This window comes from Lactuca serriola, chromosome 4, assembly GCF_051521515.1.
Source record: "Lactuca serriola cultivar US96UC23 chromosome 4, Lser_US96UC23_V15, whole genome shotgun sequence".
NCBI lineage: Eukaryota > Viridiplantae > Streptophyta > Magnoliopsida > Asterales > Asteraceae > Lactuca > Lactuca serriola.
Window position 1 is genome coordinate 341,006,167 of NC_136411.1, and position 72,089 is coordinate 341,078,255.

Below are 72,089 nucleotides of genomic sequence, written 5' to 3' on the forward strand. Positions count from 1 at the left end.
GTCGAAGTTTATCTGTTCCTTCTTGGATTAGAAGCTGGTATCTGGGCCCCTCGATGATTTTGTTTTGACCCATGTACCGGGCCCGGTCAGAACTAAGTTGATGTGTTCAATTAAGTTCTATGTCAAACAAATCGGAAATCGGGAAACAAATGCTGGACAATAAGCAAGACATGTTCCATGTATTTGTCCGGCTGATATCTAGAACAGAGGATTATATGATCACTTATCTTAAATGGCGTATCATCATCTTCTCAGTTCTGAGAGACCTTGAAAGAGCTACGATTGTCGGTCGGTTCCTGAAGTACTAGAGATATAGTTATTAGACTTATCCAAGTGGGAGACTGTTGGATAAGGTGTCTAAGTCCATAACTATTTCGGGCTTGTACTTGACCCGACCCGGCATGGTCCATTTGGGTTGCATGGCACCATGCAATTGGATAGACTAAATGAGAGAAATAACACTTGGAGATTATTAATATATTATAAGTTCTAATATATTAATAATATTATTTAATTAGTTGATCAAAGAATTAATTTGGAATTAATTAAGTGATCAAAGGATAACTAATTAAATATATGGGTTGATTATGTAAATCATCCATATCTTGTATAGTGGGCTAAGAGGCTCCATGGATTATCAAGTTGGGTTCTACCCATAGGATGCTCCATGGATGCTCCATGGGAGTTACAAACCCATGGGTCATGGAAATGAAGAGTCATGACACATTAGGGTTTACATGGTGTAACCCTAGATGTGCCAACACTATATAAGAGTCCCATTCTCCACAAAATTGGCTACACAAAAGCAACACAAGTTGAACACTAAGAAACTAGAGGGCTTGGCCGATTTTGAGAAGTGTGTGTTATCTCAAGACTCTTTCCAAGAGCATTTGGTGTTGTGTGAAGCATTTGAGGCATCACACTTGGGGTGCTAGGCTCACAAGGTTTCAAGGAACACAAGCAACAACAAGGTAAGTTATTCTATCTATGATTCAAGTTAAAATTGTTCCCCATGTATGCTAGATAGGAATATAACCTTGGAATTCAACTTTGCATGATAATTAGACAAACATAGATCCAAGGTTATTAGGGTTGCATGTACACTTAGGAAGTGTTAGAATGCTCAAAACCCATCAGTTTCTGATTTCTCACCTGCTTCGGCTGACGATGGATATTCGCTTTTTGTTTTTGCTTTCTGTCAGCTGTTTCACTTTGAACTGATGATGTGTCGCTTGAGGAGTGACTTCTTTTGCAGAAACTCCTTTTTCTTCAGGAACATCTTTTGTACCACTAGTACTTGGCACGTCGAAGCTATCAGGCTTGTTCAAAGGCTCTGGCACATATCTGCCTTTGGTTTTCCATGAAGTCCTTTCTGACAGACCAACTGTTTCATCAGCATTGTCGATAGGAGCAGACCAGAAGAACTCATCACAACCATCAGCATTATCTTCGTTTACAATAGCTGTGAGTTCGGCTGTCTGATGTTCTGTTACGCCTGTGACTTTATACACCTGATTTGGAGTTGTTCTCACTTTTTGGTATACAACAGCCTTTTCTTCAAGGATCGGGGACTTTTGTTGGGATAGACGAGCAAACTCCACAGAATTTTCTGAAATAAGATTTTTGTGGTTTTTGGGTTCGCTCTTGACAAACTCTGAACAGTCAACTGTGTCTTCAACAGAAATTTCACTCATATCATCGTCCTCATTGAGCTCAGATGCATTTTCAACATCAATTTTATTTTCTGAGCTCAGGTTGGCATTCAATGAGTCAAACTTTTGTATGGTTTCGGTTCTTAGTTTTAGTTTATCATTTTCATCCAAAAGATTTTTCAACATGTCTTTATGGTCCTTGGACTTAATGAAAGATTCGATTTTGTCTAGACCATACATATATGTCGGATTAACATCCTCAGACGAAACAACACTTTCACAGTTATATGCTTCAGCGTCAATTTCATCCTCCTTAAACTCAAGGAAGGGCAAAATCATGCGATGAATTTTCTGCCCTATTTCACAGTTTAAATGAAGTTGAGTGATATTAGTGTAAAGACGCTTAGCAATTAAACAAAAGTCATTTCTCTGTTTTAAAAGTTTTAAATTGTCTCTTTGTAAATAAATGTTTTCATCCTTGGATTTGATTAACTCCAACTCCTTTAGCTCGATCCACATCCTTTGTTCCTCACTCTTTGAAGATACCCTGCTTATTTGGTCAGTTAGGTTAGAATTGGTGACTCGTGTTTGAGTTAAACTGCTGTCTAGATGAGAGATTCTTGAATTAACATTTTTTAATTCCTTTTCATATGAACTTTGTGGGACTTTGAATGAGACAAAAACTGATTGTACCTTCTTGATTAATTCATCAAGCTCGTTAAACTGCACGCTGAGAGGTTTTGCTGTGAAGCACAAGTCCTCTCGCTCCTTTGTGTCTTCATTCCCACCATCTGTGTTGTATCCCCTCATCTGAGACACGTCTGACACCATTAAACACTTTCCACCGCTCCCTTCACCTTTTGCAACGTAGGCCTTTCCATGACATGGCTTCCTGACTTCATCATCCTCAGAATCGGTTGACCAGACCTCCACGCCACCGAACTCATCATCCGCTACCAAACCCTGCACAATTAAAGCATTCATAGAGGGGCTAGCAGTGGATTTCTTTCTTTTGATCTCTTCCATCTTTTTCAACAACACAGTTTCTTCGTCTTTTTCTTCATCCTTTTCTGCCATTTTCTTGAGAACACAATCTTTGGCATAGTGGTTCTTTCCTCCACAATAATAGCAGCTCACACCCGAATCTCCTTCAGCTTTCGGTTCCTTCTTTGGTTCTTATGCTTTCGGTTCTTCCCTAACCTTTTCAGAACTGTAACTTCCCTGCCAATTTCGGTTCTTATTTGTAGGGAACCTTTTCTTGATGAACCTCTTTGGGTTTGAGACCATCATTGCATAGTCTTCAGAGGTAAGGTCATAATCCTTTAGGTTGAGGTCTTCATCTTCCATCACAGCTTTGCTTTTGGACAGAAGGGCAAATGATCCCAAGCTTAAAACCACATTTTTCTCCTGTAACACAATCTTTTCTTGAGATTTCAAAATCCCTACCAGTTTCGCCAAAGAGGAAGATTTGAATTGCTCATGCGCTTTAACAGTGGATACAACCGCTCTCCACTCAGATCTGAGACCGTTTAAAAATGTAACCTTTTGTTCAATCAACTTCCTTTCAATATCATGTTTAATCATCTTACTAAGAAGATGATTGAAGCGATCGAACGTCTGAGTTACAGTTTCTTCAGGACTCTGCTTGAATTCACCAAATTCGGACAAAAGCAAGGTTTGAATGGAATGCTCGAGATCTTCGTCCGTAGAATATAACTCTCGCAGCCTATCCCATATTTCTTTGGCAGTGCTACATGAACTCACTAGCCTGAAAGTGTTAGATTGAAGAGCGAATCTGATTAGTCTCAATGCTTTAATATTGCACTGAAATTTATCTTTTTCGTCTTGAGCAATATCTTTAACGTCTTTCAAAAGATCATTATACTCCTTCTGAGTTTTAATAATTCTTGAAGTTGCTGAATGAGCGAATGGTACGGATACGATTGCTTCCCAGATGAGATATCCATTGTCCTCAGATCCGATGACATAATCTTCAAAGTGATGTGCCCAGACCTCGTAATCCTGGGTGTAAAGGATGGGAATCTTTGTCATTGATCCAATGCTATTTGAGATGTTGATGGGATTGGATTGTGACTCATCCATGCTTGATCGAAAAACCTGTTTAAAAGATCAGACTTGTAATATATTAAATTAGGGCAACACAAATAAATGTTGAGTTACGTCAATTATGGGATGACGGCTCAATAAATATCAGTAAATGCGGAATAACCCTAATCGCAACCTTTTTCACAGAAAAGAAGTGTATGAATTACACAGCCTCCTGCTCTGATACCAATTGATAAGTTATTAAATAAACTTGAAGATTGATTAGATCTTTGTAACAGGTAGTGCGAAGAACATAAAACAATAAACAAGACAAGATTGAATCACAATGTGTCGAATGATTAATTCAAACAATCCTCAGCAGAGCTCGACTAAGAACTTCCGCTGTAGAGGATTTAGGGTTACAAGAACGATAATTAAAACTTCTGAATAATGCTCTGATCTATTGTTACTTTCGTTAACCTAAGATGCATGCAAGCACCTATATTTATAATAAACCCTACTATACTCACGGATGGACAGGCCCATACCGGAGATACAAAAACGGACAAGCTAACGAGCCCAATAAACGCAACACTTAATACAAAACACGACCCAACAAAATGTTATGAATATAGTTTTGTAAATCTTCATCCATGTGAAGTTTGAATCACTTGTTAAAACATAATATTTATTTTTACCCATATCGATTCTAAAAATTCATTCATTTTTGTTGCAAAGAAATTTAGTTAATGAAGTCCAACTCGAAAGGAAGTTGAATGTTTCAAATTAGAAGTTCTTATGACATATGTTGAGATTAAAGAACATGTAATATCTTAGTGAAAGGTCCAGGTTAGTCATAGCCCTCATTGTCAGTTGCGTGTTACGTAAAAGATGCATTGACTAGTTTTGTATGAAGTAGAAAAGGTTCAGGTTAGTCATAGTCCTCATTGTCATGTAATTTTTTACTCTATTCATTAAAACTTGATTGAAACTATAATGTTGACATAATATCATATGTTAAATATATCTTACAGTACTAACCATAACTAGAATATTATGTTACAAACTAGAACATTACACCACGAAGTAGAATTTATGACTTTGTTTCAATAATAATTGACATCGTTACTATGTTTAATATTATATGTTTGTCTTTTATCTGGTTTTCTATTGAAACCAACTCTTTAATACAATGACATGATTATTTTTTTTAATATTTTATTTCAAACACAAAAGATTGGAGATGGTTTTTTAGCATAAATTTGTTTATATATATATATATATATATATATATATATATATATATATATATATATATATATATATATATATATATATAGCACTAATGCTATGTTTAGTGTTTTGTGTTAAGTATTGGTGATTTAGATATTCTCCATAATGAGGAAAATCAATCGGAAACCCAAGTATATTTTTTACCAATATCAGTTATTCTTATAGAATATTGATCATAGATTTATTAATTCGAATTATTAACATCATGTTGTTGATTAGTTCATGTTACCACATATTATTCTTATTGAATATTGGCATACATTTATGATTAAATTCATATGAATGCACATTATTTTTATTATATGTTAATGTGGTGGTATTATTTTTTTGTAGTTCTAAGTGACAATGTTGCAGCACAATATGGCTCTTCCAAACAATTCGTTTGACCTGATGGTTATTTCTTTTGGATTCTAGAGGGTGTAGGGAACTTGAATATTTGAATCTAGACTTTTTCAACTATAAGTATCGAGATTCATGGATATGTAATAGATTTTATATGTCATAAACATGTAATAGACTTTTTATGGTTGTTAGTGCATTGTTATTTAACTATAACTTGATAAGAGTTTTTGAGATTCATATTCATCCCTTTGTCTAACAAGGTAACCATATGATGAAGATTTATGATACTCTGTTGACATTTTGTTTTCAAAATATGAATGGTTTTCTAATTATTGAGATTCTTTGTTTTAGTTTCATCAACTTTTGCTTTTGATTTTTCCATTTAATCAATTCATGTACATCAACAAAATTAATATAAATACTCAAGATTTAAAAATATTATGAAAAATATGCCTTTATAAACAACACATTAATAATTAAACTAACACCATTCTTGTAACATTAACTCTTAATTCTATCATATTACATATTCTAAAATCAGAATATGACACATAATTTTAGAATATGACACATAATTTTAGAATATTTTACATTACCTCATTATTAATCAAGTGCTATCACAATACTTTACAAAGAGGTTTAAAACAAATTGTTTCTAACGAAAAGCAAAATGTATAAAATCATATATTACATATTATTTAACAAAAAGTTTGAAGCAAGTTGTTTCCAACAAAATCATAATGTCTAAAAATATAATATGACACCTAATTTTAGAATATTTCACATTATTTCAGAATATTACATCTTAACAGCATAATATTAAATATTGAATATTTAGAATTACTAGAATAATAACATATCAAAGAGTTTTAAACAAGTCTAGATTTAATTAAGCATTATTCTATTAGAATATTCAACATATAAGTTAGAATATCCTACACCATTATTATATTAGAAGATTATGCATATAACTTTTGAAAATAGATAATATATAATATTATTCTAGTAGAATATACACATTATTTTCAAGTAATTAATCAAATTATTCTATTAAAAACATAAACATTATTTAATTAGAATAGTTTGTACAAGGAAATCTTTAACAATGAACAATATTTTCAAGGAATAGTTTGCACAATGTCTCTATATATATTATCATCTTTTCATACTAGAATAAATTGAACAATGTTGTGTACATCTAATTACATGAAGTATTTATCCTTTCGACATCTAAATTAGAATTTGACAAAAAAAATATGCTCCAAAGTGAGTTTCCTATTTAATTTCACAAATATATCCATATATGTTGATTTTAAGCATTTTGATCATTATCCTCCATTTCACTATCTTCGGTTTCAATCCTTTCCTCTATCCCTTGATTTTGGGTTTCTACAATTCCAACATGCGCTTATCCACTTTTTGGCTTATTGGTACTTCAAAAAATTGTACTCGAAAATAAGTCATTGAACTGTTTTGCCAATTCCATGTTCTAGTTTCATTTGGAAACATCGATATATACAATTAAAAACAATTTCTTCCATATTCTCTTTTTCTACAAAAACTTTGTAGAAGACCTTTTCAAACATTTTTTCATGTTCCTGGAAAACAATAAGACACTAAAATTATAAGTATAACTTATTAAATGAAATCATAATATTCAGTTGAATAATAAGTTATGAAGTACCATATGATCTACCACATCAGAATGGTAGAATATCAATTATGAACCAAAAGCATGCCATATCAGAATATCTAGAATTACGAAAAATAGCAACATAATTTAATCTTTCTACTACTATAAACAATGTACTATACTTCTTACTCATTATAGCAACATAGTTTCAGAAAGGCTAGAATATTATACTAGAAGCTAATATATAGAGTAAATTACACGAATGGTCCCTATGCTTTGGGGTAATTTGCACGTTTGGTCCCTAACTTATTTTTTTAACTCGTAAGGTCCCTACTGTTTGTTTTTGTTACGCGCTTGGTCCCTACTGTTTGTTTTTGTTACACGTTTGGTCTCTATCTTACCTAAAAACACTATTATTTAAATAAGAAAAAATGGTAGGGTATGTAAGGTAATGTGAAGGGTGAGGTTGGGGTGTATTTATTTAAATAAATTAAAAAAAATCAAGGGGAAAATAGTATTTTTAGGTAAGACAGGGACCAAACGCGCAACAAAAACAAACATTAGGGACCTTCCGAGTTAAAAAAATAAGTTAGGGATCAAACGTGTAAATTACCCTAAACCATAGGGACCATTCGTGTAATTTACTCTAATATATAAAACATAATTCCTAGAATATTTTACTACACAAATCAAAATGACTAGAATAATATGATATATAAAATCAGAATGACTAGAATATTGTACTAAACATCAATGTTTTAAAATTCATCATTAGTTTCTCTATTACAGACATCGATAAGGAATTTTGATATTTCAACATTAATTTTCAGCAATTCATCTTCAATTTATCTACTACCGAAGGATTATCATAAAGGATTGATTACTTATCGATTTTATATAATTTCATATCAGAAAATCGATTTTCAGCAATTCATCATCAAAGAATTTTGCTATTACTGAAGGATTATAAGCAAGTTTCGATTTTCAACAATTAACTAATTTATCATAAACTTTGCTATTACCTAAGATTATCAACTCATTGGCAATCAATTTACAAAAAATTATGATAAAAATGGGAATGCACATGATACTAAACAGAATGGCTAAAATATTATACTAGAAGTTAATATACAAAATAGAATGGCTAGAATATTATACTAGAAGTCAATATACAAAATAAAATTACATATTTTACTACACAAATCAAAATTAAAAGAATAATATACTATACAAAATCAGAATGACTAGAATATTGTACTAAACATCAATGTTTAACAATTCATCTTCACTTTCTCTATTATAGACATCTATAAGTAATTTCGAGATTACATCGGTTTTCAACAATTTATCATCAATTTCTCTATTACTGAAGGATTATCATAAATAAATGATTTTAGACATCGATTTTTTGTAATCTCATATCAGAACATCGATTTTCAGTAATTCATCATCAAAATTTTTTTGCTATTACTAAAGGATTAAAAACAATGATCGATTTTCAATTATTTATCATAAATTTTGCTATTACATAAGGATTATCAACAACTCATAATCAATCGATTTCATTAACTCAACATAAAAATGAGAATGACTACCATACTAACTCTAATATACAAAACCAGAAGGACTAGAATATTATACTAGAAGCTAATACACAAAACCAAAAAACTAGAAATTTTTACTACACAAATCAAAATGATTAGAATAATATGTTATACAAAATCAAAATGACTAGAATATTGTACTAAACATCAATGTTTAACAATTCATGATCGTTTTCTCTCTTACATACACTGATAAAGAATTTCTAGATTTCAACATTTATTTTCAACAATGCATCATCAATTCTATATTATCAAAGGATTATCGTACATGATCGATTTTCAGCAATTATTCATCAAATTTTCTATTATAAAATAAATATCAACAAAAATCAATGAAAAAGTCATCAACAATTTCGATATATAGCAATTCATCATCAAAATTAGAATGGATAGAATACTAACTCTAGCATACAAAACTCAGAATTACTATAAAAGTATACTAGAAGCTCATATACAAAACAAAACAGAATGATTAGATATTGTATTATACAAAATCAGAACTAGTAGAATATTTTTTTGAAAGCTAAAGATTGAGTTTTTGTTGGAAAATAGCTTTATGTCCTTTATTTTTGAATTAACTACTTCTCTTTGGTTCTTTAGACTAGACTTCAGTACATGTTATTTTAATCACTCTATCTACTTCATATAATGACATTGGTGATTCATCTTTTATATTGAGAAGGGGAATTGGAATCTGATTCTCTCAAACAAGACATTGTTGAAAGGTGAAATCAAAGCCTTTGATGGGTATGAGATCTAAAGTTGATTCTTAAAACTAGAATGAAACAATCTGAATAACATAATTAAGGTTTATGATTTTGAATGGTCTTCTATTCCTTCTATTTAGAAGGATAGGGTTTATGTGAATTTAAAGGATGATAGATTAAGGAAAGAAAGAACCTGTATATACGATTTTGATTCGTTAGTGGTCTTCTAGGTTTGATCTCCAGTTTTTGTAAACAAGAAACGGAAATTAACTCTCTTTGATTCACTTTGCTTCAACTGAGAGAATGGTTAACAACGAGGATATGATCTATGTTTTGATTTGAGATACTAGGGTTATTCGACTTAGAATCTGTACAACCCAAATTATTCATCGGTTCAATTACACAATCTGAAATTTGAATAGGTTAAATTAATACCTGTTTTGTGAAGGAATGGTTGATAATCGAGGTTGAATAAGAAGGTTGAAGTTATGAATTTTAAGTAATAAGAATTTGTTGATAATTGAGATTGACCGAGGGTTTTCTGATCGTTTTTGGCTACGTGAATCAGTTAGGATTTGTTTCGAGTATGAATCAGAGGATGAATTCGAGCTAGAATCAGAATAAAGAGCTCGACTTTGCAAGCGATTTAGGGTTAATCTGAAACAAATTTGTGATGGAAGGGTTTCCAATTGATGAAAGGGTTTTGGGAAATGAAAATTATATGAATGCGTTTGTGAATGTGCCAGGTTACGTTTCTACCCCATCGTGTTTTCTAGTTAATTACAAAGTTTGTGTTATTTACACAAACTGTCACCGCCAGTATTTTGTTTTTTTTTTTGTTTTTTTGATTAAATCTAAACCACATATCAGTTTTGATCAAGGGCTAAGATTTGGTCATTATGTCTCATAAAATATAGGTGGTCTCAAATCAGTGGCGGACGGTAATAGGGGGGGGGGGGGGCATGGCCCCCCCGGTTTTAAGGTTCGTAGTACCTTATTTATATAGATTTTCATTATATAAATTCCAGTGATGTTCATATGTTCTACTTTGGGCCCCTGTTTTTAGCACATTTAATAAAATTTAATAATCAACAGATCAAATCATCCACTGATAAATAGGAAAAAAAATCACTTATAAAACTAATTGATAGAATCAAAATAATCTATAGCACATTACGAAACTAATTAAATTAAGAAATTATCTCTAAACTCTATAAAACGAAATCAAATTCGAATCAAAGGTACACATTCTTTAACTCAAGATTTGAGTGTAAGGAAACAATAAACACCTAGAAATTTTGAAGCCGAAATCGTCCAAATCTCACTGTTGTCGCCGGTCCCCCAACTACATCTCCCCCGCCGGTCTCTGTCTCTGCTCGCCGTACCACCGCTTCTCCGTCGCCGCACTGTTGCTTATTTGCATCGATCTCTTTTCTCCGTCGTACACAACTCTCCCTCTCCGATCTGCTCACAGCAAGAGTAATTTACCGGTGCTTTTCTTCTCTTTCTCTCGCTTTTCTTCTCTTTCTCTCTCTAACCCACTTAAACACTTTCTCTTTCTCTCTTTGTGTATCTGTTTAGATTTTAGATAATGAAAGGAACGGTGGAGTAAAATATAAGGGATATAGTACATATTTTACTGTTTACTTTATCAATGATCACATAAATTACAATTTATTATTTGTGTATTATATAAATACAATATAACTAGAAATGACAATATAACTATAAGAGATATAGTATATTTATCTCTTAGTATTTAATGGGATGAATTAAAAGGACAATATATTATTACAGTGTTTAGGTTTTGATATAATCATAAAATAATAAAATAAAATCAATAATTTATATTTATATAAAAAATATATATAAACGTTTAGTGTTTGCAATAATATTTGTATTTGTAAAAGTAGCTTGCCGAAAAAATAAGTTTATAAACAATGTTCTAAACTTAAAAAAAATACAAAAATACAAAAGATAGACTGAATTTCATTTTAATGAATGATATAAAAAAATTTCTATTTGTTTTCTTGTTTTGAATTTTGATATGTCATAACTTTAAATTTCAGCCCTTAGTTTTAGTGTTTGTGTTCCGCCCCTGTCTTAAATGAACCCAACCCTATATATATATATATATATATATATATATATATATATATATATATATATATATATATATATATATATATATATATATATACAAAACACGATTCAACATCCGTATTCCTTTTCTATTGCCTCCGATAATCATAAAAAATAAATAAATATATGAAATGAAGGTTTTTTTTGGCACTTGTTATATTTATATTCAATTTGTTAAATGTTATTTTATGGTTATTTTGAATTAATTTTTTTTTTCCACATGTCCTTTTTATGAGTTTTTCTATTTTATTAAATTCTTTATAATATTTTAATGTAATAATTACAATAAATATAGTAATAATTCAATATCAATTTAATTAATGAACTTACCTTTTAATTTCAAATTTTCTAAAATTAAATATTATTAGTTTTTTTGTTTATTTATTTAAATTATTTGTTTAAATTTAAATGATAAAAAACATTTTCATTATAATAATTCATTACTTTTCTTATTTTCTTATAAATTCAAAGTTTTTAAATATTTAGATATTTATATTTAACTTTTTTTTATCATTAACCCATTTAATACATAGGTCTCACAACTAATAAATAAATAAAATAAAATAAAAAAGGAGAGGAGCTCATAATCGCAACAAGGTATCCCAACTAAATTACTAAAACCATTTCAAGTCGAATTAGGTATTTTTAGAATTTTCTAAAATTTGAATTATGTTATTTACTTATTTCTATACTGAATTATAAAAACAAAATTATGATTTACACCATTGTTTTTACTGATATCTAAACTCAAAATTATGATTTACCTATGGTATAGTTGGCACCATTTCTTTCTGAATTCAAATTCTAATTTAGTAGCTAGGAAAGATTTCTTTTGTTTTGATTGGTGTTATAACAATACGGTAATTATGATATTATTTATTAATTTTAATTACAAGTTAAAAATTATATTTAGAGACCCATTTTTTAGTTTGCATAGGGGCCCTAAAATTAAAGGACCAACCCTCTCTCAAACACATAATACAACCAGAGTTAAGGACCTATACATATGCACTATGATAAAAAGCTAAATATAATAAAATGCAAAACACAACATATACACTAACATTAATAATCGCATAATACCAATCAAGCTGTTATGAGTCGTTTGGTGGACAAACCATATTCATATTCAGATACTTCTTGCACGCAAGACCCATGTCCCCAACAAATATCTTGAATTCATTGATTGAACCATTTGGGTTGTGGTAACTTGATAATACATTTGAAAAATATGATAGATAACCTACTGACAAATGTTCAAATCGTGACACTCATGTGACCATAAAGGTTTGTCTGCAGTGACTACAGATCATAACTGCATAAGACGTAACATCATGTTTGCAACGGAAGATTAGTAAGTGTGCGAAAACTTGTCTGGAACATTTGTTAGGGAAGTTCCCTTTAAAAAAAATCATTTATTTGTTTGTATGGCTTGCAAATATGCTTCTTGTTACATATTTTTTCCCATAGTATATAACAAAAAATCATTACACATGATTTAATAAATAATTTAGGATGAATCAATTTGTATAAAATAAAGGGATATATATAGTAAAGTCTCAATATTTTCATTGATTTGACACGAAAGTCTTAAACTTTATTTTTTTGACAGTAAAGTCCAAATTATCGGCAGTTTTTGACACTTTTACTTTTTTTTTTTTCCGGTTAGCCGGTAATTAGACTTTTTTGTCAAAAAAATAAAGTTTAAGACTTTCTTATCAAATCGTCAATTAGGACTTTACTGTCAAAAAAATAAAGTTTAGGACTTTTTTTGTCAAATCGTTGAAAATATTGGGACTTTAGTGTATATATACTTTTTTTGGTTAGAAATTTAATGGTATGATACCCTTTAAGCATAGAAGTTATTGAATCCTTCTCTAATCAGTTAGATCCTATTGAAAGTTTTTACGTTTGCTTCTTGTTAAATCGTTTTTTAATCTCAACAAATCGACATTGAAAAAAAAAATTGAGATAATCAAAAAAGAAATAAATAAACAGGGTTGTGTTTGCTTTTTTCAGTCTAAAAAATGGAGAAATTAGAAACCTAAAAAAACGAAATTGCTCTGGCTTTATACAAACACAAACAACTCATGCCTAGTAAAAAGGGTGTGAATGTGGAGAAGTGAAAGAAGGGCAATTGCGTTTTTTTCAGTTCCTTATTTCTCCATTTTTGGGGCTGCAAAAAGTCAACACAACCCTAGTTCTTTCTTTCTTTCTTGATTATCTCAATTTTTTTCAATGTCGATTTGTTGATATTAAAAAAAACGATTTAACAAGAAGCAAACGTTAAGAATTTCAATAGGATCTAGCAGATTAGTGAAGATTTCAATAACTTTTATGCTTAAAGAGTATCATATCATTAAATTTCTAACAAAAAAAAAATTATATATACACTAAAGTCCCAATATTTTCAACGATTTGACAAAAAAGTCCTAAACTTTATTTTTTTTGACAGTAAATTTCTAATTGGCGATTTAACAAGAAACTTCTAAACTTTATTTTTTTTTGACAAAAAAATCATAATTACCGGCTAACCGGGAAAAAAAGGTAAAAATGTCGAAAACTACCGCTGATTTGGACTTTACTGTCAAAAAAATAAAGATTAAGACTTTCTTGTCAAATCGATGAAAATATTGAGACTTTACTGTATACATCCCTAAAATAAAAACTAAAATAATCTATATATCAAGATCAGTGTTCAATAAAAACAGAAATAAAATAACAATAAATCAAACTTAATGTCACTTCTGACTGATTGCATCACAAATCATTCAAAGGTTTAACACTATTTTGGAGATCATATGTTCTAAAATCAAGAACAATGAAACTCGTATAAAGTTTGCCCGTTCTGAAAATGGTAATAATAATAATAATTTGTTCTATATTTATTAGATCACGAGTCCTTGAAGATCATCAATGCGATAGGGTTTTTGTATTTTCACGATGTTTTGGATTTGGTCGACACGCTAGGGTTGTGGCCAATGTGAATGTGACTCAACTTATTTACTTGGTAGGACGTATTATCTTTAATATGGTGTGTCCTATATTAATGGTCCTGAAGAAGAGGGACACCCCAAATGTACTATGTGTCTACAAATATCGACGTGTGTATAAAATTTTTAACGGTTAAAATAATAAGTTTTAAAGAGATCGATAAATAAAAGTTGAATTTTGAATGTAATTTTTAAGAATTATTCACTAAAATGACCATATTTAAATGTAACTTTTAAGATTTATTTATTAAAACGATCATCGTTAATGACCATACACTAGAGTCGTATATCCACATAACCATATTTTATTATATATCATAAAATGACCATGTGGCATGCAAATTACACATCAAGACTCATGAAAAGAGGATGAATGATTACTACATATAAATGGTTACTTATGAACTTATGATAGCTCAACAAGCACGAAGCTTTTCCATAGCTGATTATTATGGGTAAATGGTTCAATTTAAGATTTGTGGATCGAGAACAACCTCTCGATGTGAGAATATTTAGTGTTTAGGTATTTTCTAACAATATTGTGGTTTTATTAGTATAGTAAGCTTACATTCTTGACATTGTAACTTAAAGTAGAGTAGAGTTTAGAAACACTGATTTAACGAATCAGATAAACATTTATGAGTTTTGCAAATTCATTCCAAAGTATGGTATTTACCATGTCTTACTGTTATTTAATCTGACGAAATCGTGGGATGTTAGCAGGGGCGGATTTAGGGGGGTCACCGGTGGCATCGGCAACCCCTCACTTTTTCTGCCACAGTGGAAAAATTTTCGAAAATTTTTATTTTTTTCTATTATCGTGCAACCCTAACTTTCACGTGCAACCCCTACTATAAAGTCTTGCGTCCGCCCCTGGATCTTAGTACAATAAGCTTAATTCTAGATATTGTATTTGAGAAAAAAAAAAACAGGGTTTAAAAAACCTTACATTGCAAATAAAATAAAATTTTGTGAGTTTTCAAATTGCAAAAGAAATATCGTATTTACATATTATATAATTCAATAACATTTTTTTTTTTGACTAAATGTATATAACATATGATTAATTAAAAGTATTAAGTAAGGATGATTAATTGAAATTGCTTTTTTTTTCTTCTTCTTTTTTTTATTATAAAATTTTAGGAATTCTTAATGATTAGCTAACATAATAATAATAATAATAATAATGATAATAATAATAATAATATAGCTTGTTAGAAGTAATTCAAACGAAAATAAATATAGAACTAAAAATGAAAGGGCCAATGTGGTAATTTAGATTTTATTTGATGCATATAGGTTTTTTGCTTGGTAACACATGCACACAACACACCCTAATCTTCTTTACAATCAATTATGGTATTGGAAAATAGTTAGCCCATTATTAAACTGAAGCCCACATTGGATTAATCTAGTAAGCGGCTACACGTTATGCGCGCGATTTCCATTTTAATCAATAAGAAGTTAAATTTTTATCTTTATTTATCTAGTAATTAATAAATATATTATGATAGATAATTTGGTTTCTTATGATCATACGATAAAATATGAGTAAGAAAAAAACATCAACTTTTTAACGAAAAAAAAAAGTTTATGCGACACAATGGCATCATGTTTGTGATAATATTAGAAAAGATTATCATAATACATGCTAGTATAGTACAATCAAAGAATCAAACCGCAAAAGATGATATATCAATTTTAAGAGAGATAAAATTAAATTTTTAATTTGTGATATCAAAGAACAACCTTCAATTAAGTTATCTAAATAATCAAAAAAATAGATTATATATATATATATATATATATATATATATATATATATATATATATATATATATATATATATATATATATATATATTAAAGTTCAAAGGAATAGTAAACTTATCATTTTTTTGGCAAAATTGGTCCCTGCACTTTGCTCCTTATTTTTTATTTATTTTAACACTTTTTGTCTTTGCAATCAATATTTTTACATTTTTTAGGAACCTTTTAATATTTAAAGTTTGGCCACAAAACTTTAACGGTTTGACAACTTTGATCTCTTTTCTAAAAATTTGCTAATTCCTAACTCTTTAATTCTTTATCCGTTTTGAAACTTCTGATCCTTGCAGTCAAAACTTTTACATTTTTTCATAAAAACATGAAAAAAAACGGTCAGGGGCAACACCAGGCTTTTCATTCTTACACTTTTTACGTCTGTCATATTTATCGATTCAGAAACAACATTAAAAACTTTTGGCCCCCGCGTAGCGGAGGTAACCTGTCTAGTTAAATATGAACACACCAACTTCAAAAATCACTATGTAGATATTAAATATATTCTAATAATCTTTTATGATGTAAGTCTCTCATACTAAAAAAAATCTTGGATCAGCCCTAATAATAAACACATCATATCTTTAATTTTATAACTTTTATAAAAGAGGTCGGCCAAATCAATATAGCTCAAATAAGTCATATATTTTTAACTATATTCATTTGAAATCTCATCCATTCAATTTATAATAATTATTTTTTGGTTAAGTGAAATGTTTTTCCAATGTAAAACATTAATTCCATGCTTGGTTATACACATTTCTCATATTTTCTTTTCGTTATTGTTATGTATATTGGATAAAATGATTCAAAAGATGCACATGTATGATTTCCAAAAGAAAGAGTCAAACGGTGAAGTACATTGATATAAACTTAATGCAAGTATCATAATCAAGTTTTTTAAAGGCTAAAAGTTATATGGTGTTATTTATTTTTTTTTCACTTTATATTAATATATTTTTTCCACTTTCTTTTCATTAAAAAAATTATGGTTATATAATTAGAGTCAAAAGAAAATGATAACTACATTTAAGTTTAATTGTTACAATTTCTTCATGATGTATGTTGTTAGTTTGAATGTGTTAAATGATTGTTTGATTTAGTTTCACCGTTAACTAAGCAACTAGTAATAAAATTTTCCCTCTCTCTCTCTCTCACTATATATATATATATATATATATATATATATATATATATATATATATATATATATATATATATATATATATATATATATATATATATATGGCAAAAATATGAAAATGTGTCTGAATTTAAAATGATTTTTAATTATAAAGTCATCCTTATTTGTTTGAATTTTTTCTATTTTATTTCAAGCGTTTTTATATATATATATATATATATATATATATATATATATATATATATATATATATATATATATATATATGGGAAAATGGAATATACATTACAGCCCCACCTAAACTTAGGTACTAAACCTCTTGAAAATATATTGTTTTACTATATAAAGATTACGGTTAATGGATTCACAATTAATACTTCAAGATGTAAATTCAAGATCAACACAATAGGGTTTAGAATTTAGGGTTTAGGTTTATGTTTAGTGTTTAGGGTTAGGGTTTAGGGTTTAGCTTTAGTGTTTAGGCTTTAAATTTAGGGTTTAGGTTTAGGTTTAGGGTTTAGTAATGTTCACTTGGATGAAGTAATAAACGATAATTGAGGAAAGAAAACGGAGATGATAAAACGATAATGAAATAAAGAAATGTTATGGAGAATGATATATTTACCAAGTGAAACAAAACCGGGTATATTTGGCATGTTAAAACGACATATTTTAGAGGTTTGACACGTAAGCTTAGATGAGCCTGTAATGTATATTACATATCCCCTATATATATATATATATATATATATATATATATATATATATATATATATATATATATATATATATATATATATAATTGATTTGAAACTCTTATGTGTTTTCAAACGTCCTTATATTATATATAATGTTTCTATATTTATTGATTAATATTATCTAAATGCAAATAAAATAAAACCGTTTATCTATACTTTAACCACCAACCCTTTCAACTTATATCTTAGTTATTACACCTCAAAAACGCTTTTTTAACTGCATTAGATATTAATTTAATACTATAATTTATTAATTTTCAACTTCAAAGTTTGTTTTTAACTTATGGTACTTAATTAGTTAATATAGAGATATATAGTTCATAAATGTAGATTATATTATTAGGGATTCAAAAATAATATGAGGAAAAATACTCATGAATATCTATTTTAGAGTTGAGATATAAGAATAATTTGCCTTACGAAAATATTTTACTAGAAGGTTTTTTGTTTATATCTTTTATGCTTATGATTTACTTATGTAATAAGTATGATTTTTATAGTTGAATATCTTTATAATTTTGTCTTATAACTACATAAATAATTTATCAATTTTGGTTTTACACTCATTTCATCGTTATGTTGAAGTTAATTTGAATACATAATATAATAGTGTGTTAATGTGCATCTATAAACAATCTTATTTTATATTACCAATAATCATTCAAATAAATATATATTTAATGTATTAAAGGTATCATTATAATTTCTAATCGGCTATCATTATAATTTGGTGTTATTTTCATTTATTCTATATATTAATGCCTAAATAATTTATAAATGACATCAATTTAAAAAGATCAGATGTTACATATTACAATAACACTAAGTAGCTCAATGATACATTTTATATAATCATTTCTCTGACAAAAAGAAAATGGGAAATGTGGTAAAAATATAGTTTTAAATATGACCAACTCTGTAATATTTGTTATGATAATATGTTGTATGTTAAATGAATTGCAGTATTGTTAATGATAATATAAATTATCAACTTTAAACTAGAGGATATTATTGACAATTATAATAGTTAAAAGGACTATAATATTTTATATTATTAAAATATATTATTATTACATAGTTATTGTATAATTTTTTTATGTTACCTAAAGTTAAAGTTGTGTGGTTGTACAAACTATTTGTTGTTTAGACGCATACACATAAAATATATCTTATAAATTTGATTTATTGTGAATTTTGTGAATTAGTTTTCATATAAATAAATATTCATTGAAATTTTGGTTAAGTGAAATGGAAGACTTTTAATCAGTGTGTAGTTTTAAACAACTTTGTAATATTTGTTGTAATGATAATAAATCTATCTTTATATGTTAATTATGTTGAAGTATTATTTGAATAATACAAAGTTTTAACTTTTAATAACTACTTTCTTATCAATTAACATCAAGAATGATAATATTTTATATTATTATAGGATAATAAATCTATCTTTATATGTTAATTATGTTGAAGTAGATTTTTATTTTATAGTTAATAATAATAACTTAGTTCTTTTTAATAACATATTTATTAAAATTCTTTTTGACATATATTTATTCAAAGGCAACGCAAGGACATTCACTTTGTTATATAACAAAACAAATATATGGGGCTAGTCATACATATAACTACACGTAGATATATTAGGGTTGGATGGGTGCAATCTTTATCAAAGGCGTCCAAAAGAAAGATACAAGAGATACAGGTACTGTTTGTTATTCTGAAGTCAAAATGTCTACAGTCTGCGGACCACATCTACAAACCTCTACAACTGTAAACCTCTACAGCAAAAGAGGTGGACCAAACGTCTGCAATCTGCAATAAGAAGACTGTTTGTTTTTTAACGTCTGTAAACTGTTGAAATAAACTGAATTTTAAATAATATGATTTTACAAACTTAAAATGATTTTTCAACACCAAAATTTTAATAATAATTGTCATACAACACTAAAAATAAAATTCATGCATCTAAATTAGTTATACATTAAAAAAATTTGGTTTTATAATAACAATTTCATTTAAAACAATTCAGTCTATATTGTGCATCATGTCACACCCCAAACTAGAACGGCAGAATCGTTCGGGGGCGGAGGACGTCATGTACAGTATCATAACAATGCACAATAGTAAAACAAACAACAATATCATCCATTGCATTAATAAAATAGTTTATACATGTGTGTTCTGAGTATAATAGTAAGACACCAAAAATGTATATATCAAAATGAAAGACAAATCTTGATCCTGCTCCGTCTTCTCAAAACCTATGCAAAAGTACATGTCTACTGATGACCTAAGAATACAGGTTATTTTGAAAGAGTAGATCAAAATTTAAGCTGGTGAGCTCATAATTATTTTAGTGTCAAAAGTTTGCATTTGTTTCATAAAAATGTTTGTAAGTGTTTTGATGTAAATGTTTGTATATTTCCTAGAAAATCCTATATTTTCTACTAAAAGTAGTCTTCTACCAAGACTCAACTATTTTGTATGTTTGTTCTCTCGTAAAATGTATGTTTTCCAAGTTTATGACTATCTTTAATAGAAAATAGTTTACATTTCTCAATATGAGAATATCGCAGCATGAATGTAATGAAAAAAATGAAAGTGTACAGTAGTGTTGTATAAAAATAACTACTTGATATAGGCATACTTAGTCATAAGAATCATGCATGATTTTAATACTTTATGTTAATTTTATCTCAAATAATGAACCAAAGGTTCTTAATTAGCTTAAATATTTCATTTTCAGCAACAAAGACATGCTCGAAAGGAAAATGAAGCGGAATTGGCGATTGGAGGCTTGGATCTTGGATTTTGAAGAAATAAGTATGTTGTTGGACAGCTTGACCCCTCGTCAGTGTTTTGGCCATATCTCATGAACCGTAACTCCGATTGACAAGATTTAAAATGTTCTAAAACTAGACACAATTTCGGACGACGTTCGTGTTTTGAGAAAATGCTGATTCCAAACAGACTCGGCGAGTAGGCCATCAACTCGACGAGTTGGTCAGAAGTTTCGCGATTCTTGACTTTGCCTTGCCGTACACGGGATTTTAACTGATGGACTCGCCGAGTAGCCCCTGTTTTTAGAATATATATATATATATATATATATATATATATATATATATATATATATATATAGAAACGCTTCTCATTCGAACCCTAACGAATGGGGGAAGTTTAGGATGATTTTTGGAGGCCAGAAGGGTTCTTAGAAGCTGTGGTTTTCGAGATTTCAACCTAGATATCAACTTGGAAGAAGATCAAAGGCAATAACACACTAATTTTATCTTAATCTTTTGCATAAACCATGTTTCAATCATTAGATTATGTTTTTAGTTTGTTATTTGTTGTAGATATGAGGTAAAAACTCATAACTTCTGTTTAGGATAGATGATTTTGTGATTATGGTTTGATTTATGGTAGAATTGATTTAATATTGGTGATTTTGTTGATTCTAGCTTGTTAAAGAACCTTATGTGTGAGTGATAACTATTTTTCTGTTGATAGGAAGATAATTGAGCTGCATGAACATCTCTTAATTGTCAACCTCATATGTTTATGTGACCACTTTATCATATGTCTAGGATTAATGAACATGAAACTAGAATTAATAAGAAAGATAGGTAAATTCATGTGTGAGCTTGTGTGATGACCATCAACAAGAGGTTAATTAAAGGACCAAATTAGTTAACCATTACAAGTCAAAATTAACCCGAATAAATAACCTAGTGAATTGAATTAAATTAGACAACTGGCCACTGTTTGAGTTAGTTTGTTCTCTAAGGATTAGTGCAGCGAACGTGAATCTAATCACTTGAATCGGTAGCCAATAGAAGAATTAATCCATTGCACTATTACCATAATATCAACCATAGGATCAATTGAGTTGAACTAAACAGAAGTTCCCTTCGTTATTGAATTTAGTTGAATCTTTGTTTATATAGTTCTTAGTTTCTCAGTTTAAATTTTAGTTAATTGTTTAAGTTTCTAGTTCTGCAAAACTAGAGAAAACCCATTATCTATTACTTGTTTTATTTAGATAATATTTGCATTTATTTTAATTGTTTACCGTTCCCTGTGTTCGATACTCTACTTACCTGAACTAAACTGCTAATCGATAGGTACACTAGCTTTCGTGTGTCTGTCTTTGTGTTTAAGTTAGTAGGATTAAAACTAGTTCGTTTCACACACATCACTACTGAAGCACTAACTACCTTAAAACCAAATTGTTAATTAAGGTTAAAATGTGATGTGGTTATAATCATGCTGATTGATTAATATTTAACATGATGACCTGCTGGCGTCGAAACTAATGTGAGATTTGTCACCCCATGGCCTGCTGGCCAAACTGTAGTGAACAGTTGGGATGTGGGATTGTTAGTCCCGTATAGATCTATACACACAATGCCCGCTCTCCCTCCAGAAGACTCTGGTTACAAAACGCGACATAACAAGTATATTGCTACGCCGTGAAGTTGTGGTTTCACATTATTGTTATCTTGTTCTTGTTATAGTATGTATGTTCCTTTCTATTCAGTTTATAGTGTGTATGTTCCTTTTTTCTTGTTATAATATGTATGTTCCTTCTTGTTCTAGTTATAGTATGTATGTATGAACTGACTCATGTATGTTTCACTGTACTAGAAATAGTAAGTAGTAATCCTCTAAACTATACCTATTATAGTTTACTAGTATGTTTCTTTGAACTGTTTCTGATAGTAGGAAAAAATCAATTACTCACCATAAGCAACTAAGTTATGTATGTAGCTTAAAAATGGGTTTAATATTCATATATGTATTTAATAAGTATAACTATGATTTACCCGACAGTCGGACTAGTGATCCTACCCTAAGCCCACAACCAAACAAGAAACAGGAGTTAAGGTATCTACTAGTAGTCCGAAGTCCGTTAAAGCAAACCTATACGTAAATACATAGTTGAATATGATTTGATATAAAAGAAGTTTAAAATAGTTTAAAAGAGTATTAACAAGTTTTGAGTATAAGAAATCCTTTTATTTGTTGTTTTCACATGTAAATGGTTAACACATTTGCATTGTGTTCTACTTGTATTCTCCCCCTAAAAGCATTTAAAAGTGTTTAAAATTGTAACTAACGGGGGTATGAACTCACCTGTAGTGAGTGGTTTGGATGAAAGTTCGATATAGGGTGCTTCGTATCACTAGTGAAGTCCCGAGCACAAATGGATCCTATTTAGCATATATTAACACATATATGTATGAAATTAGGGCCTATAGCAACTAATATGTATAGGAAACAACCTTAGGATCTAGGAAACACTTACAAAGAAGTGTTAGAATTGCAAATGAATGGATGAAAGGTGTTCACGGCCACACAAGGAGGGTTCATGGCCTTATAGTGGTTCACGGTCCAAGAACACTTGAAGTGTTCATGGCCCTAGCTGGATTCTATGAAGGGTTTACGGCCAATGATGAAGGGTTACGACCCTATGAAGGGTTCATGGCCAATCACACTTGAAGATCCTTGAAGATGATGATGAACAATGATGAATCAATGGTAGAATCAAAGGGGTTTCTAATAAGGAACAACTAAAGGGATCAGATACTTATGTTTTTGGGGTGAAAGAGGACTCTTTTGTGGATGATACTTGAGAGAGAAAGGATGTATTCACGGCTGGAAATGGAGAAGTGAAGAGAAAATGGCCAAAACTCATATATATGGCATGAGTTCATGGCCAAGGATAGGTTCACGGCCGTGAACCTAGTTCACGGTCGTGAACTACTTTTGAGGGTGTTTCCAGTTCAATTGCAGCTCACTGATCTCAAGCTAAAACTTCCTAATACTCAAACCTTGAGTGTACTAGGCTTAGAAACTATCAAACAGACCCTTAACACAACATAAAGGTAACAGAAACAAGTCTGACTTTTGATTGATTTGATTGACTTTACAAGATAGAAATTACGGGTTGTCGCATCACCCCCCTGTTAAAGGGAATTTCATCCTGAAATTAAGACTAAGAAATACACATAGACTAAGGGAAAAGATGAGGATATTTATGTTTCATTTGATCCTCCCACTCCCAAGTGAATTCAGGTCCCCGTTTTGCATCCCAGCGAACCTTCACTATTGGGATGCGGCTTTTCTTCGTTTTCTTGACCTCCCTACCCATGATTTCTTTTGGTTCTTCCACGAAGTTGAGGCTCTCATTGATCTCGATTTCATCGAGTGGGATAACAAGAGTCTCATCTGATAGGCACTTTTTCAGGTTCGAAACATGGAAGGTAGGGTGTACGTTACTAAGTTCTTGAGGTAGTTTGAGTTTGTAAGCTACATGGCCGATCCTTGCGAGAATCTCAAAAGGCCCTATGTACCTAGGATTTAGCTTATCACACTTTACGAAGCGTATCAATCCCTTCCAGGGTGAGACCTTTAATAGAACAAGGCCACCCACCTAAAACTCCAACGGTTTCCGTCTCTTGTCAGCGTAGCTTTTCTGTCGGTCTCTAGAGGCTTTCAACTGTTCACGAATCTGAACAATCTTCTATGTAGTTTCCTGAATGATTTCCGGACCCGTGAGAGTGCTGTCAAGAACTCATCCTTTATCTAGTTACGTGTCGCCCACCTCAGCCTAGCACAGAGGGGATCTGCACTTCCGCTCATAGAGGGCTTCAAACGGAGCAACTTTGATACTAGATTGGTAGCTGTTGTTGTATGAAAACTAGACTAACGGAAAATAGGTATCCCATGCTTTACCAAAGTTGATCACACAAGCTTGCAACATGTCTTCCAACATCTGTATCGTTCTCTCACTCTGTCCATAAGTTTGTGGGTGGTAGGATGTACTCATGTCCAGCCTAGTTCCCAAGGACTTTTGTAGCGACTACTAGAATCTTGAAGTGAATCTACTGTCTCTATCAGAGATGATAGATATGGGAACACCATGCATTCGTACAATTTCCTTAATGTATGTTCTTCTCAGTTTCTCCATCTTGTCAGTCTCTTTGATCGGCAGGAAGTGTGCGGACTTAGTTAACCTGTCTACGATCACCCATATGGTATCGAGACCACCCGTTGTCTTGGGCAACTTGGTTATGAAGTCCATTGTAATCCGCTCCCATGTCCACTCAGGTATCTCTGGTTGTTGTAGTAAACCTAAGGGTTTTCGGTATTCGACCTTAACCTTGGCGCAAGTAAGGCACTTGCTCACGAAGGTAGCAATCTCTGCTTTCATGTTAGGCCACCAATATAAATTTTTGAGATCCATATACATCTTATCTGAACCTGGATTAATGGAGTATCAAGTATTGTGCGCTTCATTCATGACAACGTCTCTGAAGCCACCTAGTTTCGGTGTCTAGATCCAATCCATGAAGTATAAAGCTCCGTCACCCTTGACTTCCAAGTTCTTATCCATCCCTCTAAGGGATTCACCTGCCACATTTTCAGGTTTCAAGGCTTCCAACTGAGCCTCCTTAATTTGTGTGGACAGATGCGAATGGATTGTCATAGTCAATGCCTTGACTCTACGACCTGAGTATTCTTTCTTACTTAGGGCGTTAGCTACTACGATGGCTTTACCGAGATGATAACGAATTTCGCATTCATAGTCATTGAGTAGCTCGAACCACCATCGTTGTCTCATGTTGAGCTCCTTCTGGTCAAATATATGTTGAAGGCTTTTGTGGTCTATAAAGATAGTGCTTTTCGTACCATACAGGTAGTGTCTCCAGATCTTTAGAGCAAATACCACTGCTCCTAAATGAAGATCGTGTGTAGTGTAGTTAACTTCATGCATCTTAAGCTGTCTTGAGGCATAGGCAATAGCCTTTCCTCGTTGCATAAGAACACAACCAAGCCCTTGGTTGGATGCATCACAGTAAACCACAAAATTTTCTATCCCTTTTGGGAGGGATAATATCGGTGCCCTGCATAGGGCTCGCTTTAGCGTTTGCAACGCCTTCTCTTGTTTCTTTTCCCAGTCAAAGGCTGCACCTTTCTGGGTCAAGGCAGTAAGTGGTTTTGCAATCCTTGAAAAGTTCTGAATAAACCTACGATAGTAGCCAGCGAGGCCTAGAAATTGACGAATTTTTGTAGGCGTCTTCGGTGCTGACCAGTTCTCAATAGCCTTAATTTTGGAAGGATCCACGTGAATTCCCTCTTTGCTAACCACGTGACCCAAGAATTCGACTCTTCGAATCCATAATTCGCATGTAGAGAAATTCACATAGAGCTTCTCTGCTCATAGTGTTTCTAAGATCCGACGAAGATGTTGACTATGCTCCTCCTTACTATGAGAGTAGATAAGTATGTCATCGATGAATATAATAACGAACTGATCTAAGTAAGGACGGTACATCCGGTTCATTAATTCCATGAAAACTGTGTGCGCATTGGTGAATCCAAAAGGCATCATTGCAAACTCATAGTGTTCATAACGAGTTCAGAAGGCTGTTTTGGGAACATTTTCCTCTAAAGCTCATAAATGGTGATACCCGGATCTCAGGTCAATTTTTGAAAAGTAGTTTGCTCCTTGCAGTTGGTCGAACAAGTCGTCTATACGTGGTAGAGGGTATCAATTCTTAACAGTCAGTTTGTTTAGCTCTCTATAGCCGATGCACATACGGAACGACCCGTCTGTCTGCTTAGCGAACAAGACCGGTGCTCCCCAGGGTGAGAAGCTTGGTCTAATAAATCCTTTGCTAAGTAGCTCGTTCAGTTGATCGGATAGTTCCTGCATCTCAGCTGGTTCTAGTCGATAAGGAGATTTGGCTACAGGGGTAGCTCCTGGAACTAAGTCGATTCTGAACTCGACTTGACGTTGTGGTGGTAATCCTGGCAGTTCTTCAGGAAAGATGTCGGGAAAGTCGCATACTCCTGGGATGTTCCTTATGTCCTTTGCCTCTTGGCTCACATCAACCACATGAGCAAGGAACGCATGATATTCCTTTCATAAGTACTTCTGGGCTTGTATACTGGATATGATCTGAAGGTTCGTACCTAGTTTGTCTCCATAGATAACTAAGGTTTTGCTATTCGGTAGAATAAGACGAAGGCCCTTCTCAAATCACATGATTTCAGTACGATGAAGACTCAGCAAATCCATGCCAATAATGACGTCAAAACTTTTAATTAAGACAGGCATGAGGTCGATTAGAAATGAATGGCTATCTAGAGATAGGGTACATCCTATGTATATATTGCTAGTGCTCTCAATCTTTCCATTATCCATTTGTACAATGAACGTTTCTCTTAGTGCTCGTGGTTGTTGTTTAAGTAAGTGTGCAAATTTTTGGTTCACGAAACTCCTCTCCGCTCCACTATCAAATAGGATGCATGCATAAGAGTTATCGAGGAGAAACGTACCAGTGACCACTCTAGGGTCTACTACGGCTTCCTCATGGCCTATCGCCAAGACTCTTCCCACTCCACCAGTATTCCCTGCTTTTGGGCAGTTTCTCTTGTAGTGACCAACCTCACTACACCCATAGTAGGCCTGGCCCACTCCAATGCCAGAGAGCTGGGTGATAGGTCTATCCGGAGGTTTGCAGAAATGAGCAGTACACCCCTTCCTATTGCAGTTCGCACACTGCATTTCCTGGCAGGGTTCATTGTGGTGGAAGTTGCTCTTGTTTCCCTTTGGCAAACTCCCAGCATACTGTTTCGCCGGCGTAGTGGCAGCAGGTGTTATCGCAGCATTATCAACCATGATAGGCTGCTTCTTGGTAGAGTTCTACGCCGTGTTGTTCTTCTTCTTGACCCAAAACTGCCGCTTGTTATCGGCTGTTTTGGCCGGTTCTAGGACATCATGGATTGTTGTTGGTGTGCGGACTCCATGATCGATGAGCCGTTGTGCCAATCGTTTAGCACTGTCGAAGGTAGTGGGGTTCAAAGCTAGCACATTCCCCTGAAATGGAGGTACCAGCCCCCAAATATACCTCTCGATCTTCTTCCCCTCACTGAGGAGCATTCCCGGACATAGAGCCACCAGATCACTGAACCTGGCAGTGTATGCTACTATGTCGGAGCCCTTCATGGTTAGGCTCCAAAGTTCTTGTTCGAGTTTCTGAACTTCGCCCCTTGGGCAGTATTCCTCAATCATCAGCTCCTTCAGAGCTTCCCAGCCCATCGCATTAGCCACTACAAGAGTAAGTGACTTGACATGGCTATTCCACCTTGTGAGGGCTCTGTCCGAGAAGGTGCAAACATCAAATTTTACTTGGCTTCCTTCCGGGTAGGAGCAGATCTCAAAGATCGACTCGGGTTTTCTTGAACCATTACGATAGAGAAACAATTCCCCTAGTCCCGTTAAAGGTTGTGTGTTTGCAGTTGGTGAAGTCCTTGTACAAACACTCCCTGGAGCGTCCATAACTATCACCTTGGGTCGAGTTAATGCCCGTTCCACCTTTTCTAGTACCGCTAGCGTTGAATTGAGTTAGGGTTTCCATAACAGCCGCAACCACTAGCGTGAAGGACTGCGAGATTATATTGAGGAGCAGGTGGTGGTTGAGTTGGAGTTATCAGAGGATTGCGTCTTGTTATTATACATGGAGGCATCTTTTAACTGTAAGTTTACAAAGATGAAGATAATAGTAAGACTTCAATAACGAGGATAATGAGAGTGATCCATGAGCTTAATTGCCATAGTTCAACAAATACATGAGAATGTACTTGCAATAGAGATCCAACAATAGAACATGAAAGCATTTGGACAAAGATGTCCCCATGGGATTAGATTTTCGTCAATATCATTGGTATTAAAGATGCTAATAAGTTCAGGAAAATTGTCCTTGGAGTAGGTCTTACATCATACCAGAAATGAGAAAATTTTGACAGCACAAAGACTTGACAAACTGAATGTTCAAGCTCTTAACATAAGCAGGAAATTAACATTAGAGTCTATACATAGACCTAATTTATATCCATAAGAGAGAGTAGAGCAGTCTCTACTTGCGAAGAGGTTTGTTCTTGTTGGTACTTGATTTCGCCCTGGATTCAGCCAGCTGTTGTTCTGTTTCCCACACATGCCTTTATAATGCCACCTGGTTCTAACGAAGATCTATAACTTCAGATCGACATGAATTTAGTTCCACATGTAGGGTGTTAGTGCAAGACCTTTCAAAGTCCTGGTCATCGGTCAGATGACGGAGACGAACTGTGTTAACTCTGGAGTTTGCATGGATCTCCATGACTTGGTCAAAGTTTGCTCTTCCCTACTCAACATCGCGAGCAACACAACGAACCATGATAGGAAGGAATATGTCTGCTAAGCTTCCCTTAATCAGGTTGTAGAAGCTTCGGTCCCCATTGTAAGGAGGTGGTTGTCCCTGCTCGTGGCTCCACCTTCCCAAGTTCATTGCCCACAGAGGCGTCGGGCCTTGAAAATCCTAACGAGGGTTAGGATTTTGAGCAACTTGGGGTGGATTATAGACCTCGGGTTTTGAGTCCAAGTCTTCTTGGACTTCCACCTCATTCTCTTCATCAGAACTCTCCTCGGGGTCTTCTTCTGTTGGGACCATCAGGTTCTCATCCTCGGGTTCAGCTTCAAGCCATCCTCCAGCTCCTTGATCGGGAAAGTATGGGTCGCCAGATATATAGAAACCAGGCATGTTATCTAAAAGAGAAAAGGGATGTAAGAAACATATAATAAACGTACTACTAAAGATAATTATAAGGCAATCCTCACCAGTTACTTCTATACTTACGTAATACATACGAGCTATATACAACTTAAGACAGAATAGACCTTCAAATAAGTGACCCAACTCAAAGCCACAACCAAACAAGGAACAGGAAGTAAAGTGAAGATCACAGATTCTAAGAGTCACACCCCCAAACTGGAATGGCGAAAACGTTTGGGGGTGGTTGACGTCATGCATAGTATCACAACAGTTGTATCATAGCAAGCATAGTAAACTCAACCAAACATTGAATACATATGTGAATAAGGTTTACATTGTCTTATTACATAGTTTTGTTCGTGACAAAAGTAAAATCGAAAGACGTGACTCTAACGTGCCCACTTCTCCAAAAGTCCTGGAAGTACCTATCTACTAAATCCCTGATAATACAAGCAGTTTTGAACGAATATCAACATAAAGCTGGTGAGTTCATAAGCATTTAGTTTTGATGGAAAATGTTTCCTTGACTCCTTTTGAAAAGTGTTCCTCAAGAAAATCCTATATTTTCTTATGAAAAGCGTGTTTGAAAAACCATTCCTTCCATGACTTCCAGATTCATACAAGGTATATACAACCCAAGGAGTCATGGAATGAATATGAATATTCGTTAGTTACATGTAAAAACAATCCTTTTTTGAATATCCGAGTTATCCCGGGAAAATCCTATATTTTCCCTAAAAGTTGATGGTTGGTTATCCGTTCTAAACTGAGGTGTACAAGTATCTACCATACATATATCGGTAAACATAGTTTTCTTTTAAAAACCCTGGTTACTCCCAGTGAGGTATATTAGCCCTATTTTATAAATAAAACTAATAAAAGAAAACGTGTTGAGCTAAATCCTGAAGGTACTATTAATACCCTCCAGTAATCAAATCTGTTATTACTTTGAGGTTAGTTCATTTGATTCATTATTACAAAAGTAAATTTCTGCTATCTAGGTTGTGAGTGTCATGACCATAACTGACTGGATATGGCCCGCAATGGCTGGTATCCTTAATGACTTTGTCGCCCATAGATCTGCCGGTCCGACTGTAGCTAGCAGCAAGGTGCGGAATTGTCAGTCCCGTATAGATCTATACATAATAGTCACACTCTCCCTACAAGAGACTCTGGTCGCGAGTACTAGTCCTACACCCTGTTTCTTTTGGTGAGTGTCATAAGTTCATTGCTCTAGTTTTGAAAACTGTTTCTACAAGTTAATCGTTTGGTAAAACTGTTTTCCGTGTTAAAAACATTCTAAAAATATAACTATCTTTAAATAGAATAATATACTTTGAGAACAAGTTTCCTTGTACTTTTGCTTGTATTCCCCCTGAAAACATGAAAAACTCGGAAAAGCGTAAGGGTATGAACTCACCTCAGGCGATTTGAATGAAAGATCGATACGGAATGTCGGATGTTCAAGTGAAGCCTTGAACATGATTTGATCATAATTAACAAGTAATGACACATAAAGGAGTCAAATGAGGGTATTTCTTGACTAAATGTGATGGAGAACCACTCTACGAACTTGGGACTACCAACACTAAGTGCTAGAACCTTAAAGGATTGCATGAGGGATGTGTATGACCACCTTCAAGGTGTGTATGGCCATGGGTGTGCGGCCGTACAATCATGATGGAAGGTGCTTTTGAGGTGTTTTCAAGGTCCATACTTGCGTCCATGAAGTGTTCTAGGTCCGTACTAAATTGTAGTACAAGTTTAGGGTCTTAGAAATGAGTTGGTGGTCCTAGGGGGTGTGTGTGTGTGGTCGCACACGAGAGTGTGATGCCGCACACAAGGAGTGTGCTGCTGCACAAGGGTGTGTGTGGTCATACACAGGTGTGTGCAGTCGTACACCCCACATGAAGATGCCCAAAATGTCAATTCCAAGGTGCAGCAAAACTAGGTTCATGTCTAACTCGAATATGGAAGTCCAACTCTCACTTTGGAGGGTATTTTAGGAATGTGCGACCCACCTTATGAAGGTGTACAGCCGTACTCCTTCAAAGAGTGAAGAACATGGTGATTCAAAGCTTTGATCAATAGGTCCTTCATGTATGATAAGCTAGGTGATGGAAAACTCACACTTTTGAGGCCTTGAGAGGGTTTGTGGTTGAAGAATCTTGAGAGAAAAGGAGTAGTGTGCTGCTAAGGAGTGAAAGGAATGAAGGGAAAGGGGTCTACCCTTTATATTGGGGTAGGTGTGTGGCCATGAGGGGTGTGTACAGGCGTACACCCATGTGTGCAGCCGCACACTCCTCCAAAAGGGGTGTATGGCCCGCTTTCATCACTGTTTGACTTGCTGACTCATTCCTAATCTTGACCTTGGTTGTACTCAAGCTTAGAACGCTTAAATGAACCCTTAATCAGTGTTAGGAGTTAACAAAAACGAGTTTAAATTAGATTAACTAACTAGATGTACCAGGTAGAAGTTTCGGGTTGTCACACTAAGTCTATGACATCTCAATCATATATAACCTAAGCGTATCCACTCAGCAACTATAGACCTACTAGTAAAGACCTTTTTAGTTTTCACATAAATAATTATAGTACCACAAAATACTCCTATAGTATTTTAAGTTTATGTTATGTTCTAGAGTTCAGTTGTAGTAGAGTGGGTAAGTTTTTCGAATTGTTGCAACACCACAACCATTCCTAGGCACATGCTAATCACTTCTTGGATAGATATATAGTTGATCACGCTATATCCATCCCAGAACTGATTACATGTCCCCAAGCCTACTTATGCTGTTCAACAACCACAATACTTTAGTTCTGTTCTAGTATGACACTGATCTTATTATGAATGCATGTAAGTATACTTTTTGTAAAATATTTAATTATTTTAAAAGTATAGACTCTTGGTCAGAGTGTATTAATCCTGAGGTGTTTATGGTTTGTATATCTTTTATAGGTTATATACTCAGTTCAGTATAAACAAAGCTCTGATACCAATCTATCACACCCCCAAAACAAGAACGGCGAAATCATTCGGGGGCGGAGAACGTCATGTACAGTATCATAACAATGCACAATAGTAAAACAAGAAACAACATCATCCATTGCATTAATAAAATAGTTTATACATGTGTGTTCTGAGTATAGTAGTAAGACACCAAAATTTACATATCAAAATGAAAGACGAGTCTTGATCCTGCTCCGTCTTCTCAAAACTGTGCAAAAGTACCTATCCATTGATGACCTGAGAATAAAAGTTATTTTGAAAGAGTAGATCAACATTTAAGCTGGTGAGTTCATAAGTATTTTAGTGTCAAAAGTTTGCATCTGTTTCATAAAAATGTTTGTAAGTTTTTTCATGTAAATGTTTGTATACTTCCTAGAAAATCATATACTTTCTACTAAAAGTAGTCTTCTACCAAGCCTCAACTGTTTTGTATGTTTGTTCTCTCGTAAAATGTATGTTTTTCCAATTTTATGACTATCTTTACTAGAATATAGTTTGCATTTCTCAATATGAGAATATCACAACATGAATGTAATGAAAAATAAAAGTGTACAGTAGTGTTGTATAAAAATAACTACTGAAGCACTAACTACCTTAAAACCAAATTGTTAATTATGTTTAAAATGTGATGTGGTTATAACCATACTGATTGTCTAGTATTTAACATGATGACCTGCTGGCATCGAAACTAATGTGACATTTTTCACCCCTTGGCCTGCCGGCCAAACTGTAGCGAACAGTCAGGATGTGGGATTTTCAGTCCCGTATAGATCTATACACACAATGGCCACTCTCCCTCCAGGAGACTCTGGTTACAAAATGCGACATACCAAGTATTTTGCTATGCCGTGAAGTAGTGGTCTCACATTATTGTTATCTTGTCCTTGTTATAGTATGTGTGTTCATTTTTGTTCTTGTTATAGTGTGTATGTTCCTTTTTTTTCTTGTTATAATATGTATGTTCCTTCTTGTTCTAGTTATAGTATGTATGTATGAACTGACTCATGTATGTTTCATTATACTAGAAATAGTAAGTAGTAATCCTCTAAACTATACCTATTATAGTTTACTAGTATATTTGTTTGAATTGTTACTGATTGTAGGAAAGAATCAATTACTCACCATAAGCAACTAAGTTATGTATGTAGCTTAAAAATGGGTTTAATATTCATATATGTATTGAATAAGTATAACTATGATTTAGCCGACAGTCGGACTAGTGATCCTACCCTAAGCCCACAACCAAACAAGGAACAAGAGTTAAGGTATCTACCAGTAGTCCTAAGTCCGTTAAAACAAACCTATACGTAAATAGACAATTGAATATGATTTAATATAAAATAAGTTTAAAATAGTTTAAAAGAGTATTAACAAGTTTTGAGTATAAGAAATCCTTTTATTTGTTGTTTTCACATGTAAATGGTTAACACATTTGTATTGTTTTCTACTTGTATTCTCCCCCTAAAAGCATTTAAAAGTTTTTAAAACCGTAACTAACGGGGGTATGAACTCACCTGTAGTGAGTGATTCGGATGAAAGTTCGATATAAGATGCTTGGTATCACTAGTGAAGTCCCGAGCACAAATGGATCCTATTTAGCATATATTAACACATATATGTATGAAATTAGGGCCTATAAGAACTAATATGTATAGGAAACAACCTTAGGATCTTGGAAACACTTACAAAGAAGTGTTTGAATTGCAAATGAATGGATGAAAGGTGTTCACGGACACACAAGGAGGGTTCATGGCCTTAGAGTGGTTCACGGTCCAAGAACACTTGAAGTGTTCACGGCCCTAGTTTGATTCTGTGAAGGGTTTACGGCCAATGATGACGGTTCACGACCCTATGAAGGGTTCACGGCCAAGCACACTTGAAGATCCTTGAAGATGATGATGAACAATGATGAATCAATGATAGAATCAAAGGGGTTTCTAAGCATGAACAAGTAAAGGGACCAGATACTTACATTTTTGGGGTTAAAGAGGACTCTTTTGTGGATGATACTTGAGAGAGAAAGGATGTATTCACGGCTGGAAATGGAGAAGTGAAGAGAAAATGGCCAAAACTCATATATATGGCATGAGTTCACGGCCTAGGATGGGTTCACGGCCGTGAACCTAGTTTGCGGTTGTGAACTACTTTTGAGGGTGTTTCCGGCTCAATTGCAACTCACTGATCTCAAGCTAACACTTCTTAACACTCAACCCTTGAGTGTACTAGGCTTAGAAACTATCAAACGAACCCTTAATACAACATAAAGGTAACAGAAACAAGTCTGACTTTTGATTGATTTGATTGACTTTACAAGATAGAAATTACGAGTTGTCACACATCAACTGCTCAAAAATTTCATCCCGTAACTGAGTTATATATTCACGGTCTGCTGTAGTACCATGTGTTGGAATCTCATCTTCATCAGCATTAATGACCACATTGTTATTTCGAAACGAGACATTGGGTTCATCGTATCGTGCAAAATACTCATCACTCAGCCATTCTTTCCTCATAATATTATGAAGCGCGAAACATGACATGACAATGTTTCTTTGTGTATAAAAGAGAAAGTTGCCATCCTCTTCAATATAGGGAATCCTGCTTTCAAAACACCAAAAGCACACTCAATGACATTCCGAATTTTTGCATGTCCATGGTTAAATTTTTCTTTATTGGTCAATGCACGTCTGTAACAAAAAATCTCCAAGCCAATACCTCACATTACGATAAAGGGCCATAAATAATTGAGTACGTGCGTATGAAACATCACAAAGATAATATTTGTCTGTAAAAAATGCAAAACACTAATCAATTTTCAAACTAAGATAAAAATATTTAAAAAAAAACTTACCTGGTGGTGGAAACAGGAATGATGCTTGTGGATCGGCTATTGCTTCTGATAATATTCTAGTGTCATGCACTACCCCTTCCCACCCGGCCACAACAAATGTAAAAATCATATTGAAGTCACAAATTGACAATACATTTTGGTAGCAATCTCCATTTCCCCTACTTCTATATAAGTTTTGTTTCTTAGCAGGGACAACAACATGTATCAAAGTGCCATCAAGTGCACCAACCTCCCCTTTGAAAACCCGTCGTAGCCTCTTATTATGTCTTAGAATGTTTGGATTCGGATTAAAAGAAGTTAGTACTATAATGTATTCTGCGAAAAGCATCATTTTTTTCAACACTTCATAAAAACATTTATGAATTATTTGCTTCAAGTGTTGAAATCTACGCTTGATAATCATGTAACGTTGATTATGGCCGATCATCATCAAAAAACATAGCCATTTTTTTCCTCAACCGATACATGTTTGGTATCCTTTAATGAATAATTTGCTCTAAAATTGGCACATAGTCGTAAATGATTACGATGTAATAACTCTAATGTGTATTCATGTCCCGTCAATGAAGCAGCCTTCGGATGCCCCTAAACCTAAATGCAAGAAAAAATAGTATAAGAATATTTGGCAACTTTAAACGTAAATGTTTAATATATATATATATATATATATATATATATATATATATATATATATATATATATATATATATTAATGTATATGTACATTTGTAACACCGTAAAAATTCAAACCAACTTAAACTTTTCAAAAACGACTCACTTTCATTAATACATTACAAAAGGCTTTCAATACTTTCATTATCAGAGTATTTTTCCGAGATCCATATCATAAAACATAAATACGAGGAGCGGTACGATCACGCCTTTGCCTTGCCATGGTCTGCTGAAGTACCTGAAACATCAAACCACAACTGTAAGCCCGAAAGCTTAATAAATTACCCCCAAAATACTACATACAACACATACGCCTTTCCAGGCCATAATAACACATACGCCCTTCCAGTCCATGACTCCATGGGATCTTCCGATCCGAATGTCTCAGGGGACTTCCATCCCATACCTCTATTGACCTTCCAATCCATACTCTATTAACCTTCCAGTCCATATCATATTAACCTTCCGGTCCTTATCATACGTGACATACATAGCACATACATATCATATAACCGCATATATCATGGTGACCTTCCGGTCCATAACATACTGCTCATAACATAACTTAACACATACAGCTCTCATAACATCTATCAACATATATCTCATATTCTATTGGCACATAAGACCTTCCGGTCACACATATACCATCCTAACTATTAGGATACCGACCTTAACCAGGTCCCTAATGTATACCATCCTAACTACCAGGATGCAAACATAGCAAAGCAATAACATAATAGCAATACCTGGATTTCCATCCGATAGAGGGCCGGCCTTGGTGCCGTAAACCTTGTCAGTATAGTGAGGATAACTCACCTGCAACTGCCGACTGAAAAGATAAGACCAAGCTGTTCCGACTACTGATACGATCTCCACATCTAGCCAACACCGAATCACTGAACTCAAAATAACTGCCAACAATTACCAAAAATACCCCTGGAAGTCAATTGGTCAACTCTTGGTCAAAGTCAAAGTCCTCAGTCAAAGTCAACTTTCTAGACCGACTCTACTCGTAGAGTCAACCCGCTGACTCGTCGAGTCCCTATACTCAGAACTCCCAATCCACGAGTCAACTCGCCGAGTCGCCCCAAGACTCGCCGAGTCCAACAACTCTGAGTCCTTTCTCACACAACTCACCGAGTCGTCCCTCGACTCACTGATTCACAGCTCAACCCAAAAGGTTAGGACTGCACAACCAGACTCACCGAGTCCAAGAGTCCAAGGCAAGATCCAACATACTAGCCGAATTGTTCTTCCAACTCGTCGAGTTCCTGCTCATCTTCATCCTACTTTCCGAGTTCACCCGTGTGACTCGCCGAGTACCTCTAGTTCTTAATCCATACAGTGGCTTCAATCCATAGATCTAGTCTCCTACAAGCCACCCATCACGTAAAGTGGCAAACTTTACGTGAATCCAAAGAGATCTAAGCCATATACACTCTAGGCTAGGGTTTGGGACAAGGAAGCTTCACTCACAACTCAAGAACAGGGACTTTATGATCTTCTGGACCATCTCAAGTCCAAATCTGAGGTAGCAACCTCAGATCCAACCTTCAAACCCGAAATAACTCTAGAAATGCCCCAAAAGTCAAGCAACAAAGGATCAAGGAGCTTAAGCAATAGATTATTACCTCAAAAGAAAGCTCCAACAGAAGAATGAACCAAATCTCTGCAAAGCCCCTTGCTCCAATCTTCTTGCTCTTCAATTTCCTTCCAAGATTCCCTCCTATAAGGCTCTAATCTCTCACCAAGGGAAGCTCACACGAATCTAGGGTTTCTGGAACTAAAAGGGAAGGTAAAGAGGATGGGGAAGAAGTGTTATGTTCTTTATATAGGGCACAACTCCCAAGATTAGGGTTTTCTCATTCCAACTCTGACTCGCCGAGTCTAGCTGCCGACTCACCGAGTCAGTCACTTAGCACATGACCAAATCGCGACTTGACTCGCCGATTCTACCTATTGACTCGCCGAGTCGACCTTCTTATTTACACTTTAGCCCTTCAACTACACTTCTGAATTTCCAGGATGTTACAATTCACCCCCACTTAAATTAGGCTTCGTCCTCGAAGCCTACTGCTGCATACACTTTAGAACAAACCCTCGCACTGCGGACTTCCAAACACTACTATCAAACCCCTATAAGACCAACTCTTTCTCACAGAGTAACAACAACTGCTTCTAGCCGGCCACCGGCTTCTTTCTCTGCTAACAACCCTCCTTATACCAAAGATCACCGGAGGATGCATTCACCACCCCAGATCACAACCATCACTTACCCTACACAAAGCTAGGCATCACCTTGAACCATCGGGTCCTGACCCGGTACCAGGCTGCTACCCCCTTCCTCGACTGGCATATCCTTTATCGAATTCACTTCTGGGATTTATCCCACTCTCCTTTCTGAATCCAACTTGTTTCTTTCCGAGCTGACAGGATGGTACATCCTTCAACTCCCAGGAAACTCCCATGAGCTCTCCCCTGCAATTACATACGCATTCTGAACCTGCTTTAACATCCTCGGGGTGGAAATCCCGACACGCTGACGATACCTCCAAACATCCTTGGGATGAAATAGTACTACATACATCACCTCCTAATTACAACCATACAGAAAATCCAAGGCTCCCTCCTTGCATCCCTTCTGAACTACTTTGGTTCTACACTACCGGAAATCCTTCCGTAACCTTATCAGACACCCAACCCAGATGTATTTCCATACCACTGGTACAATCCTAGTGCTCAACAACCATAATTGAAATTCTCTCAATCATCCATTGTCACTACTGCTTTCACTTCCGTGATCCAACACTCCCTCCCGGAGTTACCTACCTTTCCTTTCTCCATATCCAAAGAAATCTACTTGCCCACCTTGCCACCTCAGACAAGTGCCATGGTGCTCACACTCCACTCTACACTATCCCTTGCAGAGTAATCGCTATTTTATGCATCACATATACTCTGAATCTGATCACAAGGACTAACGAAGTCCACACCCCACCTTTCACTAACATGATCAATACCCGGGCCCAGACCTATTGTTTGCTATTGCATGACGACATAATCACCCATTCTTCGCATACAGATCCACTAACGCATACAGAGTCTCCAGCATGACTGGACCGCCTTACCAGGCCTTCGGCCTGACTGGTATGCCTTCCGGCCTGATTGGTATGCCTTCCGGCCTGAATGTTACGCCTCTCGGCCTTCAGTCTCCCCGGTCTGCTCAACCTATCCATAAATCATACCAAGCCGTTCCTCCTGGTAATCTCTTCCATACATACTGTTTTAGCCCTCTAGGGGTTCCGAACTCCAACTCCATTCCATATACCCAGATCCCGACCTAATCCTAGGCCTCACAACAACCAATCACCCTACCCAGAATCCTCGGTCTGTACTCCGCCCCATCGATCTGTCACTTACTCATACCAGCCCACACTCTTGGCTGGCTAAAACACTGTTGGATCCCAAACAACTAATCAAACTCTAATGCCTTTCGATCCTCCTGAGAATTTTCCAATTCTCCCCACTTAGAGCACTGACTTCCAACCACCGTTGGCCCAACCGCCATCACTTAAACAACCTCACTCAACCTATTCCCCTTATCCATGAACTGATTTCCTCTAAAACGGACAACCTTCGCGAAATCACCTCCCGTCATCGTGCATCTCGAACTCTAAGGGAGTTCGATCCTCAGCTGAACACTCCTCAAATTGCAAATGTTATACCTGACCTCAAGACCATACAACCAATTTCTGACCATCAATCCCTTGGATGCTGACCACTTACACTCCTGACTACTATTATTTTCAACCAACCCATGAAACACGCAGAACGGCGAATAAAATGCAATACCACAAAATAACTAGATAGCCAGACAACAATGAAATGAAAACATACCCGCAACCGCATCCGGCTTTACCCTGACCCCCTTTGCTGTGAGCTGAAAAACGCGCCCCTGAGTCCTCGGAGGCTCCGCTCCACTCTGGCCCCCGCCAGTAGTCCTCAAAGTAGCCGGTGCTGGAACCTGCACTGGCCTGGAAACTCGCTGTGGGCAGTTGGCCCTCATGTGGCCAACCTGATGGCACTGATAACAGATCCTCATATCCTGAACCGGGGCTGACTGACGGCAATCCCTCGCATAATGCCCCATTCTTCCGCACTTGCGGCATGCACCACCGGACCTACAAACCCCGGTATGACCCTTCCCGCACTTCTCACAAGTACGGCCGCTCTGACTGTCCAACCTGGAATCAACATCTTAGATCGTTTCGGCGCCGGCTGTGACTACACCGGGGCCTGCCTCTGCTCTCTCAACTGTAACTCAATCTTCAACTCACGCCGCAGAGCGGCCGCCTGCAACTCCAGTAAGGTCTCGCACCTCTGCGTAGACACAAACTGCCTGACATCCCTTTTTAGCATACTCAGATATCGGAACATTTGACGCTCCTCCAAAACAAACTCAGGGCAAAACATTGCCCTCTCAGTGAAGATCCCGGTGATATCCGTCACCGACTCCGAATCCTGCTCCATTTCCAAGAATTCCTGAGCCAACCTCTCCCTCTCAACCCGTGGAACGTAACGGGTGGTGAACATCTTCCAGAACTGCTCCCATGTGCCCACTGCGCATCAGAATACGATCCCGTAGTCAACCTCCACCAACTCGTGCCCCGAGCCTTAAAAGGTTCAGAACACACCTCACCCTCTGATCTGCATGGCATGAAGACGTGAAGAAACAACCCTCCACATCCGACAACCATCCCTAGCAATGATCGGATCCTGAACTCCATCAAAAGTAGGAGGCTTCGTATTATCGAAGTCCTGATACTGAAAACCTCGACCGGTTACTCCCCCTGCTGTTGATACAGCCGTTGTAGCTGCCTCTACAAGAGCTGCATAGTGCTCATCAAAGTACTCAATCATGGCGGTCTTGATTGACCCAAACATCTCCGCCCTGAACATAGGAGCAATCTCATCATGCAGGATCTCACGAATCCTGACATCCAACTCATCCGTACTCATCTGACCAATGACCTCGAGTGGCTCTGATCCACCATGACCATCCACTCCTGATCCCGATCCTGACCCGGATCCACCCTCGACATGCCTCGTAACCACCATACTGGAAATACACTGCCATAAAATCAGATGCTTCCCCAATAACCCGGGAACCAACTCCCAACCCGACCCTAGGGGTTGTGACTTCCTTGATATGCATATGGGTCCTGTGCTTTCAGTAGTACGGGCCCATACTACTTTCCACACCTACCCATATTTATATCAAGTATTACCACAACACCCTAGCGATAAACACATACATGGCAAGCACTCCATCCTCACCTCTAGAGGAACTGATAACTACCTCTCATAGCAGAAACCCTAGACTAGCAGGCATCATGAAATCAGGCAATTCTATCATGCGATTCCTGAAGATCCCTAGCCTAGTACTAGCATGCTGTTCTAACATATCACATAATTAAATAACTTTGTATGGTATTTTGGGGTCTACTTACTGGCTCCGGCTGATCGTATCTCCACGTCCTCCTTTATTCATTTTTTTGAAAACCATTTTAAATTCTCTTTCGAAAACTCTCCTTGATTTGAGACTGGATTCACACGAATGTTTCTCCAATTCACTCAAACCAAGGCTCTGATACCAACTTGTAACACCGTAAAAATTCAAACCAACTTAAACTTTTTCAAAAACGACTCACTTTCATTAATACATTACAAAAGGCTTTCAATACTTTTATTATCAGAGTATTTTCCCAGATCCATATCATAAAACATGAACACGAGGAGCGGTACGATCATGCCTTTGCCTTGCCACGGTCTCCTGAAGTACCTGAAACATCAAACCACAACTGTAAGCCCAAAAGCTTAGTGAATTACCCCCAAAATACTACATACAGCACATACGCCTTTCCAAGCCATAATCCGAATGTCTCAGGGGGCTTCCATTCCATACCTCTGTTGACCTTCCGGTCCATACTCTGTTGACCTTCCGGTCCATATCATATTAACCTTCCGGTCCTTATCATACATGACATACATAGCACATACATATCATATATCCGCATATAACATGGTGACCTTCCGGTCCATAACATACTGCTCATAACATAACTTAACACATACAGCTCTCATAATATCTATCAACATATATCTCATATTCTATTGGCACATAAGACCTTCCGGTCACACATATACCATCCTAACTACGAGGATACCGACCTTAACCAGGTCCCTAATGTATACCATCCTAACTAACAGGATGCAAACATAGCAAAGCAATAACATAACGACAATACCTGGATTTTCATTCGATAGAGGGCCGGCCTTGGTGCCGTAGACCCTGTCAGTATAGTGAGGATAACTCACCTGCAACTGCTGACTGAAAAGATAAGACCAAGCTGTTCTGACCACTGACACGATCTCCACCTCTAGCCAACACCAAATAACTGAACTCAAAATAACTGCCAACAATTTCCAAAAATACCCCAGGAAGTCAACTGGTCAACTCTTGGTCAAAGTCAAAGTCCTCAGTCAAAGTCAACCTTCCTGACTAACTCTACTCGCCGAGTCAACCCGCTGACTCATCGAGTCCCTATACTCAGAACTCCCAATCCACGACTTAACTCGCCGAGTCGCCCCAAGACTCGCCGAGTCCAACAACTCTGAGTCCTTTCTCACTCAACTCACCAAGTCGTCCCTCGACTCACTGATTCACAACTCAACCTAAAAGGTTAGGACTCCACAACCAGACTCGCCGAGTCCAAGAACAGACTCGCCGAGTCCAAGAAAACATTCAACATACTCGCCGAGTTGTTCTTCCAACTCGTCGAGTTCCTGCTCATCTTCATCCAACTCGCCGAGTTCACCCGTGAGACTCGCTGAGTACCTCTAGTTCTTAATCCATACAGTGGCTTTCCAAGCCATGCAGGGGCTCCAATCCATATATATATACTCTCCTAAAAGCCACCCATCATGTAAAGTGGCAAACTTTACGTGAATCCATGTAACAGCCCGGATCTCCACGTATCTTTTATGCTTATATTTTTGGAGTTTTGTGAGGGGACTCGGCGAGTTGGAGCTCAAACTCGCCGAGTAGGATCGCGGTTCAGGACGCGGGTTCGCGCCCGGACTCGACGAGTCCAAGGAATGGACTCGGCGAGTCCTCGCTGTTTAATGAAACCCTAAATTCCCGGTCCTAAGCCCTATTTAAAGGACCTTATGGCCCTTCATTGCGGCTACCTGGGTCTTGAGAGCACCAAAGCAGCTGAGGGATTCGTGTGAGTGAGATAAGAGGCTATTGTTCACCAAATTTGTGTGTTTTTGCAAGAAAGGAAGAGGAAAGTCAAGCTAGAAGAGTTGGGGAGCTGGGATCTTCTTTCATTTCATCTGAGGAGGCTTCTTGAGGTATCATTCAGAGCTCATTTCCGTATTTTTGTTGATTTGGTCAAATATAGGGTTTCTTCATGCCTTATTTGCTTTGTATTGGAAGTGTGAGAGGTCCCATGGGGTTATGGTGCTTAGATCTGGACCTTAGTAGGTCCAGAGAGTCCCTAATGTCATGCTTTATGTCCTCCCTTTTTGGGTTGGAGGCTAGGGTTGCCATTTTAGAGGTTATTTCTCCAAAGAGAGCCTTGTAGGTGTTGTATGGTAACCAAGATATGGACTTTACGTGATGAATAAGCTTAGGAGGGCCAGATCTATGAGTGGATGGTGCGGATCTGACCTTAGAAACTAGTTTGAGTTGATGCATGGCATGGACTCGCTGAGTCTGAAGAACAGACTCGGCGAGTAGCATGAAGATTGTCCTTAACCACTCAGCGAGTGGTCCTGCCGAGTTAAGGGTCGACTCAGTGAGTCAGGGAGAGTTAGTGAGGGTTGACAGTTGGACTGAGTCGAGCTGGGACTCGCCGAGTAGTTCTTGAGACTCGGCGAGTCGAGTCGTGGTAGCCCCGCGATTCATGCCAGGTGGAACCCGTCGAGTCAGGGGAGTACTCGACGTGTCAAAAGAGAATCCTAGAGAGTTGGTGAATATGTATAGACTCGCCGAGTCGCACTAGTGCACTCGCCGAGTCCGGTCAAAGTTGACCGTTGACCAGAGTTGACTTGATAGGGGTAGTCAGCCTTAGTGGTAAAAGTGTTAATTAGGAGATATATGATGTTATAGGAGGATTATAGCTCGGAGGATCGAGCACGAGTGATTTCCAGGATTCACGAGTTATCGAGATACACGAGGTGAGTCTTCTCACTATACTTTACCTTGAGTAGGTAATCAGAGTTATGTGTCAGAGTATGTGTATGTTATGTGTATGCTATGTGTTGTACTTCATGATGTCTATGTGATTTATGCTGTGCATGTTTATAGAGTTGGAACCGGAAGGTTCCCAGAGTTAGAACCTGAGGGTTCACAGAGCTTGGGTGCACGGACCCATAGAGTTATAGCCTCAAGTGGCTAATATATGTTTATGTGGTATTTTGGGTAACTCACTAAGCTTTGTGCTTACAGTGTTAGTGTTGTTGTTTTAGGTACTAGCGATGACCGTGGGAAGGCGCCGGCTTGATCTGTACACACGCATGGGATTTTTGATATATATATGATCTTGGGATTTTGTATGATGTGAATTGGGATTTAAACTTAATGTTTTTATGAAAATTAAATGAGAAATGTTTTTATAATTTGCGAAAAATTATTTTGAAATTCTCGGTGTTACAATCCAAAGAGATCTAAGCCATATACACTCTAGGCTAGGGTTTGGGACAAGGAAGCTTCACTCACAACTCAAGAACAAGGACTTTATGATCTTCTGGACCATCTCAAGTCCAAATCCGAGGTAGCAACCTCAGATCCAATCTTCAAACCCGAAATAACTCTAGAAATGCCCCAAAAGTCAAGCAACAAAGGATCAAGGAGCTTAAGCAATAGATTATTACCTCAAAAGAAAGCTCCAACAGAAGAATGAACCAAATCTCTGCAAAGCCCCTTGCTCCAATCTTCTTGCTCTTCAATTTCCTTCCAAGATTCCCTCCTCCAAGGCTCTAATCTCTCACCAAGGGAAGCTCACACGAATCTAGGGTTTCTGGAACTAAAAGGGAAGGTAAAGAGGCTAGGGAAGAAGTGTTATGTTCTTTATATAGGTCACAACTCCCAGGATTAGGGTTTTCTCATTCCAGCACTGACTCGCCGAGTCAGTCACTTAGCACATGACCAAATCGCGACTCGACTCGCCGAGTCTACCCATTTACTTGCCAAGTCCACCTTCTTATTTACACTTTAGCCCTTCAACTATACTTCTGAATTTCCGGGATGTTACAACATTCTTAAAATCATCCCACTCCTTGGCTCTTAAGTTAAAAGTGTTTGTTTGAGAATTGTATATATTGCCAGTTTTGTTTTTAAATATACTCATCCTGTGTATTTCGCTTTTAGATAGCCATATGGGTTTTTCATTTGTTATTGACTCAAATCAACGTCAAATTTCTCCTTAACAAATCTTCCAAGCCTTATCTAATAAGCATTTTAAATGATCATTGGTCCATTGTTGTTTTTCCCCATTTCTAATAACCCATATATCATTGAAAAATAAGATTTTATAAGTTATTGTAGCATTCACAAAAAAACCAATCAACAAGTAACATCGTTATTTCATATTTCCAAAACCAAATAACGATTTTCATCACATTCAATAACAATTTACAACACATTCAACAACAATTTGAAACAATAAAGAGTATTTTTAGCAAGAATCACAACATTCACATTATTATTTCATATTTCCAGCACATATTTTCATATTTTAATCAATAAGAAAGCTTGATTTCACAAATGTTATAGATTTTCAGCAACATTCAACAAGAAAGTTAAGCAAGAAAGGAAATTTTTGTGAGATTTTCAGCAAATTTAAGAAAGAACAAGCATTTTCAGCAAAAGGAACAACATATTTGACTAGATTATAGACTTTTCTAGCAAAACTAAACACCAATTACACATGAGATTTGAAAAAAAAAGAAACAGATGCATACCTTCGTTCAGTGAAGTCTGACAGCCGACAGCGAGGGAGTGACGTGGCGCGATGCTGAACTCCGCCAGGTGGAACGCTTTCGCTGTGAACGAAAGCACAAAAATAAATAAATAAATAAATAAAACTTGAATGTACGTTGCTATTTTATGCAAAAAAGCGTTTTTAACACTTTAAAATCATTCAATAATAAAGTTAAAAAACTACACACAAATGGTTGAATGTATGTTGTTATTTCACGCAAAAATAGTGTTTTTATCACTTAAAATCACTCAATATTAAAACTAAGCGCATAAAAAATTAAATAAATGTACATTTGTATTTTATGCAAAAAAAAAAACGTTTTTAACACTTTAAAATCATTCAATATTAAAGGCTAAAAAACTGCACACAAATGGTTGAACGTATGTTGTTATTTCATGCAAATATAATGCTTTTATCGCATAAAATACTCAATATTAAAGCTAAGTGCAGTTAAATACAAACTGGGTTTACTTCAAAAAATTACTCAATTAATTCTTGAAATTATAAAATCGCTCAGTAAATGTAGAAAAATAAAAACTAATTTTTGATACATATTTACTTCAAAATATCAGTACAATACAATTCCATTCCTGATTTTTGTTTTGATTCCCAAATTGATACAGTACAAGTGACACTCAAAATTATCATTCAAGTTCATCAATAACAACAAATTAAATTGATATCATATTTTCTTTTTCTTCCAAAATCACATCAGTAAAAGGAAATTTTGAGCTCAATCGATGCCAAAAAAATGGGTACAGTACAAGTAACATCATAACGATAAATAAAAGTGATCCCTGATTTTGTTTTGGCTACCAAAATTGATACGTAAAGAAAAGATATGAACCTAATTTTACCCAGTTGTATGCCAAAATGACTATTGCAGAAGCAAATCTTAGTGAAAAGCCGCTGATAGAAATCAAGATTGGATAGCAAGGTATTTGGTAGTACAACTCTAGAATTCAGAAATGTGAGGAGTTGAAAGAAACCATGAAAGTTTACAAACGAAGCTAAAATTCTACCATAAACTACTCATCTTCAAACTTTCATCACTCCATCAAATTGCCGCCACCACCATCATCAACAAAAAAAAAACCAAGAGTTTTTAAGTTCTAATTCTATCATATACTAGAATACAAAGGGAGAAGAAAGGAAGCTTCGAAAACAACAAAAAAATCATCAGCAAGAAGGGAAAAATGAATGAAAGCGACAACAGGAAAAGAAAAAAAAAACGAAAGAAGCAGGAACGAAACTCTGTGGAAGGTCTTCGGTGCAGCTGTGGGCTGTGACGATCTCCGTCCGGTGGGGAGGAGATGGCTAACGACGGTGGCTTCACGGGGGACGACAGAAACAATCGAGAGCACAACCTTTTCTGATCGGAGATCGGTGGTGGAGTGAGGCAGGGGGTCAAGGATTGAGGCGCCGATGGAGATGTATCAGATGAGTGAGTTCGTTCAAGGGAATAGAAAGTATGGGGCATTTTTTTAGGTCAAAATCCTGCATATGTGAGAATTGGGTAGTCCATGTATGTGTGGTGAAGACCTCACACAAACATTTTTAGATCTCAGCCCTTCGAAAAAACAAACACTCTGAGAGGAGAAAAGTCTGCACGTTGTTTGCGGAGCACAAAAAAAAGTGGTCAATAAGAGCTTTTGAAAAAAAAACAAACACCTCCATAATAGAGAAAGAGAGTAACAAAATAGGAAACATCAAGGGGGATGGAAATGTTCGAGATCAAGAATATGATAATACAACAACAAAATTGTATACATATAATTAGGTATAAATGTATTCACATGGGCTTTTGTGCCATTTTAGCATTTTTGTTCTGAACTAAAGAGGTAAGGGTAACCCCAAAGCAGAATGTAAAGTGATTAAGGAGGCCATAAATATGAAGTTCACTCTGATGTGAAGAAGGATCGTCTCGTATAGTTCTTTTGGTGAATGAAAATTAAATGAAAATATATAAAACAAAAAACATACCCATACAAGCAAGGCACTTATGAGGGGAAAAATAGAAGTGTTTTAGACATTACAAGCTTAAAAAATGAGAGATAATCCAAACATCCAAATTAATGTAACCAAGATTCACCCAGTATTTTGCCCATGAAAATGTATTAGTGTCTAACCCTAGAGTACATCTTTTGTTCTTGAAACTCACTTAATTCCTTGCTTTCCAATTGAACCAATACACCACCAAAATGATTGTGCCCAATAATTTTTTTTTCTTGTTTGATTGTCCCAAGTGATTAGGCGCTTCCAAGAGTAAGGCAATCTCCTAGGGTCGTTGCCCTATATGTGAGCATGATGTCCACTATTCCACTTTGTTCCAGATGTAAAGGGAAAATGGACATTGGAAAAACAATTCCTCGTATCTTATGTCATTGTTGTGGGACATAAAATGCAACATCATAATTACACTAGGATCTCACATGTAAGAAGGTTGGTTTTGGTAAGGAATATGTCGATTAAAACATTCCAACTGAATCTATTGACTTTGATATGAGCCTAATGATTCCAAGTGAAAATAGTCCCAAATGGATGATTTAACTTTGGATTTAGAATGTTGTGCATCAATTTAAAAGAAGAGATCTCTAAGTTATTTCACATTCAGTTCCAAATATCTTGTTGTTGAGGATTATATTACCAAAGATCGCATTCCATTCCCAACCACATGTTTAAAATAATATTCAAGATCTAGATTCTAAGCATCAAAATCTTCTTTGATATTTATAATGTTTTTCCATACCCCCAATATCCCCTTCCTTCCCATTTTATCATGGTTGTGCCCATTGAAGTAACAAATTACCCTGATTACTTCGCACCAAAGTGAATTCTTCTCAACCTTGGATATCTGTTACCATTTACATAGTAGTGGCTTATTCATTTTTGAAGAACCAACATCCAGCCCACCAAATTCCTTGGGATCCATTACTCTATCCTGTGAGACCCAATGAATACTATTGTTCTCAAAATTTTCACACCAAAGGAATTTTCACCTTAGTTTTTCAGGGATATTTATAACATTTTCTTATCGACATGTTATTTATTTATTTTTATGAATTAAGAATGAAGTTTTTGGTGATTTGAATCACGACAATGTCTTGATCACATCGTGTGCCAACTGTATTATACACAACACGTCCTTTAAGTGGTTCGCAACACGTGGCTGCAACACCTCAAAACCCTAGGTCTCATATATTGGACCCTATTTAAAGGCTCTAAATTTTAAGGTTTCCTCATTTCTTCAGCCTCCATCTCCTAGGATCTGGAAACCACCAACAGAAACCCTAAAAGGTTAGGGATTCTGTTCTTGAAGCGTGACACATCAATCGAGAACTCGAAAGGTTTTGAGAAGAGTAGAGGGTATCCAGTTTTCTGAGGGGTTTTCTCTCTTGTGATTAACTTCAAATATGGTTTATGATTCCTTTATTTATAAGGAAGGATCTAAACGCCAAGGGATAATTACTTGGTCACCACGTAATTATCCGTGACTTATATGACTTTCAAATTCTTATTGTAATTTCCCAATTTTCACAATATTTTTTTTCTTTAAATATCGAAAGTAGTTGTTCCCATCCATTCTCAAAATTACATAAAACCATTTGTTTCAAAATAATAATCAGAGTATCTGATTTAGACGATTGTGTAGAATTCTCAATACATGTCCTTAGGTATGAAAATTTCACCCGACCCCTTAAGGAACCTAGCTGACCCTCACCAATCGAGGACATGTATTCCCTGTAAGAACGGGTATCGAGTATGGGGCCGTGGATCCCCATTAGGCTAAAACAGGGGACGGGGTCGAATATAACAATCCCCAACCCACCCCGCCCCCGCTTTGATGACATTATATATATATATATATATATATATATATATATATATATATATATAATGGTTATTAGTATATTGATAATTTATTTAATTTGAATCAAGTCCACTAACAAGGATTTGATATATATTAAATCATTAGTGATAGAGTGACAAAGTGTTGTTCCCAGTTCCAAGAGTTCGTCAATCGTCACTTCATTTGACGATCTGTATGCCAAATAGTCACTTCTCATTTCGATGCTTGTTAAACTTTATGATTGATGTAACTACAAATTGATTATAGCCTTCGATTTTGATAACTTATTAAATTTGATTTTTTTTACCTAAGTTGGGTTTATTAAGTTGATAGACCAGAGATGGTCCGAGGAAGGGTCGGGGATGGGCCGGGGAAAAGCCTAAAATATAAAAGGGAGGGGATTTGATTCCCTGCATCCATCAGGGTGGGGATGAGGTTAGATAATCAGGGATAGGGACAAGGATGATCAACCCCGCCCCATTTACATCCCTACAAGTCTTAGAATGCCATGCAATCACATTGAGCTCTTCACCATGCTCATAAAACAACCTGCAACGTTTAACTTTGGAACCATAAGCACAAAGCTTAGTGAGTTCCCTAAAATACCACATATCATTCAAATAACTGGCCTAGCCCAATAATTACGTTGCATTAATGCAGGCCCGAATCAATATATATATATATATATATATATATATATATATATATATATATATATATATATATGTATATCCAGGCCCAAACCATTAAGCATATAAACGGGCCCAACCCAACAAGCATATACACAAACATGCAAGTGTCACAAAGACAACTACCACCTGACACCCAACGTCCTATAGTATAGTGAGAAGACTCACCTAAACAAAAGTTGAAGCACAACGAATCACACAGAAACAACTACACGCACCACTGAACCTACATAGTGCTCAAAAGCCAGTCTTCAAACCAAAAACCCTAAGTTGACCAAAAGTCAACTCGTCCAAAAGTCAGCTGTTAAAGTCAACCGTCAACCAATGACAAAACTAAAAGATCTTTGTACCAACGAGTCATTATAGAATGACCGTTGCTAATGATATGATCCTACATGGTCACACATTATAGTAAGTAACTACTAATTAATTATTTATTATAGTACTTTGATTTTTAATAAATATAATCAACACTTGTATTTAATTGAAAAAAATATTATTTTATGAAAATAATGTTTTACCATCATATTGTGAATTGTTGATTAGGAAATAATAATAATAAAGAGAACAAAAAACTAGAAAATGTCAGATGGTATGCATATAAATGTTAGTACAACAATTTGGGTACTTAGAGTAACCACTTAGTAGAAACATAAGTAGATATTTATGAGATTGTTTGGAAAACACTCCTTGGTTTTGACTTTGATGACAAAACCATATGTACTAAGAAGCAAGTAAGATATTATGTGTTGATTTTCATCTTACACTCCATACATGTCAAATGAAGACCGCACTTTCCTTTAATGCTTTCTTGACTTTGGTACATATTAGTATGTATAAAAAGAGGGCATTACTAGTAAGAAAATGGTGATCTTTTGCTCTCATTTCTCTCTTCAAGGGCTGCCATAATTTGAGATATGCAAGCCTCTCTCCATCTCTTCTTTCATGTCATTTGATGCTAGATTTGAAGGTTCATAAGTTGCTTCTCCTTAAGGCTTATTTGGTATAAGTCTTAATGGATTAAGAACAAATTAATACAAGTGAAGACTAGCATCTTGAAGAGATTTACTCCTACTTAGTGGATACTTCTAAAGAAGTGCTATTTTGAGTCATTCGCCATCTTCATAATCCTCCAACCTCCCGAGAGGAATCAAAGTCTTCAAATATGGTATCACTTTTCCTTCTTTGGTTATTGTTAATCTTTCCCATGTTTTGAAAATGATCATTGATGGATTAAAAAGAGTTTTAAGTTTATTCTATTAATAGACCTCTATAGTCGTTTTTAGCATTTAATTTAATAAATAATTAATTAAATCATTTACCCTTTAATTTAGGCAAATTACTTTATTTAAAACCCTATTGACTCTTCCATCACACCCGTAAAATCATATCCCTCCTGCCCCCAGATGACCTCTCATCACATTCATCATCATCCCTTATATAATCTCGCCACTGCCGCTTCTTCCTTCTCCTTCTTCACCATCAGACATCGCCATTCTGTGCAAGATTGTTCACAATTGTCGTCGTAGGCTCCTCTAAAACGATCGTTCATATCATCTTCATCATCTTCACACACCACTGTGTGTCGCTAGTAAAGAGATAAAGGAGGACCGGAGTCTCCAAGTGTGCTCGATCAATGGGATTGTCGCAGTCAGAATGTCTATCCACCACTGTGTCCGCTACCAACAACCACGATAACAACACACACCACCAACAATCGTGTTTCTATCTCAACCTAATTATCTTTCTCTATTTTTTCTCTAAAATCTTTTCCTGTCAACGACCATTGCGACTTCCTAGTATCAATCCAATCCAATTTATGTAAGTTTTTCGAATCTAATCTAGTTTTCTAATCTAATTTGATGGTTAAATCCAGAGCAAGTGTCTATCTGGTTTATGTCCTCTTACCTGGGCTTAAGGAATAGTGTCAAGTTTTGAAAATGTGGTTTTCGATTTTGACTGTTCATGGCTAGCTTTCGGTGGCCTAGAATTACAGAACAAGAGCTGCAGCAGATATCTGGAGAGTATCCATCTTTAAGTATGCTTTGATTATTTATATTACATTAATCTAAAATAAATATATTAATCTATCTTTACAATGTAATATTTTCCTTGATTCTGCTTCTTTAAGTTCAAATGCTACAATTGTTCCACTATTTGATAAGGTTCTGAGTGCCAGTGATGCTTGAAGAATTGGTCATTTGGTTTTCCCAACAGCATGTGCTGAAGTAAGTATATTGTATATTTATGAGAAAAGACAATTATGACCTTTGAATAATACTCAAGTTCACATACTCTACAGACATATTTTCCACCTGTTTATCAACCAAAGGGGCTTCCAATCAGAAAACATGATGTAGCAAAGTTGTTTGGAAGAACAATGGTGGATGGAAATTAAGAGAAAATTTCATGACAATTAAGATTCACCACACCAAAATGTCAAAATATAATAGCATGAAACAAGAATGAGAATGAAGATTCTTTCATTAATGATATTGTATTCATATAGAATGAAGATTTTTTCAAGAATGACTCACTATAAAGCTTGTATTCTAATAGAATGTGGAAAAAATTCAAAAAATAATTGTATTTTTAAAGAATTTGACAGTAAAAATTGTTTTTGTTTCGTTTATTTCTGGACCTTAAATTCTCCAATAATGTTAATAATTGATGATTATTCTTTAAGAATGTTGTTATTCTTCAACTCATGGTTCAAAATTTTGTTATTCTTCAAAATATTCATTCAATCAGAATATATATTCTGTCAGAATTTGTATTCAATAAGAATATGTATTCTATTAGAGTATATATTTTAACCTCTTGGTCCACATTCATTCCTACATCCACACAATACTTACTATCCACATTATAACCTAGCCCTATATATATATATATATATATATATATATATATATATATATATATATATATATATATATATATATGTATATATAAACTAGCCATGGACCTCTTGTGATGTGTTCGTGTTGATTTGCTAAAATCGTTGTAATATTTATTTATTCATATGATATGTAATAATAAATACATAGTTTTTATTTTGTTTATTTTTGTAAGTAATAGATTAGTTTTAGAAGTAACTTACTTTTATAAAAGTGTAACAAGAATGAAGATGGTGGCCATTTTGCAGACCAAAAGTTTATCAACTTGATTTTATAAAAGTTTTATAAACTTTATAAAATTATTTTTATAAATTGCTACTATGTGTTGAAGCAAGTGGGGGGCATGGAGACATTACAAGATTTTTGGTCCTTTAATGTCCCTTAAGAATTGACTTGACATCTTTTTGATGATTCACAAAATGTCATTAGTTTATGGTTGATTTACGCAGCTATGTTTCACATGCTTGTGTTGTTTATATTTATGTTGATATTATGTTTATAATTTTTAAATTAGATTTCACAAACAAAATATTATTTTAAACATAAATAGCATCACATGGTGTTTGGATTTAATGAAATTTATCTTTTAACATAAGATGGTAAAAAGCTATTAAAAATAAATTGAAATTTTAAAAAATAGCTAACGGTATATTACAGGATTAAAATTATATAAGTTTAAAATTGAGATTTTAGAGACTTATCAAACTCCAAACCTTATTTTATAAAATCCAATCTTGTAACCATGCATCATCTTTCACTTGTTGATCTACATGAAACAATAACATCCAATGGGCACACTATCAACGAATGGATTCGTCTCTTGAGAGAAAATCTCATGAGAAGTAATAAAATTATACATTCATAAATGCCCTATTCCTAAACGACCTGCACTTAGCAGTAGAGCTAAACATGATGTTTGGTGGAAGCATTGTTGGGAGGTTGATGATGTTTCTGACATCATATTAGGTGCAATTATTCCTGACTCTTGAAGGAATTGGAATGCTTGGAAGCATTTCATATGTATCATTCGGTTAATAGGATATTCCTAAAAGATAATGATATTTGATATAAGCCAGTTCATATACATGAAGAAATCAAGGCCAAAGAGAGTCGTCATCTGTGCTCTAGGAGGCCATTAGTTTATGGAAAGGACACCTTTAGGCCAAAGGCCTCCAAGAAGGCCCACAAAGATAGAACATGTTTCCTCTATGGAGAAATATGATTCTTTCAGAGAAATTAAATATCTTCCTACTATTTGTTCCTACAAATCTTCCTACCCAATTGAATAGTGACATGTGTATCACTTAATGCTCATTTAATGATATTTTAATACATTAATATGACACATGTCATCATTTAATTGGGTAGGCGGATTTGTAGGAACAAAAGTAGGAGGATATTTAATTTCTCTTTCATTTTACAAGAAAATAGCAGATTTTCTGGAAGTATACAACACCATTTTATGTGAAATAGTTAGAAACCCTTTTCACACAAAATGCTTATGAACTCACCAGCTTAATTGTTGACACTTTTCAAAATCACTTTTATCCTCAAGAAATTAGTAAATAGGTATTCGAACCATTTTGAATAAACGAAGTTTTGTAAACAATGTAACACTTGAAATCTCAATGTATGAATGTTAGTGTTGCTATGTTTTATTTATATTCAAATATTATGATACTATACAATCACTTCATCCTCCTTCGTATGTTTTATCCATTCCGGTTCGGGGGTGTGACATTAATGCTCCTTACCCGATCATTCATTGTGAAGTTCATCACAAATTGGTTGAACGAACTAGGCAATGAGGCTAGGATCACATCAGTCGCTAGCTCATCCCCAAATAGGAATCTGAGGCGAGCAAGCTGCTCAACATAAGCTTTCATTTCGAGTACATGTGTACTCGGAAAAGATCCCTCAGCGATCTTGCAACCAATGAAAGCATTCAAGGTCTCAAACATCTCTTGCTTAGCCTGAACTTGAAACATGATTTTGAGTTGCTCAATCATTTCAAATGCTTTCTGAAGCCCATGAGTCATAGTTTCAAGCATGATGCAAGCCACTTCGGTCAAATCATGTACATGTGTCGTCCGAGCATATTTCCATGCTTTGGCAGCATTGGCCAGTAGCTCTTTCGGGATAGGTGCGGCAAGGACATAGTCCTTTTTCTCAAGCTTGAGGACAATTTTAAGTTTTTTCCACCAATCAATAAAGTATTGGATTAAGGTGTCTAAGCCAGTAACTAAATTGGTATCTTCTTGAACTGAAAGCAAAGTCCTTTTGGGTTGCCCTCATAACCAGAAATAGATAAAACTGATATTAGGATATAGAAGTATAATTTATTAGATTATTATTTTATTAATAAACTAATTGGAAATATGGGAAAATGATTTGTTAATATATTATGTGATTAATATATTAATTGGAAATAGACAAATGATTTGTTAATTTATTATGTGATTAATAAATTAATATGAGATCAATTGTTAAAAGATTGATTTGTTAATTTATATGGATAAGAAGAAATCAATTAGAACTGATTAATTATTAATCAGAATTAATCTAGAATTAATTCAGGATTAATTGGAATTAATTGAAGGTGCAATGGGTGAATTGTAATTGTTCAATTATTGAACAAAAGAGGCAATTCTAGAAGCATCCATATCATGGACGCTTTTGTGGAGCTCATTAGGGTTTCCATAAGTCTCCTGGTTCCACAAAATGAAAGTATTTAAATTATGATTAAATCTATTATTTAATTAATTCAAATCTTGTTTTTCCTGCATGTTACCTAAACTATAAATATGACCCATGGCTTGCAATTTTCATTCCACACATTACCTAAAGGCATAGGCACGAAAAACCTTTCATATCTCCTCTCTCATCCTCATTCTTTGGTTTCTAGTTTTGGGTGTGAACCATCATATGCATCATCCTTGTGGTGCTTTCTTTCCAAGGAACTTCAAGAGGATTTGATTTGATTATTTCCTATAATAATTAAAAGGTATGTCGCTAATTTTTATGTTAATTTAGATTTTCATAGCCTCTCTCTAGGGTTACTTAATGTTCATAGGTTATTGCTATCAGTAGAGAAATCATAGATCCATTGTAGGTTGCATGTGAACTTAAGGGTTTAAGTGTTTTTCCGCCACATAAATTTTTATAACCTAGAAAACCCATCAATGGTATCAGAGCCTCAGTTTTCTATTTTATTGTACATAATAGTAAATTGATCAAAATTAGGCTTTATGGGAATTAAACCCTAATGGCCATAAATTTTCGCAAAAGGCTAGGGTTCTTGAAACCTTAGCCTCCATCCATGTTTTTGAAAATGCTAGGGTTTTTGGATTCCTTAAATTATCATTTTAAATGCTTTAAAATTTGGATAATTAAAACCTAGTAACCCTAATCCATTTATATTCAAAAATTGGAAGGGTTATTGGGTTAGGATTAAATTTGAATTACTTTATTAACTGCTTAATTAAAGATAATTATTTAATCCCAAATGATTTAAATTTGAATTATTTTATTAATTATTTAATTGAAGATACTTATTTAAATTCTTAATGATTTAAATTAAAGAATAATTGATAAGTCATTAACTGTTTAAAATTAAATAATTATTAGAAATTTAATTCGAAAAATAATTTTAAACCCTAGTATTTTAAAAAGTTAAAAATACACATTATAATATATATGATTAAATTTTTAATATATTATATGTAGAAGACAAGACAATCAAATTACTAGTAGGCCTCATTCATGCAGCCATACTCGAATGGGGTTTGAAGGAAAAGACCTACAAAATGATCGTTGAATAGGTGTCCACTCTCACCCACTGCTCCCTTGTATGGTGGAGGTTAGCCGAACAGATTTGATGGTACATAACCTCATTAAAAGTATGATACTATAAAGTACTAGCACCTTATATATATATATATATATATATATATATATATATATATATATATATATATATATATATATATATATATATATATATATATATCCCAACTCTGGTTAGTTTAGGAAAAATGTGAAGTGTATGCTAATTCATGAAAACGCACATCATTGTTTATCAGTCATTAATGGAGCGTGTGTGGCTAATCGGTACACAAATTTGGGACTATAAAGTTGAGATGATGAAACAACTTATTTTTATAATTAGCATAATCCGAGATTAAACATGTCATTTATAAGATTCAACGAATCTCAAAGATCTAGGAATTTCATGTGATTGAAATTGGTGAGATGACTCTACTTACCTAAAATAGATTCAAACTTGATTACGGCATCCCTCTTAAAATTTCAATCGAAAATATGGATCCTAGCCTTAATTTAAATTTTGGATTAATAATTAAGGATTAAAATCAACTATCTTGAATTCTCACTTCTCCTAATATTTGATGTCAAATCAAAATAATGATGGTCTTACTCATTCTTTGGGAATTTTTTTCCTCAATCATCTGGAGATGGTCTTCTACATTCTAATCAAGGAGAAAATATATTACCTTATTTGGCTAATGGTGCAATTGGACATCATCCACCTTCATCTTTTCCACCTCCTCCTCCTGTGACTCTCCCAATTTCACGTTTTCCTCAAATTGAAACATATGAAACAACTCAAGCCCTTTTGGCATGTAAACATGGAGATGGAAATTTTGTGTGTGCGCACGTTCTAAAAATGAAGTCGTACATTGAAAAATTGGATAGGATAAGTATCATATTCCCAAAGTTGCAAGCCAATGATTTGGTTTATCTTTCTCATCCTACTTCATATGGTCAGTTCATTAAGAACTTTCATATAAGGAATCTCGATGTGACCCTAATTGATTTGACCCAAATGTTGATGGTTGTTGAGGCAAAAATGCTTAAGAACACATCTGAAGTAAAGATGCTTATAGGGTTTGATTCCAAGGTTTCCATAGACATTGGAAATGGTGACATTAGTGGTCCAGAAAAAGATTTATCTTCCCAATGGAAAGAAGTTGTCCAAGATCAAATTGTTTGATCGTATGGTTAAGAGAAAGACTTGTTTTGGGATCGTTCCATGTGTTAAACCCACAGAGTCCATTTGTTTTTACTACCAACTGAAAGAACATTGGGTGTGAAGCTGTCCAAAGTACCTGAAGGATCTCATAGATGGTAAAGTCAATTCATATAACTCTACTTCAGGTACATCCATTATCTAACCCAATTGTTTTATAATTTCCTATTATTAGACCCTTAATACATAATGTGATGATAACATTTTGATGGTATTGTTAGATCTAAAAGAAAGAAGGAAGCTTAAGTGAAGTGAGCTAAATCTGATCGTGGGAAATGCACTTTGGTCACATGGTTTGATGGTCAGAGTTTGGAGCTACTACTAGGGAGTTAGCATAATTTAATAGATTTCTATTATTCTATTAAAATGTATAGAAATATAGATTTTTCATTTCATGCATTATAAGGACAAGTTCCAATTTTCATTATTTCAATAAAAGTGAAGTGTGTGTATACATAGTTGCCTTATCTTATTTCCTTGCAATACGAGGAAGCTAACTATACTCCCACTGGCTTTGACATATACACATGATTCATCTTCACTTCGTATAAACCCAAACTCCTTGACTTTCTCATCAAAGCAAAGATTCCATCTGCGAGACGCTTGCTTAAGTCCATAAATGGACTTCTCAAGCTTGCACACTCTATTGGGATGCTTTGCATTCACAAAACCCTCTGGTTGAGCCATGCAAACATCCTCAGCTAACTTTCTATTAAGGAAAGCGGTTTTGACATCCATTTGCCATATTTCATAATCATGAAATGCAGCAATGGCCAGCATCACTCTAATAGACTTTATCTTAGCAACTGGCGAGAAGGTTTCATTGTAGTCAACTCCGGGAGTTTGAGTGAAACCCTTCACAACCAATCGCGCCTTAATGTGTGCACATTCCCATCCACGTCGATCATCTTCTTGAAGATCCACTTGCACCCGACCTTCTTACGTCCGGGCACATGGTCAACCAAATTCAAAACTTGGTTGTCATACGTGGACTGAATCTCATTGTCCATCGCCTCTTTCCATTTTGCAGAGTCCGGGCTTGCCATGGCTTCCTTATAGTTGTTAGGTTCGTCCCAATTCATTAGTGTACTATCGCTAATGAACGTATCCCCTTCCATAGTAATATGAAAACCATAAAACTGGGGTTGAAACCTAACTCTTTCGGAATGTTTAAGAGGTAAGGACTCATCAATCGGTTCAACCAGAGTTTCCTCCTCCAGTTGAGCGCCAGCGTTAGAGGTTCCTTCATCGCTCGACTCTTGAATCTCTTCAAGATCGATTTGCCTCCCACTGTCTCCTTGGCTTATGAGTTCTCGCTCTCGGAAAACTCCTCTCCTCGCAACGAAGACAACATTGTCACTCGGTCTATAGACGAGATATTCAAAGGATTTATGCAGGTAGCCGATGAAAATACATCGCTCACTACGAGGTTCGAGATTATCGTGAGTCTCTCGTGTGACGAAAGGCTCGCAACACCAAACCTTGATATGTGCCAATGAGTGAGCTATCCCTATCCACATCTCGTGAGGTGTTTTGGCAACCTTCTTTGTAGGGACTAAGTTAAGGATATGTGCAGCAGTCTCTGAGGCATACCCCCAGAATGAGATAGGTAGTGAAACATGACTCATCATGGAACGAACCATGTCCAACAAGGTTCGATTATGCCTCTCAGCCACACCATTCAATTGTGGTGTCCTAGGTGGCGTCAATTGCGAAACTATTCCGCATTCCTTGAGGTAGTCATGGAATTCAAGAATTAGGTACTCTCCTCCTCGATTGGATCGAAACATCTTGATTTTCCTGCCCAATCGATTCTCCACTTCTTGTTTAAACTCTTTGAACTTTTCAAAGGTTTCTGACTTGTGTTTGATTAAGTAGATATACCCATATCTACTATAGTCATCAGTAAAAGTCACATAGAAGCAGTTCGCATCCCTTGTGGTGGATCTAAAGGGCCCACACACATTGGTGTGTATGAGATCCAATAAACCCTCACCCCTTTCACAAGTGCCAGTAAAGGGTGACTTGGTCATCTTTCCAAGTAAACAGGACTCGCACACATCATCGTCCCTAAGTTCCAATGACTCCAACACTCAATCCTTTTGGAGTTGGGCTATGCGTTTCTTGTTAACATGTCCAAGACGACAATGCCACAAGCACGCTTTATCCATTCTATTGGAAGAATCCACACACAATACATCATTTCCTAGGTTATCTACAACCAAAACAGTTTCATAAATTCCATTAAAAGGAAATGCTTCAAAATATAAAACACCATTTAGATAAGCATAAATAGAACCTTTCTCATTATCAAACGAATATCTAAATCCTTGTCAAAACAAACCATGAAATGAAATGATGTTTCTTGCCATATCTGGCGAATAGCAAAAATTATTTAAATCTAAACCTAATCCATTACTAAGCACTAGAGAATACACTCCAATCTTGGTGACAGGCGACGATCTTCTGTTCCCCATGATTAGATTTATTTATCCACGTCTCCACATCCCTATCTCTTCTTAGTCCCTGCAAATCAGAACATATGTGAAAACCACATCCAGTATCAAGAACCCAAGAAATATCATGTGATGAATCATTAGACTTAATTGTGTAAATACCTACGAAAGATGGCTTGATCTTCCCATCCTTGATGGCTTCTAGATATTCCGGGCAGCTTCTCTTCCAATGCCCTATTTTGTGGTAGTGGTGGCACTCTGCCTCCTTTGGGTTAGAGTTGGGCTTAGCAGAACCAACTTTGGTTCCACTAGAAGAGGTACCATCTTGGGATTTTCCCTTGTGGTGGCTCTTTGAAGGAGCCTTCCTCTTCTTGCCCTTCCCTTGCCCAATGGCCAAAACAGGAGCAGCGGTTGGAGTGGGAGTTGATGCAACAGACTTGTCCTTGAGATTTCTCTCAGCAGTCCTAAGCAATCCTTGAAGCCTGCTCAAGGTGACCTCTTCCTTATTCATGTGATAGGTCATGCGGAACTAGTTGTAGCTGGGAGGCAAGGAGTGAAGGATAATGTTGATTGCCATCTCTTCCTCGAAGCTAACATTCAACTTCAGCAGGCGGTCAACATATCTCTACATCTTTTGCAGATGAGCAGTAAGGGACTCTCCACTGCCCATTTTGGCAGTGATCATCGAAGTGCTGATCTCATACTTCTGTTTCCTCGCGCTTTGGTGGTAACGGTCCACCAAGTCTTGATGCATCTCATAGGGATAGTAGTCCTCGTAGGACTTCTGAAGTTCAGCAGACATGGTCGCCAGCATGATGCAATGGACTTTCGTAGCATCACGCTCATGGGCCTCAAAGGCAACGATCTCTTTGGGAGTAGCAGTGCTGATGTTCACCTCCTTCAGCTCCTTATATAGGGCATATTTTTTGTCCTTGTAACGAGTGACCATTCATATGTTACGGATCCAATCATTGAAATTGGACCCGTCAAAAATCACTCTCCCACACAAATTCATGAGTGAGAACGAGCCAGAGGAGTTCGAGCCGGAAGCATTGTTGTTGTTAGATTTCGACATCTGAAATAGAAAATAACAAAGTTGATTAGAAATGAATCCCTAATTAAACACCCAAAATGAGAAATTAGGGCTCAGATCCAACAACATTATTTACACGTTAGAAAAGGGATGCCATAATCTAACATGCAAATAATTTGAAGGTAAGTGAATGACAATTCACTAATTCTTCACCATGAAAAACATAAAATGATTAAGTTTTAAATGTATTGAAAAACTCCTAGATTCATTTCATTGAACTTTTCAACAGCATGTTTAAATCTCGATATGCCCCTCTAGTTTGTGACTGGGATGTCGAGGATCACAAAGCGGGTGTGAATAACCATGCAAATGTACATGGTGCCCTCATTGTTACAGTCGCCTATTTGATGTGTCAGTTAACCACACATGCTCCATCGAACTATGACAAACAATGTGTCACCCTTTGCCACCTTTTTTTAGAACCAATTAGTGTGCCGGTTAACCACACACGCTCCACTAACTTTTTAGCAAGGGTACAAAGTGTAATTTCATGGGGTTGCATCAATTCACTTTCCCTAAAGTAACTAAGATTGGGAATTTTGTAAAAACATTTAGTTACTTTATATAGATTCATTATACTTATTAATGAGAAAGGGTTGCCCTATCCTACCCGTTCGGCTAACGACCCTCCACCAATCAAGGAAGCGGTGGGTGAGAGTGGACACCCATTAAATGGCCATAACCTTATACCCCCTTATAGATCGGCTTCGTGAATGAGGCCTACTAACGGTAAAACTAGCATTTAAGTTATATATATATATATATATATATATATATATACATATATATATATACATATATATATATATATATATATATATATATATATATATATATATAATCTTGTAATAATATAATTGTATAAGATGAATTTTAAACTTGTAAAATTCTAGGGTTTGAAATTTAAATAATCTAAATTAAACTTTTAAGGCAAAAATTTAAATTTCAAAACTTGAGGACAAGTTTTGAACTTTTAAAAACATAAAGGATCAAATAGCAAATAATTCAAAATTAAACAATTAATTTAATGATTATCTATATTTGACCTAATCCATTTTATTTGCAAGATAATTTACCAAATAATTTCAAATAATCAAATATTATCAAATAAGGAATTTATCATTAAATTAATTGGCAATTATCTTTTGTTTTGTTAAGGATATTGACAAAAAGGTAATAAAATTCGGATTTTATTGAACCAACAAAATTTAGGTAGGTATCCTTAAGCAAAACAGCAAGAAATCCCGAAAATCTTTCTGTCTGACCTCTAAACTCGTCGAGTCCACTTTGGAACTCGTCGAGTTCATCAGGCAGAAGGCATAAAAATTGATTTTAAAGCTTGAACAAATAAACAAGGCATCAATACAATAGAATGCAATCAAGGCTCTAATGCCACTGATGGTTTTTACACAAATAAACATCCTATGTGCTCATGCAAACCCTTATACTTGGATCTAGGCTTCTCTATTGTACATGCAATGAATCCAAGACTTGCAACCCCTAGATCTAATAGTATGAACTCAAAATATAACATAACAAGTCAGATCTAGATAATTACCTTTGTTAATTGCTTGATTCCTTCTTGATTCTTCTTGTCTTGGAGCTTAGAGTCACAAGTGTAACTCCTCTAATGGTTTACAAACACCAACTAGCAAGAAGGCAATTATGAGAGAGAGGATGGAATGCTAAAATCAGCCTAGGGTCATATTTGTACTGTAGGCTGCTAGGGTTTCTGCCAAAACCCTAATGGACAACTTAATCACCAAGCAACCCATGGAACCTTCTGGAATGGGCCTTGGACGAAAATATGATGATCCTTCATCATAATTTCGTTCCCCCTTAGTCCATTAGGTTTCCCAGCCAAAAATTTAACTATCACACATTTGATAGTTTATGCCCCTTTGTTTAATTAATCTCTTTTAGTCACCAAATTAATTCTTAATTAATTTATGACCAATATTAATTAAATAATATGATTTCTCTTTTAATATATTATTCTTATAATATATTAATAAATCATAATTTCTTCTCTCTCTCCATAAATTACCCTGTCAAGTTGCTATGGTCAAGGCAACCCAAAAGGACCTTGCACAACCAGGTCAAGTACTTACCAAATATAGTTACGGGCTTAGACACTAATCCAATAGTATCATCATAATTGACCAAGTGAAAGGAAATCTTATCACCAACTCGACAGATACTTGCTATCGTACAATTCGAATTGTATAATATATGAGAATCTAGTTCATTGGAAAATTATGACTAATTCATTGTTCACATGCTTATGTGAGACAAGTGAAAGACTAATGGATCTAGTACATGTTGATATGGACTCTTCAGATCCACCAGAAGGTACGATAACTCTATTCGTAATGATTTACTGATGTTTCAATAAATATGGTTTTGTTTATTAGATTAAACAAAATTCTAATACTTTTGAAAAGTTCATGAGTAGTAGAACGAATTGAAGAATCTATTAGGCAAAAAGATAACAGATTCTCCAATCTGAAAAGAAAATAGGGTTTTTTAGTATCATGTTTTATAAGCATCTTAGTAATTTTGGAATTGTATCACACTTAATCATCTAGGAACATCTTAGTACAATTATATGACTAAGAAGAGGAATAAAACATTATCATAAATGGTTCAATCGTAAGATGTGTAATACTTTGTTCCGAATCGAGTTTAGAGACACGCTCTAGTAACTATGAATCATATCCTAAAACTTATTTTAAAACTAAGAAGGATAACAACACATCGTAATATGTTGAATAATAATGTTTTCTTACTCTAGCACATTTAGAATTGGAGCTGTGATGTTTTAGTTGATCGGGAAACAAAATATAAATTGAGACCTATTCTACGAAGTGTTTTCTTGTTGGGAATCCGCATGAACTTTTGAATATTGGTTTTAGCTCGTCAAGGAATGTTTCTTGAGAGAAAAATTATATGTTAAGAACTCAGTGGAAGTCGTATTGACCTTGAGAGTTTCAAGAGTCGACCGATAATGATCCTTTTATTTATCACTGCCACCCGACCTGAGGTTGATAAATTGTTGTGTTTATTGACATATTCTAATTTATGTGCACTTCCAGTTGAGTTGGCAAAGCCTATGAGTTATATGTTCTTCATTTAAACTGCAAAAGGCTAAGCAAGTTGGTCCGTGAAAGTACACTGATTAATATGGGTGAGCTACTAACAACATGGAAGCACTAGTGGGCCTTTTGAGCTTCCAGAAGGCAAAAATTCAGATTAAGCAACTTAGTACATGAAGGAGAGATAAATGTGATTTTGGTTTGTCCTAAACCTTTTCTTATGCTTGTAGGTTGAAAATGAGAATTCTACACGGATGGGACCGTATTCCCCTTCGAATCTAGGTGACAAAATGGTTTCGCTCTAATTCATGAAAATGGTTATGATTAGTTGTATTAATTGCATTCTTGAATTCACAATATGATTACGACATCCCTTTTCATATTTCGAATTGAGAGGAATGACAAGGAATTATTTAAAATTTCAGGAGATAAGTTTATCAGGTATTGAAAGAGTTTGAACACATACATTATCTGGATAAAGTACATAAGCTTAAGAAGCCTAATTAGAGGCCTGACGAAGCATCACGAAATAGGAATCTACACTTCCATGAGAAAGTCAAAAGGTATTGATTTCTAGAAGTCCAGTTGATTTCTGAGTACTTGTCAAAACTAGTGGGAGCATAATTGTTATGTTGGTATGGCATGTTGACAATATTGTTCATAGGGAAAAATGTGTCTATTTTTGCAAATTGCATAGTTCGGAAAATGTTTTTCTATGATAGACATAAGGGAGAAGGAACTGATACTTCGTTACGAATCTAAAGGTTTAGATTATATAGTTTAATAAAACTTAGTCAAATACATATACAAATAGCATGTTGAAATGTTTCGACATTGAATATTCTATATATGGAAAGATTATAGTAAGGAAATATATAGATATTGGACCCTTGTAACATTGAGTCAAGTCCCGTATGCTTGGGATATAGGATCAATTACATATGCTATAATATTCGATTATTATATTTTTCTAACGCTTTTAGCATTGTGTGAAAAGGACTAGAATTTCATGTGACTAAAGTTATTAAACAAATTGTCAAAAACATTATGAGTTTTACCGATGATTGGTTGCTTGTGGACAGCTGAAAGTATGATATTGTCCAGAAAGGACCATAGTTACATGTTTTTGATTGAGATGATTCTTGGTTAGAATTGATAGTCATATATGAATATGGAAATGATTCCATAATGGGAGATGTTTACAAAATCTACATATGAGTTGGAAACTTTAATGCAAGAGAAGTGTTCAAGGAAATTCCACTACATCTTAGATTACAATAAGAATTTGGAGTTTTGAGATCATTCTCGGTCCCTGAACCTCAACATCACAGAAAGACAATGCATGTAAAGATGAAATTCCACTACATCTTAGATTGCAATAAGAATTTAGAATTTTGAAATGAGCATCGTTGGAGTAATGTCCAATTGATATGTTCATAAGGACGAACCATCGAGAGGCATAGTATGCATGTTCATAACATGGCATGACTGATGTTATCTAATTCTATTTTGGTTAGTTGGTTACTCGAATCAATATACAATGAATAAATTCATAATTGTTATGGTGATCAGATAATAGGGATTTATTTATGATCAATGGCTATGATACCATAGTTAATTAATTTATTATTGTGTTTCACTTTACATATTTTACTTCCCTGAGTAATTTTAATATTATTCAAAATTTCACAGGTGTTCATAGTTTTGGAAGTAAGTATTGAATTAAGATTGTCATGAGTTGATTGTAGATTGTCGATTGAGGTTAAGACATTATAATTGGAATTTATACAATATTCATGAGTACTTAGAAAATAGAAATTTTATGTATTGGATAAACCCACGCTTAGAGATTGCTTCGTGGATTTTAATCACAATTAATTATAAGACAATAATATATTCTATTCTTAAAGTAGATATATATAGTTCATAGTTTACAAATTAGTTGTGCATTAGTTTGCTCAAACGCATCTCGTAACTGGATGTTGTAAAGGGTTATTGCATGTGTGACTTGATATGTAAATTGTATGACTATATACTCAATGTAATTCTTTCCTTTTCATGAATAAGGAAAAGTGTTATCTTTGGGCCCCTCGGTGATTTGAGTTGATCTATGAAAACCAGGCGCCTGGTCTAGACAGAATTGATGTGTTTAATTTTGTAGTCTGATTGATCACAAATCAGGAAATCGGGAAACATAACAAATGAACATGATGTGCATCATTTAATCCATGACTCGGTTCATACGATATCTTGTAGAATGAAGGAATATCTTATCACTTATCTTAGGGTCAACGTTTGAATTGAATCAGAGTTTGACAATGGCTTTGGAATGCACTCTTTGTTGTTTAGTTCAAGGTCTATACTTGCAATTGTAGTTAAACACTTATGCAAGTGGGAGACTATTGGATTAAGGTGTCTAAGCCAGTAACAAAATTAGTATATTCTTGAATTATAAGCAAAGTCCTTCTTGGGTTGCCCTCATAACCAGAAATAGCTAAAACTAATATTAGGAGAGAGAAGTGTAATTTATTATATTACTATATGATTAATAATAAACTAATTGGAAATTATGGGAAAATGATTTGTTAATATATTATATCATTAATATATTAATTGGAAATAAACAATTGATTTGTTAATTTATTATGTTATTAATAAATTAATATGAGATCAGTTGTTAAAATATCTATGTGTTTAATTTTGTAGTCTGAAATTTGATCACAAATCAGGAAATCGGGAAACATAACAAATGAACATGATGTGTATCATTTAATCCATGACTCGGTTCATACGATATCTTGTAAAATGAAGGAATAGATGATCACTTATCTTAGGGTCAACGTTTGATTTGAATTAGAGTTCGACAATGGCTTTGGAATGCACTCTTTGCTGTTTAGTTCAAGGTCTATACTTGCAATTGTAGTTAAACACTTATCCAAGTGGGAGACTGTTGGATTAAGGTGTCTAAACCAGTAACAAAATTAGTATATTCTTGAATTATAAGCAAAGTCCTTCTTGGGTTGCCTCATAACCAGAAATAGCTAAAACTAATATTAGGAGAGAGAAGTATAATTTATTATATTACTATATGATTAACATTAAACTAATTGGAAATTATGGGAAAATGATTTGTTAATATATTATATGATTAATATATTAATTGGAAATAAACAATTGATTTGTTAATTTATTATGTTATTAATAAATTAATATGAGATCAGTTGTTAAAATATATACTTGTTAATTTATAAGGTTAATAAGAAATCAATTAGAACTGGTTAATTATTAATCAGAATTAATTTGTAATTAACTTGGGATTAATTGGAATTAAGTGAAGGTGCAAAGGGTGAATTGTAATTGTTCAATAGTTAAACAAAAGAGGCAATTCTAGAATCATCCATATCATGGAAGGTTGTGTGGAGTTCCGTAGGGTTTCCAGAAGCGTCCTAGTTGCTTAAAAGGAAAGGATTTAAATTAGGATTCAATCTGTTATTTAATTAATTGAAATCTTGCTTTGCCTGCAAGTTATCTAAACTATAAATAAAAACAATTGGCTTGCAATTTTCATTCAACACATTACCTAAATACATGGGAACAAAAATTCCTTCATATATCCTCTCCTACTCATTCTAGTGTTTATGGTTTTGGGTGTGAGCCATTAGAGGCATCATCCTTGTGGTGGTTGATTTCCAAGGATCCTCAAGAGGATTTTATTTGATTATTTTCTATAATAATCAAAAGGTATGTAACCATAATCTCTATGTTAATTTCAATTTTCATAGCCTCTCTCTAGGGTTTCATAATGTTCATAGGTTATTGTTATCAATATAGAAAACATAGATCCTTTCTAGGTTGCATGTAAACTTAACAGTTTAATTGTTTTTCTGCCACAAGAATTTTTATAACCTAGAAAACCCATCAGAAAGTTGGGTCCACTTAGTTTTTCTTTTTTCAAGGATGGATATGATGGTGAGTAATGAGGTGGTTACAGTTAGGGTACTCATCTACAAAATAATAATATTCCTTTTAATATCTTTGATATAAATTCTTTTAGAATTAAATACCATTTAAATTAAATATTGAGAAGATAAGGTCCACATCACCAAATATAACTGACTTTTTGATGATATAAGTGTTTTTAAAAAATTTATTTACGTAATACGTATAGTTTCAAACTTATTTACCATAAAGGGTTATTTAGGTATTTCATGAAAAAAAACAATTGTTCTCTGACTTACTTTCTTACTGTTACGGCTAAGATCCATAAACTATTATAGGATCCTCAAGTCTAAGGATCCACAAAAGCTCAGGATCCCGAATATACTTCAGGACCCTGACTAATATTTTTATTATTATTTATAAAGGATGAATATTCTTTTGTCTTTCTCACATATGCATAAATAACTAGTCAAAGTTATATACTCAACGGATAGTCATCACAACTATACAGAAGACCCAGAGATCTAAGTCAAGCAAACGGCTATAAGTAATCTTAGAGGATCCTAGAATTCTCGTAGCTTTAGTTGTTAGGGTTTGACTATATAAAACACTTGTAATCATCACAATACGGTCGACACTTAGCATAATACTATCACATGTACTCATACTCATTTCTATTTTTCTCTATAACTTTCGTTTTAATCAATAAAACCATCAAGGCAGGTTATCATTATCACCTCCCAAGGTTTTATGTCGGAGATCCTAATAAGGATCAAGGGCTTCCCTTGTAAAAGATTTGTGTTGCTTTGATTCAAATTACTTATTTTCTCTATATTGAACATGAAAGCCTCTCATACACTTTGGTAGATTTTAGTTCAATTATTTTTGACGAAAACAATTTGGCACCCACCGCTAGCTGGATCTCCCAAGAAAGTATATGAAACTTCGAAGAAACACACCTCTCTGGTTACTCCAGGACTCTAGGATCCTCCTGTGCTAATTTCCAACAGCAAGATATTTGCTATGATGAAGCTACTGGAGCGATAGGTCTTCCAAAAGTATGAAGATGAGAGGACAATCCTCAAGGAAGTGGAGAGAATGAGGACGGAATTCCAGAGGCCTCAGGAGGCAGCGCCCTTGGTATTGCAGCCCAAGATCCTGAACTTCGACAACCCAGGATCCTCAACGAAACGTCGTGAGATTCAGGGTCCTAACGAAACCTTTGTTACTCCCAATAATAGTGATCCTGGTAACTCTATCAATAATAATAATTTTAAAACTAACTCAATAGATCTTGACACATGTTTGAGCCCGATCATGGCCAAGGAGCTACAACAACTAAGACAGATGATCTCAAGCATTCCCGGAGTAGTTCAACCGGTGCCAGAAGTATCCCCCACAAGTCACTAGATCTCTAGATTCATCCCAGCGATAGCATGAAGCCATATGACGGAACCACGAATCCGGAGGACCACGTAGCATAGTATAGGGAGAGGATGGAAATTATTCCTGTTTGGACCAGGATCCTTACAGCATCCAGGATCCTCAAATATCCAGGATCCTCAGCAACATCAGGATCACGACTAACACGTGTACAAAAAGAGTCAAATGAAGACCTATTCTTAATGTAGAAGCATTTCAACAATGCAAAAGACCCAGAATACTTGGTCAAATAACGTTCATGAAGCTGGTCATAAAGGATCCCGAAAATATCGGACATCTTGTTAGCTAGCTTAGAGTATAAATCGACACTTGTATTCTGCACACAATACATTGTTCGTTAGCTCAAGCTTACTCTATGAAATTCTCTACTCATTCTTACTAAGAACTCATTGTAATCTTTACTTAATATCAATAAAATCATCAAGACAGGTGATCATTATCACCTCCCAAGGTTTTTCATCAGGGATCCTAACAAGGATCAAGGGCTTTCCTTGTACACAATCTGAACATCACGAACTCTCATTCAATTTAGATGATTTGTACTTGTGTAATTTTTATCCAAATCAATTTGGCGCCCACCGTGGGGCTGTGGTGTTCAAAATCCTTGAAAAAAATCATGTTTACACAACCAATCCTCTCTTTGTCCTCTGCTCCTTCCATTCCAACCAAAAACCTACCACCTCCTCCTAGTGGACCCCCCCACTTAGAGGAAAATTCCCGACACTTCCAATAAAAACACCCCCACAATCGCTAATCCAGGAAGTTTGGGATCCTCAGGGCTCCAGGATCTGACTGCCTCAATCACTACTACGAAACTTTTCGCTATGATGAGGAAAATGACGCAGCAGGTGACCCAACAACAGGAGGAGAATAGAGCACTAATCAAAGAAGTGGAGAGGATGAAGGCAGAATTTCATAAATCCTAGAAAACTACGCCGATAGTTGTGCAACCAATGATCCTGGACTTCAATAATGTAGGATCCTCAGAAAATCACCAAAATAACACAATTCCTGCCACTGTGGTGTCACCCTAGGGGGCAACAATGGATAACCGAGCGTCCATGATCAATGAGCCTTTCAACACTCCTAGAAACCTTGAGTCTAATAACTTCCTAAATAGAAATACTATCAATACCAACTACACTAATGTTGATCCAGGAATAAACCCGAATATGGCTAGGGAACTTCAACAACTAAGACAAATGATCTCCAGTGTACCCAGATTGGTCCAACCAATACCAGAAGCTTCCCCAAC

At 35.0% G+C, this 72,089-nt stretch overlaps 1 protein-coding gene across 1 annotated transcript; it reads right to left on the reverse strand.

Moving 5' to 3' along the window:
- Window positions 1–35,068: 35,068 nt before the first annotated feature.
- LOC145099627 (uncharacterized) lies at window positions 35,069–35,929 on the reverse strand. Its single transcript, XM_079037169.1, has 3 exons — window positions 35,599–35,929; window positions 35,463–35,532; window positions 35,069–35,345 (listed from the first exon to the last, which is right to left on the reverse strand). Exons 1-3 carry the CDS (start codon window positions 35,927–35,929, stop codon window positions 35,069–35,071), a joined length of 678 nt encoding a protein of 225 aa, XP_078893295.1.
- Between the last annotated feature and the right edge of the window lie 36,160 nt (window positions 35,930–72,089).

Excerpts from the sequence above, each read along its gene's own strand:
- LOC145099627 (XM_079037169.1), bottom strand. The coding sequence starts at position 35,929 with ATGATGCTTTTCGCAGAATACATTATAGTACTAACTTCTTTTAATCCG. Across the intron at positions 35,533-35,598 it reads ATTCCTGTTTCCACCACCAG|ACAAATATTATCTTTGTGAT; the intron begins GTAAGTTTTTTT and ends CATTTTTTACAG. Across the intron at positions 35,346-35,462 it reads GCCCTTTATCGTAATGTGAG|GATTCCCTATATTGAAGAGG; the intron begins GTATTGGCTTGG and ends TTTTGAAAGCAG.